The following is a 72,089-nucleotide window of genomic DNA, read 5'->3' as shown; positions in this document are numbered from 1 at the left end:
TGTGACAAAGTGAGATTGAATCCAGAGTAGTGAAGATCGTTTCTTCTGGTGTTGTAGCTATGCACTTTGCTGTTACTTTTGAATTGGGGTGGGTCATTAATGACAAATTTCATAAATGAATATATGTACTGCGAAGGTACTGTGAATATCTCGAGTTCATTAAATAAACGTCCACAAGGTGATCTTCTGTGGGCTCCAGCTGTTAGCCTGATCACACCCTTATGTGCTATGAATACTTTTCCTCTTAGTGACGAATTGCCCCCAAATACGATACCATGTGTAAGCAGTGAATGAAAATAGGCATAGTAGGCTAATTTAATGATGTTCATCACCAATATTTTGCAATAACCGCAGTAGCGTAAGTAGCTCAACCTAACTATTTCAGCAGATCATCGATGTTTCTTCAAATTCAATTTCTCATCAGTGTACACATCCAGAAATTTTGAATCCCCTGCCTTAGCAAGAGACTTGTGTTCATAGCCTATATTTGAGTGTTGTTATGCCATTTACTGCACAGAATTATATTCACTGTTTTTTCTCAAAATTTAATAAGTGTCCACTTGCAGAGAACCACTTCGTAATTTTGTGAAAGACAGTATTTACAATTTCCTTGGGTGTGATTACTGTACTTGCATCATTAGCAAAAAGAACTAGCTTTGCATCTTCATGAATATAGAGTGGCGAGTCATTAATGTATATAAAGACCAATAAGGAAACAGACTGAACCCTGTGGGACACCGTTCTTGATACCTCCCCAGTTAAAGGACTCTGCTGGTTTTCGCAGACTATTTGTACTGCTAATTTCAGCCTTCTGCTTTCTTCCAGTTAAATATGAATTAAACCATTTGTGCACTGTCCCACTCATGCCACAATACTTACGCTTGTCTAGAAGAAATTCATGATTCACACCATCAGAAGCCTTCGAGAGGTCACAAAATATTCCAATGGATGAAGTTCGGTTATTCAGTGCATTTAATATTTGATCAGTGAAAGCACATATATAGCATTTTCTGCTGAAAAGTCTTTCTGAAAACCAAATTGACATTTAATTAGTACGCCATTTTTACAAATAGGAGATTCTGCTCCTGAATACATGAGTTTTTCAAGAATTTTGGATAAAGATGTCAGAACTAAGACTGGGTGGTAGTTGTTCGCATCAGACCTATCCCCTTCTTTATGCCGTTGTTGAACAATAGCGTATTTCAGTCCGTCTGGAAAAATTCATATGTGGCTGAGAATCCTACTTATTTATCGGCAACACGCTTTCAGTACTCCGTAGCACAGCAAGAGGCGTAGGTTGGTGTGGAATAAGAAGATACGGTTGAGAGACGGATAAGACAATTAACGTGAATGCGAAATAAAGGGTGGGGCTACGGGGTTCGTATGTAGCATGTACTTCATCATAAGAGCAAACCAGATGTAAACAAACGCAAGCGCGCTGACTGGTCAGCAGCCGAAGCTCTCTTACCATTGGTGGTGCTCCGCTCTTGGAAGTAGGTCCAACTTATGTGTTCGATAGCTTATTACTATGTCAGTGTGGAAGAACCTTTCAGACATTCTGACGTATTAACAGCCATCAACGTCTATCTTAATCGTACTTTACCTACGTAACTTTTATCTTAAATTGTGTACAGTCAGTGTCTCTGTAACCAGTACTTGTGCTCTGATTGTCTCGCTGTTCATACGTACCGCGAAAATGGACGACACTGCTTCCTGCTTCGTAGTGAAACACGCGCGTGGAACACCGTTAATGGCGAGAAACAAGTAGTTAATGTTCTTCACAAGATTACAGACAAAAATCAGCTTTTGACTTTTTTTCGAGTAGGACTATGTATCAGAAGTAAGGGAGGTGTTAACTACATGCGTGGCGTGATAGACAGGGTCGTAGATTGACCATCGTTTGTGCCGGCGGACGATGGTTCTACGCTCCACGTGGTGCGTAATTTTCTTTGTTTGGTTTGAATACCTAAAGCATTTAAATATGAAACTCATCACGTCTACATATACATCTATATGGTTACTCTGCAATTCACACTTAAGTGCCTGGCAGAGGGTTCATCGAACCATTTTCATACTACTTCTCTACCATTCCACTCTCGAATGGCGCGTTGGAAAAAGGAACACCTATATCTTTCCGTTCGAGCTCTGATTTCTCTTATTTTAATATCATGATCATTTCTTCCTACGTAGTTGGGTGTCGACAAAATATTTACACATTTGGGAGAGAAAGTTGGAGAAATTTCGTAAATAGATCTCTCCTCAATCAAGACTGCCTTTGATTCAGTGACTCTCACCCCAACTCGCGTATCATATCAGTTACACTCTCACCCCTATTTCGCGATAACACGAAATGAGCTGCCCTTCCTTGAACTTTTTCGATGTCCTCCGTCAATCCTACCTGGTAAGGATCCCATACCGCGCAGCAATATTCCAGCAGAGGATGGACAAGTGTGATGTAAGCTGTCTCTTTAGTGTTCTGCCAACAAAGCGCAGTCTTTGTTTCGCCTTCCCCACAATATTATCTATGTGATCTTTCCAATTTAAGTTGCTCGTAATTGTAATTCCTAGGTATTTAGTCGAATTAACAGCCCTAAAATTTGTGCGATTTATCGTATACCCAAAATTACTCGGATTTCTTTTAATACCCATGTGGATGACCCTTCTCACTTTTCTTTGTTTAGTGCCAATTGCCACTTTTCACACCATACAGAAATTCTCTCTAGATCATTTTGTAGTTGGAATTGGTCGTCTAATGACTTTACTAGACTGTAAATCACAGCGTCATCTGCAGACAATCTAAGGGGGCTGCCCAGATTATCTCCTAGATCATGTAGGTAAATCAGGAACAGCAGAGAGCCTATGACACTACCTTGCGGATCGCCTGATATCACTTCTGTTCCACTCGATGATTTACCGTCTATCGCCACGAACTGTGGTCTCTCTCGGAGAGGAAATCACGAATCCAATCACACAACTGAGACGATACTCCGTATGCACGCAATTTAATAGTAGCTTGTGAGGAACGGTATCAAAAGCCTTCTGGAAATCTAGGAATATCGAATCGGTATGAGATCCCTTGTCGACAGCACTCATTACTTCATGGGAATGAAGAAAGATATTTCCTGAATCAGTGTTGGTCATTTTCTTCAAAGTGATTCATAATGTTAAAGTACAGTATGTGCTCCAAAATCCTACTGCAAATTGAGGTCGGTGATACGGGTCTGTAATTAAATGGGTTACTCCTGTTTCCTTTCTTGAATATTGGTGTGACATGTGCTACTTTCCTGTCTGTAGGAACAGACCTTTCGCCAAGTGAACGGTTGTACATGATTGATAAGAAATGCTGTGTTGTCTGCATACTCTGAAAGGAACCTGATTGCTACATCATCTGGACCTGAAGACTTGCCTTAGTAAAGTGATTTGTCACTCACGCTAACAACTGTTCTGGTTTCGAATTCTGGGATATGTACGTCGTCTTCTTTCGTGAAGGAATTAGGGAAAACTGTATTTAGTAACTCCGCTTCGGTGGCACCATCATCGGTAAGGCTGTGTTCACACTGCCGGCCTGGCCGGGCCGCCGCCCGCTTTAATATCAAACATATGGTTCTGAACTGCGGTGCTCACACTGGCGGCCGGGCCGCGCCGACACGGCGTGAGCCCCTCGGAGCCGAGCCGGCGACATCCCGAGTGTTTTTAGCCGCATACTTTCTTCAAAACCTGTTGGAAAGCGTTACGAAACTAAGAAATCACGCGAAACGAAAAGTAGACTTTTTCTTTTTTCACGACGTAAGTAACGCTTTTAAGGAAAAAAATAAGTTAATAAAACGATGTGGCGAAGACTCGTATACCGCTAAGAATTTTTACAACATGAAAATCGGAGAAATGGATTTTCCCCCATTTCGCCGTCCCGGCTCGGCTCGGCGCGGCGCGCAATGCGAACGCAGCCCAACTTCTCCATCGCTATCGCGCAGTGACGGTGTTGACTGTTTTCTGCCACTGGTGTACTTTACATACGACCAGAATCTCTTTGGGTTTTCTACCATATTTTGAGACAATGTTTCATTGTGGAAACTATTAAAAGCATCTCGCATTGACGTCCGCACTATTTCGAGCTTCCGTGAAACTTAGCCACTCCTCGAGATTTTGCGATCCTCTGAATTTGGCATGCGTTTTTCGTTGCTTCTGCAACATTGATCTGACGTGTTTTGTGCACCATGGTGGATCAGTCCCGTCTCTTAACTTAGGCGGTATGAATCTATTGCTGTCGATACTGTATCTGTGAATTTGAGCCATATCTGGTCTACACTTACATAATTAGCTTGGGAGGAATGGAGACACTCTTAGGAAGGCATCAAGCGAATTTTTATCTGCTGTTTTAAATAGATATATTTTGCGTTTATTTTTAATGGTTTTGGTTGATACGGTTTTGAGCCATATATGGCAATTAACTCATACGTCACCAATTTTGAGAAAAATGCACATCTTGCAGTTTACAATTACATATCACACGAAAATTTCTCGTTTTTATTGCAAGTATATATTCTTAGTGTTATATGGAACCCAGAATTCAAATGATGGTTCACTCATCAGCGTTCAAATGAACAGACAGTAATAAATTTGTCATCTGGATGGAAATATCATTTTTAGCTACGTCATGCAAACGAAGTTGTACGGAGAATTTTCCCGTCATTTAAAGTTAGACGTTAGTAACTTTTCTCATGACTTCAGTTGTATCGTTTTGTGTTTGGTGGGAAACAGCAGTCGTAGTAGACGCCAGGTTATATTCAGTTTCCGCGAGGCGTAAGTGGTGCATTTCGGAGTCATTATTTATTAAGTTGCACACCGCGAAACTCTGTGATCCATTTTAGGGTACATAGGTATTGGAAAACTGAAACGCCCTTCGCAAGTGTGCAGTCCAGGCATGCAGTACGGGGCATTGGACAGTGTCTCCAGTACTTGGAGCTGGAACAACGGTGTTGCTAGCTTGGTCGGCTGTGTTCCTGTGAAGACAAAAAAAGGAAATGGCGGAAGACCAGACTTCATGCGGGCCGTCAAGACTGGTTAAAAAAAAAAGAAACTTACCACACTGTTACCCCGTGAGTTGACGACATTTGCACGTGACTGTTATAATTATTTATGCATGAAAAAAATTGTCATTTGTCATGGCTGCTACTGGATATGAGGTCCTAAATTCCGTATTATGAAACAGCACCGTTTCAACGCAACTGTACATGGAAGATTTTTTAAAACACCACACTTTCTTTCTGATGTGTTATAATCAGACGTCATGTAAGGAAGTATCGGCTGCTAAAGCCTTCGTTACATTCAGTTTACGGTGCGGGGGCTGATTGTGAGGCAGCGGTTGTAAGCGTTGAGTTACAGAGCAGAGGGTGGCTACGGAGGTGACTTCGCGTCCTACCATATCACCTTCACGTTTGCAAAGGTTCTGGGACTTCTTTATTACGTTAATTGCAGTTAGTTCTTAAATATTCGATAATGTGTACATATAGTAGTTCTCTCTCCCTGGAGGTGTGCGTAGCAGGTCTGGATTGTCATTGTCAATAATTTTCAAATCTACATATTAAGTGTGAAACTCGCAAATGCGAATAAATATTCACACGTTGATCATATGGCAGAGCAAATTACCGTTAAAAATAAAAAGCATAGAACTGACACATTTGCAACAGAATAAAAAGGTAGCGTAGTCTCAGCTATACATAAAATGTAGCCATATGTAAAGTGTACAAAATACAATTTACGGGCTAAGTTTTAGAGGCCACGTCTTTCCCAGACAAAAATCTCCCATTAAAGTACCTCTTCAACCACTTACACAAAACGTTACAGATAGTGACGTGTTTTCGAGAGATGCTAGCTGTGTTGTTTCGAAACGGCTTTACTTACTGGACACAAGGTAAGTGAGCTGATGGTTTACCTCACTTGTTAGAGTGGCTGGCCCCCCCTTTTTTTCTGACTACGGACCAGCTCCACACATCAGTTTTCAGATGATTTAAAAATTTCATTTTCTTGAAAAACTTGAATGAGCAGAATATTGGAATCTGTGCAGGCTGGCTTAAGATTCTTTTTGCTTGTAAATCAGTTATTGGTCTCACTGTTGGTGTTGATGAAGGCGTATTAGCAAATCCAGTTGGCACAACTTTTTCAGTAAGTTTCGGAGCTAATTCTTGCCAACATTATAATCTCTCCCTTATCCACAGCCCGGTCCACATGAATGCAAAACTTATGGCGTCAAAATAACGTTACGTTTGCAGAAACTCCTGTGAACTGTAGGTTGCCCTTAACACAGCTGCAAAATCACACTCTACAGAAGACGAAATACACTACTGGCCACTAAAATTGCTACACCAAGAAGAAATGCAGATGATAAACGGCTATTCATCGGACAAATATATTATACTAGAACTGACATGTGATTACCTTTTCACGCAATTTGGGTGCATAGATTCTGAGAAATCAGTACCCAGAACAACCACCTCTGGCCGTAATAACGGCCTTGATACGCCTGGGCATTGCGTCAAACAGAGCTTGGATGGCGTGTACAGGTACAGCTGCCCATGCACCTTCAACACGATACCACAGTTCATCAAGAGTAGTGACTGGCGTATTGTGACAAGCCAGTTGCTCGGCCACCGTTGACCAGACGTTTTCAATTGGTGACAGATCTGAAGAATGTGCTGGCCAGGGCAGCAGTCGAACATCTTCTGTATCCAAAAAAGGCCTGTACAGGACCTGCAACATGCGGTCGTGCAGTATCATGCTGAAATGTAGGGTTTCTCAGGGATCAAATGAAGGGTAGAGCCACGGGTCGTAACACATCTGAAAGGTAACGTCCACTGTTCAAAGTGCCGTCAATGCCAACAGGAGGTGACCGAGACGTGTAACCAATGGCACCCCATACCATCACGCCGGGTGATACGACAGTATGGCTGTGACGAATACACGCTTCCAATGTGCGTTCACCGCTATGTCGCCAAACACGGATGCTGTAAACAGAACCTGGATTCATCCGAAAAAATGTTCTGCCATTTGTGCATCCAGGTTCGTCGTTGAGTACACCATCGCAGGCGCTCCTGTCTGTGATGCAGCATCAAGGGTAACAGCAGCCATTGTCTTCGAGCTGATAGTCCGTGCTGCTGCAAACGTCGTCGAACTGTTCCTGCAGACGGTTCTTGTCTTGCAAACGTCCCTATCTGTTGACTCGGGGATCGAGACGTGTCTGCACGATCCGTTACAGCCATGCGGATAAGATGCCTGTCATCTCGACTGCTAGTGATACGAGGCCGTTGGGATCCAGCACGGCGGCCGTATTACCTTCCTGAACCCACCGATTCCATTTTCTGCTAACAGTCATTGGATCTCGACCAACGCGAGCAGCAATGTCGCGATAGGATAAACCGCAATCGTGATAGGCTACAATCCGACCTTTATCAAAGTCGGAAACGTGATGGTACGCATTTCTCCTCCTTACACGAGGCATCACAACGACGTTTCACCAGGTAACGCCGGTCAACTGCTTTTTGTGTATGAGAAATCGGTTGGAAACTTCCCTCATGTCAGCACGTTGCAGGTGTCGCCACCGGCGCCAACCTTGTGTGAATGCTCTGAAAAGCTAATTGTTTGCATATCACATCATCTTCCTGTTGGTTAAATTTCGCATCTGTAGCACGTCATCTTCGTGGTGTAGCAATTTTAATGGCCAGTAGTGTATTAATAATAATAGTAACCTCAGAGTTTTTCAGATGATCCAGTTATCTGTAATGTATTGTCTGCAAGAAGCTGCATAAATATTCAGTCAGATCTTGATAAGAATTCAAAGCGGTGGAAAAACGGCAACTTGATTTAAATGTTCATAAATGTAAGACTGTGCCTCCACAAAACGAAAAAAATGGTATGGTATGAAATGGAATGACGACATACGCTTAGTTGTGGGTAAAGCTGGTGACAGACTTCCGTTTACTGGAATAATACTCGGGGAGATAAGTCAGCCTACAAAGGACTTTGCTTACAAACAACTCGTACCACCGGTTCTAGAATGTTGCTCAAGTATGTGGGACCCGCACCAAATAAGACTAACAAGGGATACTGAACGTATACAGAGAAGGGCAGCACGAATTGTCATGGATTTGTTTGACCCGTGGGAGTGTAACAGAAGTACGCGAGGCACTGAACTTCCAGACTCTTTAAAGACAGACTCAAACTATCCCGAGAAAGTCTATTAACAAAGTTTCAAGAACCGCCTTTAGATGGTGATGCTAGGAATATACTTACAACCCTCTACGTACCGCTCAGATAGGGATAGCGAGGATAAGATTACAATAAGTACTAAGCTTACAAAGGCATTCATTCTTCCCGCGCTCCATACGTGAATGGAACAGGAAGAAACCCTCATAACTGGTACTGTGGGACGTACTCTCTGCCACGGTCTTTTGCAGAGCATATAGATGTAGATGCAGATGCAAATGTAGAAGATGCTGTTTAGCATCGTATTATCACAGCGTCTTCCGTAGTTTCGGGCAATTCTCGTTCTCATTTTCTTTTCTTTTTTCATCGCAGTGCATCTTAATTTTCGTTTCATCACAGACGCAGGAATTCTGCTCTCAATTTCTTCTGCACTTTCTCGAGTCAGCCTATTCATCCACAGTGGTTCCTACTTGTACTTCGGTCGATTCCAAGTTGAGCTCCCATTTTCTCTTTCAAAATTACCTAATGTTTCTCATTTCAGTTCGCAAATACTGTGGATTCCTATAAAATGTTAGATTCCAGTTTAAGTGGACTGCCTGTAGGTATTTGTTATGATTTCCTAAGGCTTCTGTGCATGTACTGTATCTGCACCATCGAGCGTTTCCTTACCTGTACTTTCCAGTTCCAAATTTCCTGCTGTTTGTTCGCTCCCAAGTGTCTCGATAATGTCCGTACTTCGCTTACATACAGGGTGGCGCACGAATTGTTTTACCATTTTGTTTTTGAATATAAACTGTGTCAATACAGTCTGAAAAGAACATATACTACAATGAGGAACCGTCCATGGAGATTTGTTCTGAGCACATGGTCAATATGTCCGCCATTGGGGAGCCAATTTTGTCCGTGATTGAAGCGAGCTGGAAACCTGAGTGAAATGGTCCGCATGTCGAAATGCTCGTGTAAAAACTCCAATAGTCCAGACCTCAATCCATGTGACTTTCTTCTTTGGGGGTTCCTAAAGGAAAAAATTTCCCCGAAACGTCCACAAGATTTAATGGAGCTCAGAAGACTTATTCAACAAGCTTGCAGTGAAATTACGGAAGACATGTGCCGTAGGGTAATCACTAACTTCAGTATTCGTTTGAAGGAAGGTCGGAAACGAAATGGTGGCCATTTTGAGTATGCGCTGAGTTAGAACAAATCTCCATGGGCGGCTCTTCATTGTAGTATATGTTCCTGTCAGATCGTATTGACAGTAAAGTTCATATTTCAAAAACAAAATGGTAACACATTTCTTGCGCCACCCTGTATGTTGCCAGTGAACATGGGCATTTGTTTTAGTAGATTAAAGAATTCCCTATGATCACAATCAGTCACATCCCCCATGCTCCTGTTCTAGCCTCCTGGCAACCAGCCTTTCCCGCTCACTCCTTCCTGTCCTCCTTCTATCCCACTTAACCTGTTTCCTGCCTCTCCAAGTGCCGCGAGGTTTGAGGCGCCGTGTCACGGATTACGCGGCCCCTCCCGCCGGAGGTTCGAGTCCTCCCACGGGCATGCGTGTGTGATGTTGTTAGCATAAGTTAGTTTACATTAGTTTAAGTAGTGTGTAAGCCTAGAGACCGATGACCTTAGTAGTTTCGTCTCTTACGATTCACACACACACACACACACACACACACACACACACACACACACACACACACACACACACACACACACACCACTTCAAATTTCGCAGTAACTTCTACAGCGATATCGTCCTTGATTTTGATTGCTAAGTTCTGAACGTTTCTTCCATATCATCATCAATTTCTGAGCTCAGTGATTCTACTGTAGTCGTTAAGGTGCCATATTCGGCAACTAAATCTCAGTTTAGCTCCTCCTTTGACGCCAGCAAGTCTGCAGTCTGCCTTTAACTCTTCGCTATGTGCTTATTCTTTTTATCAGCGTGGCCAAATTGTCCAGTCATGTTCTGCTCAGAGCTACATGCTCTGCTGCCCTCTGTTCACTTATCGTTGCTTCAGCCTCGCCCGCACTCACACTCAGTAAGTTGTGCACTCGACCCCAAACACTGCTAGCTGTGAGTGGAACAGGCTGTGCACGTCCTAAATCTAAACATCTCCGCTGCACCACTGAAGTCTGGCTCACTCATTTGCCTCGCATCGGAGGAACCTACTGTTTCATTTTGCACATTTTCGTCGCTAAAAGTGGGGAGAATATGTCCCTACACTTCTCTGTACCTTCGAAGTCTCTTTTCTAGGCATTTCGTCTACTTACCACCTTTTTTCTTTTCTCCTCGTACTGCTTTTGGAGCGACTACACGTAATTATTTTCGAATAACGCAAATGAAAATCTTATACAGAAAAAACACTATCTGAAACAAATTCACTTAAATAACATGCTAAATTTTTACTAAGTTCATCACAGTGGCTAAACAAGGGATTCATCACAAGAAACCTAATAGAATGAAAATGAGCTTCACACGCAATTCCCAGCTCAAAATCGTCACACGAGCATTAATTACATTTAAAAAAACTCCCCAATGAAAAGGATTACGACGAAAAGCTCCCAAAGTACCATAAACACACTTCACACAAAATTCAAAACAGACATCAAAGACGACACTGTTTCATAAAGCAAGCAACAACGCTGATCAACTACAATGAAGAAATTGTGTGAGATCTGTAGAAAATAAAATTTACATGTTAGTACACCCTAACAATGTCACAGCATCAACATAAGATCCCTGGGGTGACCGAAATCCTGTGCAAAAGGGTCTCGCCATTATGAAGGCTACCTGTTCTCCGCAAAATTCAGATTTAATGGCAAAGTCGGTGTTCCGAATGAAACCTGTTCCTGAATTCAAATACCAACAGCCACCAGGCAAACAGAGGTTATTTTCGTTTCATTGAGTACGCACCAGACACACAAACTTAGATTGTGGCTGAAATTCGTTCATGTACTGGAAAAATAGCCGAGAAAACCACCACCTGTCAGGCTGTTGTATGAGCTAAGGAATGAAATATCCTCGTACTGGATACACAAGACAACATATTACAATTTTATTGATTCCTATTACGGGAGGATAAGAACTGAATGCAGCCCCCAAATGCGGAACCCAATCTGCCAAATATGGGGTAGGATTTACTTGATACAGACACTGACCATATCCATAGATTATATAGTTTTGAAGAATGCTTGCTTATTCTGTTTTTAAGTACACTGGGACAGAGAGCAACTACCTTCGACAGTCAACTTCTGAGGACAAAGGCCCGTTGCAAGAATTCACTATAAACCCAATAATTTGACAGTACAATTACCGAATAAGAGCACCTCTACTCTGTACTTGACAAAGAATTTTATGTTCGGTTTTGGCCTCTAATATGAGACACAAAACACCTGTGGGGAAGGAAGTGGATCTAGCACCACACATTCCACACTCCAAAGGGAGCTCACAGTTGAAAATACTCTTTCCACAACATTATTTATGTCTGGTACAGCAGGAGCAAAACTCACAAGTGAGTCTATATTTTTACATGAAGTACATGTACTTTTAAGTGTATGGAATATATCACACAGTTTCTTATGTTTCCAAATTAGCTTTTTCCAATTCCTCAAGTTTCTGGGATACAATGCTGTTCACGCATCCTATCTCGTCTGAAATGTTGCACATCAGTCTACTGTCTTAAGAATTATCAGAAAATTTAAAAGTTAAGCCCAAGAAACAGTATTTTTTTGTGTTATCCAATGAAATTATTTCAGTGGTTGAAGTGGAGAACTCTACTTTTCCAAACAAGTCAGAAAAGTGCCTTAGAATTCGTAAAAGGCTCGTATTTTGACTGAGTACCTTCCTTTCCCAAGTTACTTGAAATGGTATTGATTATTTCTTGAAGCAAGCGGAAACCGTGGTTATTTCCAACTTTTGGATTGAATTTAAAAACATTTTCAATGGGCATTGTGTGAAATGAAGCCAAAGAAGTGACTGTGGGTTCTCGAAAATTTGTTTCAGCAACGTGGGACACCTATTCTGAGATAGAAAACAAGATTTCAAAGGTTCATACGTATCAATAACTTTTGTAACTCCTGGCAACAATGACAACCATCTAGTTTTAATACTACCTAGAACTTTGCCGTAGCCAGTATCAACGAAATCACAGAATGATTTCAGTTGGTCCACACGTTGAGGGCAAATGTGTGTCGTCCTCAGTGTAACTTATTTTAAGTTAAAGTAGTACGTGAGCCCAGGCACCGATGACCTCAGCATTGATATCCCTGTAACCTTCTTTAACGAAAACTTGTCACACTCGTCCGTCGTTTCTGGAGTAGCAAATGATCGACACAAATCGCGAAGCTCGCGCGTAAGTCACTGGCACTCAGCACGATGACGGAAGATGTTGTGTTCACACCTCTCCTCATCCCGTGACCAAAATGCAGCGTCTTTGTTCCATCTTTGCGTTGACCAAAAGCGGTACTGGGAAATCGGTTGACGAAATCCGGTTTTTTGGGGCGCCAGGCGAAGGGTGTGTGTGTTGCCAGCTGTATAGCGCGGTTCGAGATAACTGACTGTGGCGTGGATGGGACGCAGGCGGTCCGGCAGTGCCGACACAGACGTAGACGCCCTGCTGCAGCCGTTCCCTCGCCTGCCGCGCGAGCTGGCAACGCCGCCCCGTGACGTCAGCGCTGAGGGGGGGGGGGGGGGGGGGGGCAGCCGGCTGTCTGTGCGGTCCAGTTGTGACGCAGCAGCCTGGAGGGAAGCAGCGTGCCACGTTGTCCTGCCTGCCCAGACAGAGCTCGTGTATCTTGTCTCCACGGGAATACCTCAGAAAGGTAAGGCAGGAATTTATGGGAGCGGCGGATGTTCTGCACGCTTTTGTGTGGTTTTTGTCGCGTAACTCACTTACTGCTCTTGTCTAATACTTTGTCTTACTTTGAAAAATTACGACCGCTACGAACAAAGGGGGTGGCTAACAGTGTGTTAAATTACCGTCTTGAGTGTTCAGTGATTTATTGGTCGTTACTTACGGCCTTGCTCCAGTCTATGAAAACTTGAGCGAGAATAACGTGGAACGAATGGAAAATAATGTCACAATCAGTCGGCTAGTGTTTCGATGTGCCAGTGCAGATTTTCAGGGAATTCACGTACAACAGGCATTTAAAATGAAAACCTCGCGTTTTTGATTATGTTCGTAGGACGCAAGTTTACGAAAACCATGAAATGCAGAACTTTGCAGTAAGCGAGTTTTAGTGCGACAAGGCGTGTAGCGGCTTGCAGGCGTGGGAGAAATTTATTTTTTAATGTTTCGCGTAATGTGACCAAATTCAGACATCTGAAATGTTGTCAAGATGTACTCATTCAGAGGTATAATCTTAAATTGCAGTTGTCACGCAGTAAGAGGAGTACCGCAGTTGGAAACATTGCGCGTCGCGAGGTAACGTGACTAAGGGCGCCGAAATACGCGGACGTTAGTCAGCCAGTATTTCAGAATGAGGGCAGTTACCGACTTCCAAGAAACGGCACGCAAGACTACCAAAACTGGAGAGATTTTTCCGCTACCGCCCTACTCCGGCCACGTTGCCGCTGTTCATGGAGTCAACTTAGGCATCAGACGTATCGTTGTAGTTTATCAGTACCTAGCTATTCGCGACGCAGTTTGCAGACAGTATCCCCACACCCCGTAGGGTATCTGCAACAATTACGTCGTCGTACGGCCCACACATCAGCAGACATGACGTGTCAAAAATTTAGACGCGCGATAAACGGGCTTTTCTTTAAAAAGGAGCGCAAATTAAGCAGACTGTGTTTACCCAGTATTTCAGAATGAGCACTTGCTTTCGAACACACGTTAAGAACAATTTCAAACCGTTTCTAAACTTTATCTCGCTTACATGCTTAACGTCACATGTTACACACGTAAACTCGTCTGCAAAGTAATGAGATGTAGGAAGCTGCTTCGTGCGTGGGCGTTGCGGATCCTGAAATCCGTTCGCGAATCACAACTCGTGGCGTGACGCCGACATGCTTGTGGCGAGGAGACGCAGCACTCGCGTTCATTTCCGTATTTTCACAATGTTCTGGAATTAAGGTTGTGGTCGACGAGCAATCTGTAGCTTTCCCCAACACCCTCATTACAAACAGGCGACCATCTGCGTAGTAGTTGGCGAATTCTTGAGAATTTATCGTAACGTCTGTGCTTCACGAAATAAACATTTCGTATTTTTTATCGCTCTGTCACGTCACGTCTCCTCGTTTGTGATTTGCTGATGAAATTTTTTTTTAGCACTCTACAACGCTGCATCGCTTTGTTGGGCTGTTCTCGTGTTACTATTTGTCTGATTATGATGAGAGAGCCCGGTGTGTCGACAAAGCAACGCGTCAGCGACCTGTGAGGCGCGCCGTGTTCTGTGCGGCCTGCGCTTCAGTCGTGTATTATGTGAGGGAGGAATGAATGTCGGTGATTCTGACGCCGTCACTTACCAGCTTCTTTATTTGACGTTGAAATGACACGATTAAAGTGCAGTGTAGATTTCTATGTGCAGCCTGTAACGGCGGCAGAATCTGGATTTAATTTGTGCCATTTCCAGTGCAACAATTGCGAGAGTCGAGGTAGATTTGTTGTTAGTTTCCGTCAGAGGCTGAATCACGTCAAAATTATAACATTTGTGGGGGCATTTGCTACTTATGTTTGACAGAAACCTACAGTAAACATTATTTCGTTTAGCCAGATACTGTTACAGAAGCCTTACCCGTTATTGATGGTAAGTCACAGTTTCGGAATCGTCGGTGGCCACTGACGTCGCATTTACAGACACTTCGGCATGACAAAGTACTGAAGAGTTCAAGAGTTCAAAAATGCCATGTGTCAGTTAGACTGCACATCGTCGTAAAACGCAAATTTGAATACCAAAATCATAAAATTGACAATTTTCTTCGCAAACAGGTAGATCAATACGACGACTGTTCAGTGTGCTCCCCTTATCCAATGGCAGCACAGAACGCGTGACGTCACGGAAAAGTGACTGTCGTCACACGTGAGGGACAGGATGATTTGATAAAAGTTGCGCGATTTTATGTATAGTAAGTAACCCGGAATCGGTGCTGTAAATGCCCTTCACTTTCGTGACGTGGAACTGTGTGTGATGGCTTTCGTATTTATACTCGCCTATCACAAAATGTACAACGCAATTGATGCACGCCGTATTAAAGACCTGTTCAAAACGTATCGTGTGTAGCGAGATAAGATTTGCTGAATTGTAGAAAACTGTGGCGTTCACGGATGAACAGTAGCGGCAACCAAAACAGTTTCCTAAAAAGGCCTCCATTTAATCGCGGTTGTGTGGAATCAGCTGTTTACGTCACACGTAGATATCCAATAATAAGGGAGTAAGGTCACTCGTGACTTAGGAATGTGTACAGTGTTTCCGGGTGCTTTCAATTCATTAGGTGTTCTGTCCAGCAGCAAAATGTGATAGCTGCATAAAATTTCTCACTGTGGTGTCTCACAGGATACTTGGGCTGGCAGTAAACGTGACTCAACGTGGAGACGGTGGCGAGGTGTCGCCCTGACACGTGGCTGAGGGTAACCTGCGTGCAGCAGTAACCGTTCTGTACCGGTGTGCGGACATTCGCCACGATTTTAGCTGCTCCGAAGGGTTGGGTCCCTGGTCTCCCCCTCCCCCTCCTCTTCACCCGCCGCGTAGTAAAGCTACTTACTGAGCCTTTCCGCTGGTTTACTTAACACAGGACCAGAATCTCTTTGGAGTTTCCGCCACATTTATGGGGTATCAGTTCCGTCTCTTATTAATTTATTTGGTACGAATCTCTAGAGTGCTGTTGATAACATTTCTTTGACCTTTAAGCCTCATATGGTCTTCACTTACATAGTTTGGAAGGATTGGGGAGTGTCTCTTAGAAAGAAGTCTACCGAATTTTTAGCAGCTTTTATAAATAGATATATTTCGCGTTTAGTTTTGGTGAATTTCTTTTTTACGGAATTGATCCTCGCTACGACTGTGTGTTCACTAATCCCTGTATCCGTCGTGATGCTCAGAATTATTTGTGGCTAAGAGGTCAAGTGTGTTTTCGTAACCATTTGCAATGTGAGTGGTCTCGTGAACTAATTATCCAAAATAATTTAAAGAGACCATTTAGAACAATTAGAGAAGTTGTTTTGTATAGGGTCTGAAAATGAACTTTTGACAACATATGGAAGGTAGATTGAAGTCGCTACCAACTATAATTGTATGAGTAGCGTACCTATTTGTGATGAGGCTCAAGTTGTCTTTGAACTGTCCAGCAACTGTTTCATATGAGACCGGGGGTCGGCAAAAGGAGCCAGTTATTACTTTATTCAGGTTGTCGAATATAACCGCTGCCCACCCTAAGTGACAGGAACTATCTGCTTCAATGTCACTTGTGAGTTGGAACAGGCATTACATTATTTTCCCTTACGTTGTGCTTCTTGTTTCTGTTGTAGTGCAGATCATTACAATTACGGTTTTCACTCCAAAACGTAGCATGTTTTCTCTGTGACTCTGTAAATATCAGAGCTAAACAATGTAGAACAACAACGTACGTTACAAGCATAGCATTCTGTATTACCACAGTTCCTTATCTCTAACATTTTAAAAATGTACGTCGACTTTAGATGACATGTCAGTCATAGAAGTTCTTACCTCTAATTAGTAGCGTATTTTCAGTTATGTTTTGAACATTGTCCCGCTACACTTTATTAACTAATGTTTCGCCGCAAGAGATACCGGATTTTAGAGAGTAAATTAATATGGTCGTTCTTCTTTTCAAACGTTCACATACCCATTTCTTCTTCCCTTATTGTCTTTTGGGCATGCAGTTGTAGTAATTAAAGTAGGCACATTGCAGTGACCAAAAAGAAATGATTAGCGTACATTCGCACTCTTTTACATCTTTCCGTTCTTGTTGTTCTCATGGCGATAGACTGTTTCTATCTCAATAAGTGAGCGTGAAAGGAAGCTACCGTACAGACAGAGGGATCTGTATTTATACTTGGCACAACTAATCACATACTGACTTAGTCGTCGGTATTGCTTTCGTTTCCCAAATGTTATAAATGTTTACATTTCGGAGAAGCAGCTCTGTATTTCCCCGAGATGTCGATGGAGGTCCCTTACGTACTGGTTGCATCAAGTAAGATGTGAAGACGGCGGTTCGAAAGCGGACAGAAGTAGTACGAGGAATTGCGTCGCTAACCTGAGGGATCGCTAGTCAAGCTACCTGGCGAAGGGCAAGTGTGGCAAATGCCCGGCGTGGCAAATGTCCATCATTCGCTGTACCACTGTGTGCTTGTAATCTGAAGTTGAGCCACTCACAGAGGTCAGCCACAGCGCAATGAAACCCTATTTTAATCGCTAGATTTTCGAAAATAAACATTAAGAGAAACAGGGCTGTAGTAGAATTATAAACATTATGACTTAAATATAGGAGACAACCGCAATTTACGACACACACAGTTTAACTACACAAACCCGTGACCAGTTTCAGATTTTCAAGCATCCATTGCTAAGTGCTTTTGCAAGCTGATCAGTACTTGCGTTAACCGCCTACGGCCAATCCAGCGATGCGAAATTTCGTAGTTTAGGTAGCAACAAACATCGATGCTCCCTGAAGGAATGAGTAGTCGAAACAACCACAACTGCAACATATCGAGATAAGATATACCCGCCACAGTTGTCTTACAGTATTAAAACGGCCCATTCAGCTTCGCCTGTCACACTGCACAGGGTACATTAACCCTCGGCGAATCGCGTTCATGCACCGAAATTTGGTGAGGATTTTCAGTTCGGCACACTCTCACATTGCGGAGATAAACTTTTTCAGAAAAGTGTTAATTGCTTTGTCGCTGAATATCAGCGTGGGGGCGAAATGTCCATCCTCAATTGATGCCTCCAATGTGGCGCAAATCTGAAGGCGCCGGCCGTAAGTCCGCTTTTAATTGTTGTAAGGGATCCAGACGGTACGGTTTGGAGTGTAACCGCCGACGCACCGTCTTCCACACACTTTGCTGCGGTGTTCAGAGTTCGTGGCTTTTGCGTGCTGTTGACTTGGGTGGACTGCGTACAGAAATCTCGTTCAGCCCCCCCCCCCCCCCCCTACACGGTTTTTTGCAGCTGCCGCATTTGGTCAAATACCTCGCATGTTCGAACACACGAAAAGTCTTCCCTTGCCTTGTCGGCATTTTGGCAAGGCGCTGAATTCGTAATGCCATGCAATCATATTCGTACACTTAATACTTCGGAAAAATGCGAATTCTGGAAACGAGTGAATCGTTGACGGTAGCCCTCTGTCTCGCCTTTAACCCGTCGTCCTTAGTTTCTGCACCAGTACGGTGCTGAGCAGCCCAACTCATGGTCTCGATCCCCTTGCTCGTTTTACACAAGGCCAAGAAGTCTTTAAATTCTTAGTCAGTCCGGTTGACAACATTGCATTTACGGATTATTTCAATAACGTACGTAATATCTGTACACGTAATGTGCCTCCAGGAACACCCGCGAAATGTTAACCATCAAAGTACTTCTGTGCCCTTACAATTAATCACTGCAGCGCCTAATACTTAACTCACAGAATCTGGTACTTTCTGAACACGCTTGGTTACACTTCACGTGCTGACTTTAATCCCAGTACATACACTGTGTACCTTAGTGTCGGGAATCTTTCCGTAAGCAATGAAAGATAATGTACGTAAATGATGAGTATATGCCTACTTCTACTGAACCCATACTACTCCTCTGTGGTACACAAGTTAATTCTGTACGTACATGTAAACGATGCAGTTCCGCGTGTAACTGACGTATACAAAGACGCGGGTATCGTTGATACGTCGAGTGTAAGTGTTTGAATTCTAAAATTGGATGTAGAAGTTCGTTATGTGGAGAGCCAAGTACGGAAAACCACTGCATCAATGGCTTTATTCTTCTTTCAAAATAATGCTGAGAAATTTATACACAAGTGCTTTCTAACGCGTAAATACCTAGTGTATGGTGAGCTGTCAGTGTTCCTGTTCATTAACTTGTAATAGAGGGTCTATACAAGGGCGATGTACTTGAGGACAATATTATGGAAATGGAAGAGGATGTAGATGAAGATGAAATGGGAGATATGATACTGCGTGAAGAGTTTGACAGAGCACTGAAAGACCTGAGTCGAAACAAAGCCCCCGGAGTAGACAATATTCCATTGGAACTACTGACGGCCGTGGGAGAGCCAGTCCTGACAAAACTCTACCATCTGGTGAGGAAGATGTATGAGACAGGCGAAATACCCTCAGACTTCAAGAAGAATATAATAATTCCAATCCCAAAGAAAGCAGGTGTTGACAGATGTGAAAATTACCGAACTATCAGCTTAATAAGTCACAGCTGCAAAATACTAACACGAATTCTTTACAGACGAATGGAAAAACTAGTAGAAGCCAACCTTGGGGAAGATCAGTTTGGATTCCGTAGAAACACTGGAACACGTGAGGCAATACTGACCTTACGACTTATCTTAGAAGAAAGATTAAGGAAAGGCAAACCTACGTTTCTAGCATTTGTAGACTTAGAGAAAGCTTTTGACAATGTTGACTGGAATACTCTCTTTCAAATTCTAAAGGTGGCAGGGGTAAAATACAGGGAGCGAAAGGCTATTTACAATTTGTACAGAAACCAGATGGCAGTTATAAGAGTCGAGGGACATGAAAGGGAAGCAGTGGTTGGGAAGGGAGTAAGACAGGGTTGTAGCCTCTCCCCGATGTTGTTCAATCTGTATATTGAGCAAGCAGTAATGGAAACAAAAGAAAAATTCGGAGTAGGTATTAAAATCCATGGAGAAGAAATAAAAACTTTGAGGTTCGCCGATGACATTGTAATTCTGTCAGAGACAGCAAAGGACTTGGAAGAGCAGTTGAATGGACTGGACAGTGTCTTGAAAGGAGGATATAAGATGAACATCAACAAAAGCAAAACAAGGATAATGGAATGTAGTCTAATTAAGTCGGGTGATGCTGAGGGAATTAGATTAGGGAATGAGGCACTTAAAGTAGTGAAGGAGTTTTGCTATTTGGGGAGCAAAATAACTGATGATGGTCGAAGTAGAGAGGATATAAAAGGTAGGCTGGCAATGGCAAGGAAAGCGTTTCTGAAGAAGAGAAATTTGTTAACATCCAGTATTGATTTAAGTGTCAGGAAGTCATTTCTGAAAGTATTCGTATGGAGTGTAGCCATGTATGGAAGTGAAACATGGACGATAAATAGTTTGGATAAGAAGAGAATAGAGGCTTTCGAAATGTGGTGCTACAGAAGAATGCTGAAGATTAGATGGGTAGATCACATAACTAATGAGGAAGTATTGAATAGGATTGGGGAGAAGAGAAGTTTGTGGTACAACTTGACCAGAAGAAGGGATCGGTTGGTAGGACATGTTCTGAGGCATCAAGGGATCACCAATTTAGTATTGGAGGGCAGCGTGGAGGGTAAAAATCGTAGAGGGAGACCAAGAGATGAATACACTAAGCAGATTCAGAAGGATGTAGGTTGCAGTAGGTACTGGGAGATGAAAAAGCTTGCACAGGATAGAGTAGCATGGAGAGCTGCATCAAACCAGTCTCAGGACTGAAGACCACAACAACAACAACTTGTAATTCACGCACTACCTACCCTTAGTTCACTTACAGTATCACTGAAGCGTCGTTCCTTTCCGTACGTAAAACTGCGATTACAAGTTACGAAATGCCACGGTAGATGAAGTAACGTCCTCTCTAAAGCACTGCAGGACCTTTGCTTGTCTCTGAGTTGCACAGCTGATACAATGAATTCTCGTTACCACTCACGAATAAGTCCGTCTCTCGTTTATTTACGATTAAAATGCGTAATGCTTGGGCAAATCTGGTGATAGCAAATATCGTTCTCCTTACTGTTTATCAAAATATGTCCCCGACCTTCATGCCTTCTTTTTTTTGTCGTGTAAATTTTGCCAACTCCAAGGAAACAAGACGACTGGCAAATCAGGGATTTCAGTCCCCTTATCTGTCAGTTTCAAACAGCTGTTTCTCTTTCTTTTTCTCTTACAGAAATTAGTATTGCATATTTCTTTACACTTATTGCGTGTACAAATTAATTCCTCTTTTTTACTTATTTACATAAAAATATGCGAATAATCGTTACCACCTAGATGGACATAAAACATGAAAATTATATCTATGGACGGTTAGTCTCTAAATTGGCTAAAAGAGAATTACTACCATCCTTGTATCCTCTTTTATGTAGGTGCTTCAAAAACATATTCATACATGATGAATGGTGCTGTTTTTATAAACTCACGCAAGGCTTTATTAACGTGACTTTTCTCTACCGAAATATTTCAGACAGGACTAAACAAAACAACGATGGCGTCAACTCTTGACAGTTTTTGTGTGGTGATCCACAGTGCGGACCTTACTGTAGTTAGTTTCTTACTGTGCTTAGTTTGAAGCGTCAGAAATTAAACTTGGTATTTGAACCTAAAGTAAGTGCAGCTTGCGGGGATGACGTCATACAGCGATATTCTGCGCGGTTATGTTGTAAGAATTCGTACCTGTAGCTACGAGATTTAGAGGGATTTTTTCCTTGCTCTTTGTTCAATACAAAGCCACTAAATGTGGCACCAGTGCTCCGGTAGTATAAAACGGAATACGGCGACCGGTCAGTCTCTTCTGCATCAACGAATCAGAGCGCAGACAACAGCCACTTACTGGGAACTGTTGAAAGTGACCAGCGCAAATATATAAGGGTTACTGCAAAAAACAGCCGCCATAAAATAAGTTCCGGCCAGCGTACTCGGCGCAGCACAAGGGAACAGACAGGAAAAATTTAGGTTCCTCTTTTGCCCACGAATGGCGCGTGGGTAGGGTGATCCTCGGTAAGGCGTCTTTATTGGCCGCAGTTTCTCGATTTTTCTCGTCGTCGTCGTCATTTCGCTGCAAGCCTGGAAGCTTCGAGGAGACGCGCTGGCGCTGCGGAACAGCGGCTTGTGGGCAGGAAGCGGGCGTCCGCGCAGTGCAGACAACTGCGGGTCGCCAGTCCAGGGTCAGAGGGTGACGTCACGCGGCGAGGCTGGTGGAGACCGGCTGCTGCGAGCACACGGGGGGGGGGGGGGGGGGGGGGAGGAGGGAGGCGACGGCGGCAGCAGCAACACTGACGTTACGGCGCAGCGAAGAACGGCTTCGGTGAACAAAGTACCCACCACCACATTCCGCAAAGTCGTCTCACGTTTGGATCTGTAGGTGGTTTCTTAGTTTTACTGCATGCCCCATCACGATATTAATTTTGTGGTGCTTTAGGTTTAGACTTGATTGATACACAAGTGTGTTGGAAAAGAGCACTGTAACGTATTACGGTTATGCACATGACGGTATACGGTTACATTCATGACGGTGCATTTTGTGTGCTTCATATCGTTTGAAAGCGATGTTTCACGCTGAGCCGGAAAACATTGGCGCGTAAAGAATGTGTACGCCACAGGAAGTTTCCAGGCAGAAGAACGTTTCCTTCATCTTGGCAGATCTGCTCGGCGGTGGAGATGACCCGAAGTTACGGGGGCGGCGCAAACACCGAGAGAAGGTAATTAGCGACTCGGCCGGGAATCGAACCTGGGACGCTAACCACGGACTGCGGACACTGCTGCACCGACCGTGAACACGTGTCGGTCTGGGGAACGCTGTGTGGGGCTCACCACCTCTCTTCCCTGCTAGAAGTAGTCAGTGTTTCGAAATTCTTCCGTTCATTACCGCCTTAACAACGTCGCGTTTTGTCTCTGTGGAGCGGGGGGGGGGGGGCGCCAAGGGGGGGGGCATGTGAGGATGTTCTACAAAACGAAAATCTACCCTCATTTTGACCTAGAACATGGGAATTTCTTCTCAGATGGGTCTCTGATAAGAGCCGTGCTGTCCGTTCAACGGAAAGAAAGATTGTGTTTTGCGGCATGGAATATCCGCTGACAAACTTCGGGGTCACGTTATTCTGTTTACACTTGTTAATAAATGAAATGGCCATGCTAGTACTCGCAATTATGTAGGAAAATTATATTACAAATCGCCTACTTTCAAAAAGAAATTCATAGCTCAGATCCTCAATAACAGAATTGTGGTTGTGGAATAGCATACAAAGAAAGATTAATTAAACGAGAAAGGTTATTCGTTGTATCGTGAAATATTGATGCACTATTCGAAGTTTTCCAATTATCAAATGGATAATTTTTGGGCACAGGCCACTGATGTCATTGCCAAACAAAGAAGAAATCGTTGCAAGGCATGCGAAAAAACTGTCAAATTTGTCCAAGTGTGTTATCAGAGGTAACCAACAAGGATGTTCCAATAATACAGGTTTCACACCCACGTTCTGTGAACGTGTTATTAATAAAACTTCTATACTGTTTTCAGCAGCTAAGACCCAGTTATTGTCCAAAGGGCTGAAATTCAATATCGCACCTGCGATTAAAGAACCACACGTGGTAGACAATTTCATAGTAGGCCTTAAATTAGGTTTGGAGTGTACCAAAACGCCAAAGAATTTTCAAACGCGGTTGGGCTAATAATCCTGTAAAATCTTAGAAAATGAATGATCTGTCGCTCAATCAAAGCATTACGTTATAGACCGGTGAAAAGTATTAATCGTAAACTGGAGAATAATGGCGCCCTAATTACGAAAGCCGATAACGGGAACTCGTTAATTATAGCTTCCAAAGCGGAATACATAGATAAGAGCCATTTTTCGATCAAAATGGCATTACTTCCATCGAATCAGATCCTACTCAAGCGTTACATAGAGAGATAAGAACAGGTTTGCAGAACACTAATAAATTGATAGGAGTGTTCCTAAAGAAATGACTCCTGAATATGAACCCGAAGCCTCTCAGACTAACGAGACAATTCAAAGTTCACAAAAACTTCCATCCGATACGTCCTATCGTGGACAGTGCAAACAGTACGTACCACAAGCTGGCCATCTGTTTACATTACAAAATTAAGGACAACTTCGCTTTCCGGAAAAATTACTTTCAGAAACTCTGTCGAATGGTAAATAAACTGAATAACGTAATCTGCCATGCCACATCCGAGCTGGCCCCCTTTGAGGTTTCCAGCCTCCGCACCAGCGTACCTGTAGATCGGACTTACGCTTCCATAAGAGATTGTCAGATATTGAAATTGATGTGCTCATGAATCTCCTGCGCATTGTTTCGAAATACAATTACTTTTCTTTTAAAAACAAAATATACTCACAACCGTACGGGTTAGCATTGGGTAGCCCTCTAGCGGGGATTCTTTCTGATATGTTCATGGATACGATAGAATCTGTTTTTTGTTAGTAATATAGAGATGGCGGAGAAAATAAAGTTGTATGCCGAGATACGTGGATGATATTCTCTTGGTGATTGACTCATCCCAAGAAGACATAGATCAGATACTGGTACTGTTTAACGATCTCCACGAGAAAATTATTTTTACTCTTCAAAACGAGTCACCGAGTAGGACGTTGTAGATCTTAAGTTATCTATAGTCGATGACATAGAATACGACATCTCCAGGAAGCATAGGTTGAAAAAATGTCATACCTGCCGATTCTGCACACCCGCTGGCGCATAAAATGGCACTTTCTCGTTCTAGTATACATAGAGCGATATCCATTCCCCCATCCGCAGAAGCCTTCGAACACGAACTGGCAAACCTTGAAACAACAGCCCGAAATAATGGCTACGAGCTTGAAATAAAGAGACGGCTCTAAGACAGGAAAGTAAATCATAATGGGACTAAAAGTACCACGTTAGGTATCATGCCAGAAGTCAGTCCCTTCATAGGTAAAGTTTCATATTAAATAGGGCGTCTTCTAAAGAACCAGGGGTTAGAGACAATTTTGCCTACTAATAGCAGGCTGCAGAAGAACCTGATTCACACTTTGAAAAAGCCTAAATTGTCATTATCTGGAGTTTACAAGATTGCATGTAGCAATTGTCCGAAATTTTACATCGGCCAAACAGGAAGAGCCTTACTAACGAGATACAAGGAGCCTATCCCTCCTAAAGTTGCGGATGGCAAGCGTGGTTCGACATTCGCTGAACACTTGGTGCAAACGCCTCACGCACTCAACCCTCCGAATAATACTCAGCTCTTGCATTGCGAAGTTCCCGTACTACATGACAAAAAATAACCTTGTTAACTACCAGCTGCAGCTGCGAAGCAGAAACTTTTTTGAAGGTGTTCAACCGTTATTCCATCCGCCATAATCGTAGGGAGTAATCAACATGTTTTAGCACTCCCGTTTTGCCGAATAGCTGGGATTATCCGTTATTTCAAACCCGTAGTTATCCCCATGCGGTCAAGTTCGATGTTTAGCTCAAATATGCTAGGTTGGCTTAAAATAGTAAACGCATTGGTCCCTTCAAAATGGTTCAAATGGCTCTGAGCACTATGGGACTTAACTACTGAGGTCATCAGTCCCCTAGAACTTAGAACTACTTAAACCTAACTAACCTAAGGACATCACACACATCCATGCCCGAGGCAGGATTCGAACCTGCGACCGTAGCGGTCACGCGGTTCCAAACTGACGCGCTTAGAACCGCACGGCCACACCGGCCTGGTCCCTTCACTTTTGACGTCCAACAAACTATTACAAATGTTCAGACAGTCGCTATATCTGTGCTCCTTACTGGACAACGTGTACGTCAATTTCGTTAGCCGCACGCGGTTATTCATAAAACTTTAAGTTCAGGAGTACTCGTTGGTACGAGTGTCAACACACACTGTCGCGCATGCGCTCTCGAGGCTGTGGACAGTACCAGTACAACGTCCGTTGCTGCCGTACTGCGGTCGCGGAGTGGGGCCGTGGCTGTTTCCCGGGTAAGTTATTACAACGTGGCGACGTATTTCTCTATTATAGTTTCTAGTTTCTGACGTTGCCCAGTATGGAAAAATCGTAGTTCCTTGTATTCTGAAGAAGGTTGGGTTGTCCCAGCTGAAACCTAGGTAAATCTAGGTAAACATTGCAACTGGGGCTGTTGTTAATTTCAAATTAATATTTATACAGCTGCTGACAGGACCGCGAAATGTTGAAAATGTTATAATAACCTCATCTCCTCTTCATTACTGCTCACACATAAGCAGCTTATTTTCTGGAGTTGGGCTTTAAGAGCGTCGTTGGTGGCTGCTCCACACGCCGTGCAGGGCGGCGTGAGGCGCACACAGATTGTCCCTACAGCTGAAAGCAGCGTCGTGCCGTATTCGCGGTGCGCACTAAAGGCTGCCGACACAGACTGCCGCATATCGGCGGCCATATTTGTCTGCACGACATGCAGCCCGTCTTGTTCTCTGGAGTGCGTTAGCTTTTTCACAAAAAAGTGATACCTGGTTTTGGTAGTTATATGCGGACATCAGTTTGAAGACGTACGGACACAGACAAATTCCGAAATTACCGATGCCGGCTGTGTTTTACACATAAGGACGACGTCGTTTTGAGATCTCGTGATACCAGAAGACAGGAATGTGCTGCAGGAAACTCTCGTGCCGACGTCTCTCGCTACTGCAGTTCGCTGCTGAGCTCGGAATAGAAATGAAAGAAAACTACAGGTTTCATTAGAAACGTCCTTTCGTGCAAGAAATACAACTGCGTCTTTGCAAAACAAAACGGAAGCTAATCCTACCGCTGATGAAGAAGGGAGCATACTTTTAAAGTGGGCCAAGCCATAGATCCAGTCTCATGTGTACGCCGTGACAACAGTATTGTGGGAAATCGTAACCCATTAGTCTCCGTCAATGCACGATAATTCCAATTGCATATTCCAGTGTACCCAACGAGATTCTAAATCCAAATACAGTGATACGTAGTTCTGAAATAAATTCAACTCCATGTTTGCAATGTACGTGTTAATTCCATCTCCGGATCACACTTCAGCGCCCTTGAGAGGTGCAGACACTCTCTTCTCACGATTACAGCTGTGGTAAACATTACCAAATGGATTCGCATTCTACGAACCCGGATTAACGTCAGCTGTGGAAGTTTGTGCGGCATTCGGGTTAGTTCAGATCCGGCCCAAATTTTCGTGTTTCGCAAACAGCGGCGGTCAGTCCGGATTCGCGAAATTCGAATACAGTACCCAATAAATGTAAAACTGTTTCCCATCTACACGAACCTACCGTTATATGTAGGGATATGTTTGTCAAGCCCTAACAACTTGTGTATCGGAAAAAAAATCAGAATAAATGGCGATTTCGTAAGTTTCTCATTACTGTGTCAGATGTTACGCTTGCACATGTTCTGTATAAAGGAGATAACTTAAAGTGAATCGTTACCACTGCCTGGTTGCTTATACTATTGTAAAACTTGCTGACACTTCAGTTTTGTGAAGCACGATGGATGCAAAGCACATGAATCGGCAGACACGCTACAGTTCCATACTCAAGAGACCAGACCTCTACAGTCATGTTGTATAGAGGTGACCGGTTTTTGAGCACTGACTGTAATAAGTGTACCGGTACTTGTGTCCGCCATCTTGCGTATTGATACACCCTCGTTCTGTGCAACGCAAACTTGGCAATCTGACGCCAACAAAAGAATTGGTAGACAGTTCCAGTATCCCTACCTTGCGCCAATTACTTTTAGCAACCTTTTTCCATGCAAAACCCAACTTCTGTAAAAATGAGGGTTGCAACCTTGTCTGGGCGACTATTCTATGTGCTCAGTTTAATCTCAGAATGAACGAGTTTTCTCGTTGTTTCGGTGATACCACAAGGCAACTTTGACCTTTATACAGGTCATGTAGGTAGGATAGATTCAGCTTGCTATTAAGTGGCAGAACAGAAACGAGAGAGAATTACGGGTTCCCTCAGAAATGCTTTTTTAGGAAACAGATGTTATTGTACGTTAAGAAGTCGAACTATGGCAGTGTTGACGATGAAATAGGTAACATAGTTTGGAGTACGTGCTGACTGAGTAAAATACCCTCGTATTTCTGGTCCTGGCCTAGAATGCAGCCGATGTAATACTGCAATAATTACCAACGGAGAGGGGACCCTGTCGGTTTCGGATAGTATCACAGCGGGCATTAGTGCCAACTAAAATACTGTTCTCGTCAAGATTTCTCTTGATATTATCTTTTCACTCCTGGGGGGGGGGGGGGGGGGGGAAGCAGCGAGACTGACGTCAGGGCGCAGCGAAGAACGGCTTCGGTGAACAAAGTACCCACCACCACATTCCGCAAAGTCGTCTCAGGTTTGGATCTGTAGGTGGCTACTTAGTTTCACTTATGCCCCATCACGATATTAATTTTGTGGTGCTTTATGTTTACATTTGATTGATACGCGAGAAGTGTGTTGGAAAAGAGCACTATAACGTATTACGGTTATGCACGTGAGGGTAAACAGGTACAGTCATGACAGTGCATTTCCTGTGCTTCATATCGTTTGAAAGCGATGTTTCACGCTGAATCGGAAAATACTGGGGTGTAAAAAATGTGTACACCACAGGAAGTTTTCAGGCAGAAGGAGGTTTCCTTCAGCTTGTATAAATCATACAGAAGTGTACATTTGACAACAGTAATTGTATAAATTTTTCGTTCTGGCATAGATATAGTGAAAGTTGTCTGTGGACTGGCGTGGACACCCGCGCGCACACATTAGTGGGCCTACAAGGGTTTAGTTTTTACCGACTGAGCTGCGGAACCATGGAAACGGACTGAGGTGGCGACGTTTCGGTGTTGGCCGGGAGATTTGCACCGGGGGTTGCTCGGCCGGTAGGAGAAAGCCGTCCCGTTTCACGCGACTTGGCCGATCAGCTCGACGGTGGAGATGACCTGAAGTTACGGGGGCGGCGCAAACTCCCAGACCCCGAGAGAAGGAAATTAGCGACTCGGTCGGGAATCGAACCCGGGACGCTAACCACAGACTGCGGACACTGCTGCACAGACCGTGAACACGAGTCGCTGTAAGATGTGTTGTGTCGCATTGTGTGTGGGGCTGTCCTCGCCTCCTCCCTGCTAGACGGGGTCCGGTCAGATGAGGTGAACAACTCGGAATCTGCAGGAGGTGCGGACCTTACACTGTACGCGTCGTCTGGGAAGGTATTGCCCGAAATTTCAACCCTAAAGGGGGTGAAACGAGGATGAAGAATGTTTAGAAAAATGTCGCTATTAAGGCAGTGTTGAGGGTAGAAATGCGAAAACTGGAATCTAGTTTCTCTGTCAGAAAGTAATAAAATATGTTTCGTGTTGCTGAAAATGCAGCCCCGAAGAGTCCAATAGCGCATGAAAATCTTTTATAAAATATTTCGGTACATTAAACAGTTGTAAAGCTAAATTTATGAAAACTGCTATTTTGCTCCCCTGTTAGATGTAAAGAAATATTTGTTAGAGGTTGAAAGTTGGTGTGGAAATATCTACACAACGCAAAACGTGTGATTTAGAAAAACTCGGCACTCCAGCTTCCAGAATAGCTTTTTGGTCAGAAATACATTGTGAAAAGACCGTGCTTACATGTGTAAGTAGGCTGTTTAGGTTTTCTTATTGGTAACGCCACATAGCGCTCTGTATGAAAATCACTGGCTGTGCTGTGTGCTAGAGTTGTGGCGATTCGTGAATGAGTCATTCATTTGAACGACTCTAAATAAAGAATCGTAAGAATCGAATCGTGATACGGACGAATCGTCGTTCAAAAGAATCGTAAGAACGATTGTGTGTTTTCGAGTCGTGACGATTCCAAGTTCCAACGATTCATCGATTCTTAGTACGCTATGCTTCGAAGGCAACTTCCCGAATCATGCCGAGTCGTGCCGAATGATTACGACCGCTAGATGGCAGTCAAGTGGAGGATGCGTGTGAACAAAGGAAGCTCAGAACGAACAAACGAAGTTCGTGGGCCGTAATATTACTCGTGAAAACCAAGCTGACACTTGGCGGTGGCTGACGGGAACGAGCGTAAAGGCATTTCCCATTTACTATCCCTATATAGTGCACATGCGCGGATTCGTATCATCCTACGTTTTTCTGTGCTCTTTCCAATTCCACAGCGCCTTATATTTCACTTTAAAGCAACTGTCAGCCCTCACACACTGCAAATTTATCTTAACTTTTGTTTCGTCGAAATACAAAGCATAGGTATTTTGCTTTTAATTTGTCTGAGAACTTGTTTCTGCCACGACTATTTATGTGAGAAGACGATATACTTCTAAAGTGTAGGATACAATCGTATACAGCGACATTACTACACTGCTAATTTGCTAATTCTGTTAGTTCCACCAGTCCCGCCACTAAATGGCTGTCGCACTAGACCAATATTACAGAGCCTATATAGAGAGAATGTAGGCACTTTAACCAATACCTTTCTAGGCGGATCGCTGTGTAATACCGTCTTTAAACAAAAGCTTTTTAATTAATAATTTCCAGTTCGAGTTTTCGAATGTTATCCTGTTCAGATTCATATTAAATTTAAGTGAAGTAATGTCGACGTATACGACTGAATCCTATTGTTTAGAAGTATGTCGTCTTCTCACGTAAATAGTAGTCACAGCGGCAAGTTCTCAGACAAATTAAAAGCCAAATACCTATGCTATGTATTTAGAAGAAATGAAAGTTAAGCTAAATTTGCTGTGTGGGAGGGCTTTCAGCTGCGTTATGATTTACAAGGGTGATGTGGACTTGGAAAGACATCTTAGCACAGAAAAACTTAGAATGATATGAGCCAAACCACGCCTGCCTCACTGCTAGATTTTGTTATTATAAAACAGACGTCTGTAGTTAGGTGTACTGAAATAAAACAACAGATGCAATCAAATCAAACGTGACCTTTCAACAATTAAGGCATTACACGTATAAATCGAGAATCACACTTGTAACGTCATTGCATGTTCACTCATAAATAAACTATCTTATCAGTTCGATTCTAACCCCATTGACAATTTTAGACCTGTCCTGCCATCTGTGAGTAAGATGTAGAATTTTTTGCATTCCGTAAGAATCGTGCCATCGAAGACTAGAATGAATCGTGAAAGAATCGTGAACGAATCGTAGGAATCGATTCGCAATGTGAGATTGAATCGTAGGAATCGAATCGGGAAAAAGAATCGTGTTGCCCACCTCTACTGTGTGCAGTCTGTGGCTAGTTTACATTGTTGTCTGCCATTGTAGTGTTGGGCAGCTAGATGTGAACAGCGCGTAGCGTTGCGCAGTTGGTGAGCCGCCAGCAGTGGTGGATGTGGGGAGAGAGATGGCGGAGTTTCGAAATTTGTAAGACTGGATGGCATTGTTTGTTCTCTATTAAAAATCTTTCATTTGCTAACTATGCCTATCAGTAGTTAGTGCCTTCCGTAGTTTGAATTTTTATTTAGCTGGCAGTAGTGGCGCTCGCTGTATTGCAGTAGTTCGAGTAATGAAGATTTTTGGTGAGGTAAGTGATTTGTGAAAGGTATAGGTTAATGTTAGTCAGGGCAATTCTTTTGTAGGGATTTTTGAAAGTCAGATTGCGTTGCGCTAAAAATATTGTCAGTTTAAGCTCAGTCCTGTACAATTTTTCTAAGGGGACGTGAAAAGCTAAGACGGTGTTTCAGTTGGTGAAGAACATGAAAATTCTATTAAATAAGAGCAAACAAGTTTCTCCAGGCCACACAGTCCGCGCGATCGAAGCGGCGGTCGCTCGGCCAGTTGTTTCTGGACTGCAGCCGCGGACCGATCATCGGACTGTATTCGGGCGAGAACGGAGCCAGAAGCACCGATTCTGCCTCAGATATCAGAACATGATTACTGCCGCGATATAAAGTCAGTCAGAAATCCAGGGGAACAGCTCGTACTGAACACAGGCGTGTAAAAGTCAACCTTTTACAAAACGGTTGGCGCAATGAACAACTTGGCGTTACTCGCTGTAATAAGTGCTCCTGATTTTAGAAATGCAAGTGTTCAGAAACACTCGTTTTCTGTTACAGTAAGGGATCAGAAATTTAGCATTGGAGGGCAGCGTGGAGGGTAAAAATCGTAGAGGGAGACCAAGAGATGACTCAACTGAATTACGATCTGGTTGATTGTATTGACAGCGGCATTCGACTGTTTGCCGGTGATTCTGTAGTGTACAGGAAAGTGGTATCACACGAAAGTTGTGAACAAGTCAATGAGGATTTGCAGAAAATAAACGTGTGGTGTAATCAACGGCAGTTATCTCTCAATATCAGTAAGTGTAACTTACTGCGTATAACAAAGCGAAAATCCCCATTAATATAACAGTGCAAGATAAATGACCAATCTTTGGATGCTGTAACATCCTTCAAGCACCTGGGTGTGACTACTCGAAATGATCTCAAATGGATCAGATTACACAAGTAACAGGTAAGGCGAACTCTAGATTGCGGTTTATTGGTAGACTCCTAAAGCGATGCAGTCCTTCAACAAAGGAAATCGCTTACAATACTTTAGTTCGTCCAGAGTAGTATTGTTGGTCTGTATGGGAGCCTTACCAGTTGGGTCTTACTGAAAAGACAGAGAAGGTCCAAAGAAGAGTGGCAAGATTCGTGACTGGTACGTTTAGCCATCCCGAGAGCGTTACAAACCCCTAGAAAGTTTGAAGTGCAACACACTTGCAGATAGACGACGCGCTAAACGGAAGGGGCTGCTCACTAAATTCCAAAATTAGATGTTCGCCGAGGATGTAGAGCATATATTATTACCCCCAACTTTCAAACCGAGCAATGATCACGACTCGAAGATACGGGAAATTAGAGCTCGCACTGAGGCGTTCAGACAGTCGTTTGGTGTGCGGACATTGCCACGCCGGCCATTTGCCGCCATTTTACGTGTTCCACTGGGTTGGCTCCCTTGTCTCCCCCTCCCCCTCCTCACCCGCCGCCGACCCGCAGTAAAGGTACTTACTGACCCTTCCGCTGGTTTTCTTAAGCCAGCCGTTGTGGCCGAGCGGTTCTAGGCGCTTCAGTCTGGAACTGCGCGATCGCTACGGTCGCAGGTTCGACTCCTGCCTGGGGCATGGATGTATGTGATGTCCTTAGGTTAGTTAGGTTTAAGTAGTTCTAAGCTCTAGGGGACTGATGACCTCAGATGTTAAGTCCCATAGTGCTCAGAGCCATTTGAACCACTTTTTTCTTAACATAGGACCAGAATCTCTATGGATTTTTCGCCACATTTCTAGAGTGTTTTGTTGTGGAAACTATTAAATGCATCTCGCATTTATATCCGCACCAAATTTCGAGCCACAGTAAAAATTCGCCCATCTTGGAGATTTTGCGCTCGTCTGAATTATGGGTTCCTTTTCGGTGATCGTGCAGCAGCTTTGTCGTGTTTTGTGTACCTTGGGGAATCAGTTCCGTCTGTTATTAATTTGTTATGAATCTCTTGAGTGCTGTTGATACTATTTCTTTGAACTCAAGCCACATATGGTCTTCACTTACATAGTTTGGAAGGATTGGAGACTGTCTCTTAGAAAGACGTCAACCGAATTAGTAGTTGCTTTTTTTTTAATTTACACATTTCATGTTTAGTTTTGGTGAATTTCTTTGTTACGGAATTTAGCCTTGCTACGACTCTGTGTTCACTAATTCCTGTATCCGTCGTGATGCTCAGGATTATTTGTGGCTAAGAGGTCAAGTGTGTTTTCGTAACCATTTACAATTTGAATGGCCTCGTGAACTAATTGTTCAAAATAATTTTATAAAAAGCCATTAGAACAATTACGGAAGTTGATTTCTTTCTACAGTAGTGTCTGAAAATATATTTTTGTCAACATACGGAAAGTAGATTGAAGTCACTGCCAACTATAATTGTATGAGTAGGGAACCTATTTGCGATGATACTAGAGTTTTCTTTGAAATGTTCAGCAACTGTTTCATCTGAGACCGGGGGACGGTGAAAGGAGCCAGTTATTAATCTATTCCGGTTGTCGAATATAACCTTTGTCCATACTAAGTCACAGGAACTATCTGCTTCAATATCGCTTGTGAGCTGGAACACACATTACATTTTTCCTTAAGTTGTGCTTCTTGTTTCTGTTGTTGTGGAGATCATTACAATTACTGCTTCTCCCTCCAAAACCTAGGATGCTTTCTCTTTGACCCTGTAAATACCAGAGCTAAACAATGTAGGACAACATACGTTACAAGCATACCATTCTGTAATTACTAAATTTCCTTATTTCTAACATTTTAAAACTGTACGTCAACTTTAGATGACGTGTCAATCACAGACGCTCTTATTTCTGCTTATGAACGTACTTCGTCATGTTTTGAACATTGTCCCACTACACTTCATTAACTAATATTTCGCCGAAAGGGATATCGGATTTTAGAGAGTAAATTAATATCTAGTATGTCGTTCTTCTTATCAAACATTCACATATCCATTTCTTCTTTCCTTATTGTCTCTTGGGCATCCAGCTGTAGTTATTAAAGTAGGCACAAATGCAGCGATCAAAAAGATATCATTAGCGTACATTCGCATTCTTTTTACAGCATCCTTTCTTGTTGCTCCCATGGCGATGGACTGTTTCTATCTCAATAAGTAAGCGTGAAAGGAAGCTACCGTACAGACATAGTATCTGTATTTATACTTGGCAGAACTAATTACATACTGGCATAATCGCCGGAATTGCTTTCGTTCCCCAAAAGTTATAAATATTTAGATTTCGGAAAAGAAGCTCTGTATTTTGCCAAGATGTCGAAGTAGTAGTTCCCTTAAGTACGGGTTGTATCCAGTAAGATGTGGAGACGGCGGTTTGAAAGCGGACAGAAGTAGTATGAGGAAGCGCGTCCCTTACCTGATGGATCGCTGGTCAAGCTACCTGGCGAAGGGGCAAGTGTGGCAAATGTCCGGCATTCCAGTCCCACCTTTTTTCCCACGTGCTATCCGCGAGTGGAACAGAGCTCGTGGGGGGGGGGGGGCGAAGGAATATGACTGGTGATGCGAATAGTGCCCTCCGCTATGCACGGCGATAAAACCCACATCCAGGCAGTGCCTGTGAAATACCATCCCTACATCGTGTAAGGATCATCAGTTCGAATGCCACTGTGGCCTCATCTGGTCTAGTTATTGCTTAACTCGCTCCCTCCGTTTATTCCTATATACAGGGTGGCCCATTTTAATCCATAATGTGGAATAAGTCGGGATGTTGTTGTTGATGTTGTTGTAGTCTTCAGTCCTGAGACTGGTTTGATGCAGCTCTCCATGCTACTCTATCCTGTGCAAGCTTCTTCATCTCCCAGTACCTACTGCAGCCTACATCCTTCTGAATCTGCTTAGTGTATTCATCTCTTGGTCTCCCTCTACGATTTTTACCCTCCACGCTGCTCTCCAATACTAAACCGGTGATCCCTTGATGCCTCAGAACATGTCCTACCAACCGATCCCTTCTTCTAGTCAAGTTGTGCCACAAACTCCTCCCGAATTCGATTCAACACCTCCTCATTAGTTATGTGATCTACCCATCTAATCTTCAGCATTCTTCTGTAGCACCACATTTCGAAAGCTTCTATTCTCTTCTTGTCTAAATTATTTATCGTCTATATTTCACTTCCATACATGGCCACACTCCATACAAATACTTTCGGAAACGAATTCCTGACACTTAAATCTATACTCGATGTTAACGTATTTCTCTTCTTCAGAAACGCTTTCCTTGCCATTGCTAGTCCACATTTTATATCCTCTATACTTCGAACATCATCAGTTATTTTGCTACCCAAATAGCAAAACTCCTTTACTACTTTAAGTGTCTCATTTCCTAATCTGATTCCCTCAGCATCACCCGACTTAATTCGACTGCATTCCATTATACTTGTTTCGCTTTTGTTGATGTTCATCTTATACCCTCCTTTCAAGACACTGTGCATTCCGTTCAACTGCTCTTCCAAGTCCTTTGCTGTCTCTGACAGAATTACAATGTCATCGACAAACCTTAATGTTTTTAGTTTTTCTCCATGGATTTCAATGCCTACTCCGAATTTTCCTTTTGTTTCCTTAAAGTAAAAATTTGCAACTTGGAGTGGTTTTTTATGCTACTGCTGAATAGTAGTTGTTGCCCTAAGGCACTGCAGTATGCTGGAAGTTGGCAAAAGAAAATGTGTTTGTGAGATGCAGTAGCTGCTGTTAATTTTTTCCAGAGGAAATCTGTTTCTCACATGTAGAACACTCAAGCTTGCCATACTTCAGACATTTGGTGGGTGATTTGATAAATGTAATAGATACCTCTTGACTAGCTTTTTCCACTCAAGTGATTACTCATTTGACGGCTCTTCACTCACAAAGCATCTGACTTTGAGGCACGAGCAGTTTTTAAGCAGTTTAAGGACTGCATGGTTTTCGGAGGTTGGTGGTTAAGTGGGGAACCAAGTCACTTTGCCCGAGGACAGGAGAATCTCGCGTGTGTCTTTTTCAGCAGGAAGGGCGTCCTGCTTTTTAGTCGGGCGAAGTCTCTCATATGTTACTTACAATGCAATAGTGTTGCACAATCGCAGTTCCCGGACTAAGTGCATAATGAAACTCATCGTATGTGTCAGTATGGGCACTGACTCCGTTGTAATTCTGCCCATTGATCACTTCACGATGTCTGCATACAGGGAAAAAAAAACCAATAGAGAGCTGACCATTTATGTAGCCTCACAGTTGCATTTGTGCGCGCTGATTACGTGATGACGTTCAGACAGAGCACATGGTCGTAATAGGACTCACAAAGCCACTCATTGTAGGTTTCTTCCAGTATTTAACGACCGTTAAGTTCTGAATTTTCCTTCCAGCTCTGGAGGAAGTTTAAATACAGTAATGCAATAATTATAGATAACGCAGATGGATGATGTATTGTTCATTATTACGGACTCGTTATGTATCACCCGAGTTGTTTACGTGTGAGAGCAGCAAGGCCCTTGTATTTACTGGAGAAACCAATCAGTTACAGTCCCTTAAGAGATCAAGTGTGATTCTTCCTCCTCCCAAACTGAGTTTCACTTATCTACACCCTTGAAACGACTGTGAAGTGCATGGCAGTGGGTACATCCATCGTATCACTTACTAGGACTTTCTCATGGTCCGTTCACGTTCAGGGGTGTGTGAAGAATCATTAAAGTGCCTCTGTGTGTGCAGTAATCAGTCTAAACTTGTCTTCGTGATCTGTGCGAGAGCCATACGAATGGAGTTACGATGTATTCGCAGAGTCAGGATTTGACGTTGGTTCTACAGACTTTCTAAATGTGGTTTTATGGAATGTTGTCTCCTCCAGAAATCACCTGCACTCAGTGCAGTCCTTAGCTCTTCGAAAAGCACGCAGAATGGCAAAATTCTGGGCTGATTTAACAATTGAGGCATTCCAATAAACCTTGAAAACAAAACTCAGTGAAATCACTCACCCAGACTCAGTATAGAAACATTCCTATAATGCATATAATGTCTCGTAATCTGCTCGAAACACGCCGCGCAGTGTTTGTGTACAAAATAAAATGTTCACATGCAAATATCTCCTAAAATAAATCACTCACAAATCTCAAGCTCTCACAAAATATTCAGTACTGTAGTCGCTCTTTGTCAACGGCAAGAGAAGCAATAAAACGCGCAAATTTCTTTACTTTGGAATAAACATAGGCGTTTACCAGAAGATGGTTCCCGAACGACTTAATAGACTCCTAGATCGGAGGCACAAAGCCGTACTCGTGCGCATGGGATATGCTTAATTCCTATTGGCTAATATGTTAAACAGCCAATCAGATCATTTCGAACACTTGCATACTTCAGGTATTTTTAGTGACAGCCAATCAGATTACTGCATGTAATTTAGACTAGAAATCACGTAATTCCAAAACTAAATAAAATTTAATGAAGACAAAATTAGATTCCGTTCCGCAACATAAATTACTTACAGATTTAATACTCAGCGCCCCTTCTGGCTGCCTTTTACAAAACCAAAGTAAGTCGGGCATACGTTACAAATTCCACTATTGTACAAGAAACGTTCTCATACATAGATTTACTTAATTTCCATAAAATTTCAACGTATCTCCTCAGATCCTGCAAAACACTTACGTAACCAAAACACTTACGTAACCAAAACACTTACGTAACCAAAACACTTACGTAACCAAAACACTTACGTAACCAAAACACTTACGTAACCAAAACACTTACGTAACCAAAACACTTACGTAACCAAAACACTTACGTAACCAAAACACTTACGTAACCAAAACACTTACGTAACCAAAACACTTACGTAACCAAAACACTTACGTAACCAAAACACTTACGTAACCAAAACACTTACGTAACCAAAACACTTACGTAACCAAAACACTTACGTAACCAAAACACTTACGTAACCAAAACACTTACGTAACCAAAACACTTACGTAACCAAAACACTTACGTAACCAAAACACTTACGTAACCAAAACACTTACGTAACCAAAACACTTACGTAACCAAAACACTTACGTAACCAAAACACTTACGTAACCAAAACACTTACGTAACCAAAACACTTACGTAACCAAAACACTTACGTAACCAAAACACTTACGTAACCAAAACACTTACGTAACCAAAACACTTACGTAACCAAAACACTTACGTAACCAAAACACTTACGTAACCAAAACACTTACGTAACCAAAACACTTACGTAACCAAAACACTTACGTAACCAAAACACTTACGTAACCAAAACACTTACGTAACCAAAACACTTACGTAACCAAAACACTTACGTAACCAAAACACTTACGTAACCAAAACACTTACGTAACCAAAACACTTACGTAACCAAAACACTTACGTAACCAAAACACTTACGTAACCAAAACACTTACGTAACCAAAACACTTACGTAACCAAAACACTTACGTAACCAAAACACTTACGTAACCAAAACACTTACGTAACCAAAACACTTACGTAACCAAAACACTTACGTAACCAAAACACTTACGTAACCAAAACACTTACGTAACCAAAACACTTACGTAACCAAAACACTTACGTAACCAAAACACTTACGTAACCAAAACACTTACGTAACCAAAACACTTACGTAACCAAAACACTTACGTAACCAAAACACTTACGTAACCAAAACACTTACGTAACCAAAACACTTACGTAACCAAAACACTTACGTAACCAAAACACTTACGTAACCAAAACACTTACGTAACCAAAACACTTACGTAACCAAAACACTTACGTAACCAAAACACTTACGTAACCAAAACACTTACGTAACCAAAACACTTACGTAACCAAAACACTTACGTAACCAAAACACTTACGTAACCAAAACACTTACGTAACCAAAACACTTACGTAACCAAAACACTTACGTAACCAAAACACTTACGTAACCAAAACACTTACGTAACCAAAACACTTACGTAACCAAAACACTTACGTAACCAAAACACTTACGTAACCAAAACACTTACGTAACCAAAACACTTACGTAACCAAAACACTTACGTAACCAAAACACTTACGTAACCAAAACACTTACGTAACCAAAACACTTACGTAACCAAAACACTTACGTAACCAAAACACTTACGTAACCAAAACACTTACGTAACCAAAACACTTACGTAACCAAAACACTTACGTAACCAAAACACTTACGTAACCAAAACACTTACGTAACCAAAACACTTACGTAACCAAAACACTTACGTAACCAAAACACTTACGTAACCAAAACACTTACGTAACCAAAACACTTACGTAACCAAAACACTTACGTAACCAAAACACTTACGTAACCAAAACACTTACGTAACCAAAACACTTACGTAACCAAAACACTTACGTAACCAAAACACTTACGTAACCAAAACACTTACGTAACCAAAACACTTACGTAACCAAAACACTTACGTAACCAAAACACTTACGTAACCAAAACACTTACGTAACCAAAACACTTACGTAACCAAAACACTTACGTAACCAAAACACTTACGTAACCAAAACACTTACGTAACCAAAACACTTACGTAACCAAAACACTTACGTAACCAAAACACTTACGTAACCAAAACACTTACGTAACCAAAACACTTACGTAACCAAAACACTTACGTAACCAAAACACTTACGTAACCAAAACACTTACGTAACCAAAACACTTACGTAACCAAAACACTTACGTAACCAAAACACTTACGTAACCAAAACACTTACGTAACCAAAACACTTACGTAACCAAAACACTTACGTAACCAAAACACTTACGTAACCAAAACACTTACGTAACCAAAACACTTACGTAACCAAAACACTTACGTAACCAAAACACTTACGTAACCAAAACACTTACGTAACCAAAACACTTACGTAACCAAAACACTTACGTAACCAAAACACTTACGTAACCAAAACACTTACGTAACCAAAACACTTACGTAACCAAAACACTTACGTAACCAAAACACTTACGTAACCAAAACACTTACGTAACCAAAACACTTACGTAACCAAAACACTTACGTAACCAAAACACTTACGTAACCAAAACACTTACGTAACCAAAACACTTACGTAACCAAAACACTTACGTAACCAAAACACTTACGTAACCAAAACACTTACGTAACCAAAACACTTACGTAACCAAAACACTTACGTAACCAAAACACTTACGTAACCAAAACACTTACGTAACCAAAACACTTACGTAACCAAAACACTTACGTAACCAAAACACTTACGTAACCAAAACACTTACGTAACCAAAACACTTACGTAACCAAAACACTTACGTAACCAAAACACTTACGTAACCAAAACACTTACGTAACCAAAACACTTACGTAACCAAAACACTTACGTAACCAAAACACTTACGTAACCAAAACACTTACGTAACCAAAACACTTACGTAACCAAAACACTTACGTAACCAAAACACTTACGTAACCAAAACACTTACGTAACCAAAACACTTACGTAACCAAAACACTTACGTAACCAAAACACTTACGTAACCAAAACACTTACGTAACCAAAACACTTACGTAACCAAAACACTTACGTAACCAAAACACTTACGTAACCAAAACACTTACGTAACCAAAACACTTACGTAACCAAAACACTTACGTAACCAAAACACTTACGTAACCAAAACACTTACGTAACCAAAACACTTACGTAACCAAAACACTTACGTAACCAAAACACTTACGTAACCAAAACACTTACGTAACCAAAACACTTACGTAACCAAAACACTTACGTAACCAAAACACTTACGTAACCAAAACACTTACGTAACCAAAACACTTACGTAACCAAAACACTTACGTAACCAAAACACTTACGTAACCAAAACACTTACGTAACCAAAACACTTACGTAACCAAAACACTTAGGTAACCAAAACACAATGCAATAATAATTTTCCAAAGTACTTTTTATTTAGTCAGAAATCTGTGGTAATGAAATGAAAGAAAATTCCGAAAATTAGATTTTATGGACCTGTACTTCTGGTTGTAGTTTAAATTGATACTATAGATGAATCCATCACAGTCGTCCCTTAGGTAAAAATTTATATCTCCGAAAGTAGTGAAGTTATTCACTTGAAATCAGCTGTGCCAGCGTGAGAACCAAAATTCTGCTCTCCTCCCAGCTCTGTGGTAAGCTACGCTTTCGATGTAAGATGACAATTCGTAATAATTAGCTACATTACAAACCCAGAGAGTGCTTGAAAAAGTTTTCATATTTTCATATAGCTGACATGGGCAGTTTCATCTGGTTGTTTCATTTAACTGATAAAACTGACCGAGTGAGTAAACAGTTGATCAGCCACTCACGTCTTGCTGCATCAGTGACTGGCCGTCATCCGTGTACTGCTTGCCATGGAGTGAATCCTTCGTTGGACCAAACAGACGGAAGTCAGAAGGTGCGAGATGCGGGTTGTTCAGCTCTGAGTGATCCACCGGTCACCTTGAATGAGAGCACGTTCCCACATCGCAGGAGTCACAGCCGTCTGCAGCTGGCCGACACGCAGGAGGTCGACCAGATATGCACAACCTTGCTGCAACGATGGCGCTCTAGGCCAGGCGTTGATCACCAGTAAGCTCTTCTGACGCTGACAGACACCTCGCACTACGACTCGCGGTGCTTCTGTTCACTGCCAAATCTCCTCAGACATTCTGCAAGCGGGTATGAAGATCTCTGATGCTCTGGTTTTCATCCGAGAGACACTCAGTGACAGCTCTCTGCTTGGGTCGCACCCCCTTTATGGACGCCATTTTGGAGGCTACATACGGTGCTGTCAGCTGTTGGAATTTCATGAAGCTGTAGGGGCTGAAGTGGGAATATTCCACGATGTCTCATAAATTTCACTTTTTCCAACAGAAATTGGCCAAGAAAAAAGTGTAGCGTTGCAGTTCGAATGCCCCCGTAATTTTGTAAGTAGCTCAGTTGGACGATGATTGTGCTTATGTATTTTAGTCTGGGTCCTTGATGTGGCTAGATTCTTCACAATCCCTGTCTTCGTCTCAGCATCTGGTAGCAAGAAATGCGTGTGTTTGAGAGTAGCTCCTCCTTAGATTTCTCCGTGAGGTCACTGCAAATTTGTTTAATATCGTTCTCGGCCGAAAACACTAAAATCTTATTGTTATCTGAGCTGCACAGTGAAGTCGCTACCACAACCAGGACAGACACACAGCCAAACCAGTTACAGAAGTACTGGCCTGCACGTCAACTTGTTCCGAAAATGACGAAGAGATTAAGGAAATGCTTTTTGAGAGAAAAGAAATTGGTCAGATCGTTAAACAAGATGAAAACTTGAGATGGGGCACTCGAAATCGATAGTCGGAATACGAAGCGGAAGAAAAGTTGGAGGAGAAAAGAACTGAAGTAAGGGAATGAAAGGGGAAGCTGTCCGGCAGAATTTTGCACTGAGCATAATTTAACCACTAACAGTTTGTTTGAATCATGAAAGACAATTGCGTACATGACAGGAGTCAGAATGCACCTCACTATTTGAGACATACTATATAGTCCTAATATTTACTATTACTTAACAAATGAGATTAATGTGCTCGGATCGAACCTTCTCTCATGACTCTGGAAGTTGCGAATGTCCATTCCAATCAGCTGGAAATTTGTTTCCTGAACCAGAGATTACGAGTTGCAATTTTCATGTTAATCAACGACGTGGAAGAAAAACGAAGAAAGACATTGTCATCTAACAATGTATCCAGAGTACGATATATTATCTTAGAAATATTGGATAATGGTTGGCTGTCTATTCAGAAAATACTGTCTGAAAAACTAGAGTTTCGTCGATTATTTGACTTTCTGGACCAGTTGGTTGATAAAAAGACCAGATGCCATCAGACATGTGGAATTACAGTGGAAGGCCCCATCACATCGAAAACGCCTCTGAGGGGTGGAAGAAAGTTATCTACTAATATCAAAAGCTCAGCCAAATGTTTACTCATTAATAAAAACCTTCAAGAAGGTTGATTAATTTCGAATTTGGATGGAAAAAGAATAAAGAAGACTGCAATTCATACTGATGAGGCGACTGTAAAGATTCCAAATTGATGGCACCGTGAAATCGTTTCTAACTTGTGTGACCCACACACGGAAATTACACTGTAGAAGGAAACATCACCACCATTGGAAATTATATAAATATTGAAAAGTAGTTTAATGCACGTCGTACTCATTGGAAAGCTTGTAAACAACTTTAATGATGGACGAAATGAGACCACTTCCTCACGGTTTTCCTGGGAAACGACACACCGACAGCTAAATACCTGTTGCAATTTGTGGAACATTCGGTAATGAAGACCGGTAGGGCTACCTTAAAGGTCATGCCTCTTCTAGGGCACCAGCACGGCACTCCTATTGAGAGAGACTCTATGAAGAAAAACCTGTGTGGGTGGACAGCAAACGGAAAACCGGTGCAGAAGACACAAATGACAAGCAGCCACATCCACTCATTCGCCCTCTGTCTGCAGACCACTGCACGCTGTGTGGTCGAACCACTGTCCTCCCGAATGAGAGCCCAGAGTCTATCACCGCCGCTTCCTGCATACCCAGTCCACTACTTGCATTTCACGCACGTTTCTCTGCCGGTTACTTGGCGCAAACACGTACGAAGATTGTGTCTCCAAAATATGCTGAAGGTGATCGGGACCATGGCTATCTGTCTACTAATAATTCAGACACGATCCCGCTCAGTATCTTGGCAAATTTGTGATTATCTAGAAAACCGTTTGAGTGAAAGGCTCTGCGGAAGCTCAGTGTAAACTACTGTCGCATTGCGAGTGTCACAATAAAGTAGAATACTACACCACTGATCTCAGGATACATTAAAGATTTATAAGACAATGACGTCTGTTTCTTAGATGAGGAACATGTCGATGCTCGAAGACCGTATGGAAATGTAAACGGCTTTACAGTTTTTACCACTTCGTTTGACATGCAGCAGCACTTGGATGTAGGAAAATGCGGTAACAATACCTGTAAACAACAGTAAAAAGTCGTTCATTATGCGATTACAACGCCAGTGTCCAAAGTTTTGAGCCTATAACACTGAGTGCATACTTGGAATGGGGAGGGGAAAAAAACAAAAAACCACAAAGCGATATAAAACGGAAACAAATGTACAACTAAGGAGGGATGGGGAAGGAAGACTTGGGTTGGTCGGGTGGCTTCCAGAAGCCTGCAGTGTACGTGTTGGCCTGCGACCCTGCGCTGACCTCCGGCGCTACGCTCTGTACAGCACTGCCTCGGCGTCTCCATCCACGTCGGGCTGCCGTGACAGAAGCCTTGGGACGAATTCTTAGGCGCTCTCCTGGCACCGTAACGGTCCGGAAGACGTCTTTCGCTGGTCGAATGGAGATGCTCATTCGGCACGACGCCGTTCTCGCGAAACCCACTTGTCTGAATTTACGAAACCAGTTTACACTGTAGGGTGTGGAACTATTTCACTGACTCCGTCGTTTGCCCCTCATACGACCAGGAGAGTCAAGAGTGATGTCGGAGCTGTGATAGAGCTTACTTTGGTTTAACCATGACGTATCTGTCACCTAATAACTATACGAACGTTCTGTGGGGCAAAGATGCTATATAAACACGTCCACGCCAAAAGGAGATACAAATATATATTTGTGGGAAAGTTCCACAACACACGTTCTGGAAATGGAGGTAACGAGTTTAATTCCTAAACTGCTCAACCTGGAAATACCTGGGTACACCATAGCTTGCAACATTCGGATAAAATGGCGACGTGATTTATGATTGTATTATGCAGCATTCTTTACAATGTAGGTGGCCGCTGCATCTTTTTCTGAAGAAAGAAGATGCAGATATCGATCTGTTCAAAGGAGAGTTAAAGATACCAATGAATTTAGACTCTTACAGTGGTTCAAAACTGTTCAAATGGCTCTGAGGACCATGGGACTTAACATCAGAGGTCATCAGTCCAATAGAACCTAGAACTACTTAAACCTAACTAAGCTAAGGACATCACACACATCGATGCCCGAGGCGGGATTCTAACCTGCGACCGTAGCATGCGCGCGGTTCCGGATGGAAGCGACTAGAACCGCTCGGCCACCATGGCCGGTCAAGTTTAATCGTGCCTACCCTGAGAAATTCACCGAGGAAACTGATTTCTGCATTACATGTACATTGCTTCTGATCAGGTGTCACGGATCTGAGGAACCTGAGATAAGGAGGAAGAAAATTTTTCTCAGAGGTGCCACGAGCTTGGATTTAAATATAAGTCCTGTAACTTTAGTGCTGAAAGAAGTTTGTTGTTTTGCCATTTTTTTGCTATGACATAAATAAACCATCTTTTGACTGAGAGCGATAACATTTTTAGAAGGTGAAAGCAGTCTATCGTAGCACCGCGCTGGTAGTTAAAAACCTTAGGTGATCACGAAGCAGTACGGACCCTTGTCATTTGAAGGAAACTGGTGACGTTGCAATTGATTTAGGGTGTACAACACTTTAACAGCTGTTGTTTCATACAGGTATGCATGCGCCTCGTACAAGTGTTGAGGGTGCAGTGTGAGGGCTGCTCAGTGGTACTGTGTTTCAGGACCACCCACCATGTCGGCAGTTACGGAGGTTCAGAACACCACAACCGAGGCCCTGGCCGCCCTGGTAGACGGGGGTGAAGACGCCCTGGTGACATTAGTGGCGGGCGAGACGAGGGTGGCGGCTCACAGGGCCGTGTTGGCAGCCGCGAGCCCCGTGTTCGCAGCGATGTTCGCGCACGACATGCTGGAGGCCAGCTGCGGCCAGGTGAGCATCGACGTGGAGGGGCCGGTGCTGAAGCTCCTGGTCGCCTACGCGTATACCCTGCAGGCCCCCCAGCTGCCCGACACGGCCCCCCAGCTGCTGGCGGCGGCCGAGAAGTACGGCTTGTCGGCCCTGAAGGCTGCCTGCGAGCGGCAGCTGATGTCGCAGTTGGCCGTCGAGACCGCAGCGGCGACGGCCGTCACGGCAGTGAGGCACTCGTGCCCGGACGCCACCAGGGCTGCCGTCGCCTTCATAAAGGACCACCTGCAGGTGATGGCCACGCGGGGCTGGGCGGACGCTGTGCTCGAGTACCCGCAAGAAGTCATTGAAGTCAGCAGAATGCTCGGTGAGCCACCAGCAGAAGCCAGGTAAGCACGATTCCCTTTTTGGCAGTGCTACTGTGAATTTGACGTCGTCCTTGCTTTGTTCGTCGTGGGTTTCTTTGCTGCCTACATTGCATAGCACCTTAACGTCATCTACTTACTGGTCGTCGGTCACGATGCTAAGTCTCTCATTGTTTACACTTCTTCTGCTTCTTACCAATTTCGCCTTTCTCTGATTTACTCTGATTCCATATTCTGTACTCATTCGACTGTCCATTCCATTCAGCAAACCCTGTAATTCTTCTTCATTGTCACTGAGGGAGTCAGTCATCAGCAAATCTTATATCATTTCACCCTGAATTTTAATTCCACTCTTCAATCTTTCCATTAAATTTTCCAAAGCACTTTTAAAATCTGATTCTGATCACCATTATTTTCCATACCGACTCCTGCTTGTTCTTCTGTCACGCCATCGGACAAGTTGTTCCAATCAGCGAGGCCTTCAGTGTACTCTTTCCAACTATCCGATCTCGCCTCTGTATTTAACACTCGAATTCCCATTGTGCTCTTAATGTTACCACGCTTGCCTCTAATTTTGTGGAAGATTGCTTTGACTTTTCTATATGCTGCGTCAGTTGTCCCAAGAATCATTTCTTCTTTGATTTTTTCACATTTTTTGTGCAGCCAATTCACCTTAGCTTCTCTGCACTTCTATTCATTTCATCCTTAAATGACATATTTCTCTATTACTGAATTTTCCTGAATATTTTTGAACTTCTTTCTTTGATTGATCAACTGAAGGATTTCTTATGTTTTCCATAGTTTCTTCGCAGTTAGCTTCTTTGTACCGACGTTTTTCCTTCCAACTTCTGTTACTGTTGTTGTTGAAGATATCTATTCCTCTTCGACTGAACTACCTATTGAGCTGCTTATTATTGCAGTATCTGTAGCCTCAGAGAACATAAATCTCATCTCTTCTTTCCTTAGTACTACTGTATTCCACTTCTTTGTCCATCGATGGCTCCTGACGAGTCTCATAAAATTCAGCCTACTCTTCATCACTGCTAAATTGTTATGACTATATCTACTCCTGGGTATGCTTTACAGTCCAATATCTGATTTCAAAATGTTAGACTGACAATAATATAGTGTGACTTTAAACCTCCCATATTTCGGTCCTTTTCCAAGTATACCCCCTTGTCTCAAGATTCTTGAATAGACTATACCAGCTATTACTAGAATAAATTTACTGTAGAGCTTAACTAGCCTTTCTTCTCTCCTATTCCTATTATCAAGTACATATTCTCGTGTAACCCTTTCTTCTACTCCTTCCCCTACCATTACGTTTCAATCCCTCCATGACTATTACATACCTACCAAATTACCTGTTCAGTATCCTCATACTTTTTCTCTCTCTTCACCTTCAACTTGTGACGTCATCATGTATAGCTGAACTATGCATGTTGTTGGTTTGCTTTCGATTCTCACGAGAAAATATTTATACTCGCTTTCTGCCCTGCCTTTCTATTGATACTGAATCCTACTGCTATTGCTACTACCCTATTCTCATGTGACCAGAAATCCTTTCCTTCCCTTTTCTTTCCTTTCCGCGTCACTGACACCCACTACAGCTAGATACGTCCTCAGCATTTCCCTTTTCTTATTTTCTAACTTCCCAACCACATACAAATTCCTTACTTTCCACATCACGACTCGTAGAACGTTGTCCTTTTGTTGATTACTCAACTTTTTTCCCATGGTCACCTCCCCCTTGTGCCTCCTCGCCTGGAGGTTTGAATGGGGGACTAGTCTTGCCAATGGAGAGTCTGTACAGCACAGACTTATTGAATCACATGCCTCATTAACGGACGTTATGTAACTTTATGCAGTGGTTTACATTGGCTTCTGTATCCTCACGTTGTTGATCATTGCCAATTCTTCCTCATTAAGGACCAGTTTCCGACTTCAAGAGAAAGAGAGTGCCCTGAACCTCTGTCGGCCCCTCCGCCCTCTTTGGAAAGGCTGTTGGCTGAAAGAGGGTGACACCTGATGCTGGAAGTCTTCAGACACCAATGCTGATGATTCTTATTCAAAATTTAAGCGACTGTGAGGTTCAAACCCGGGACTGAGGATTTTCCTGATTACTAAAAAAGACGCTACCCCTAAGTGACTGGCCCCAAAGAGCAGGGTATGACTCCCTGAGATATCCAGTAAAGCAGGAGCTATGAGCGCTGGGGCTAGTCATGCACACTGGGGGCAAACGAGAAGAGAATAATGCAGCCAGCACAGTAACATTGTCACACTCAATGCTGTGCCTTACAATCACATTTCCTTCTCGTCTCTGTTCAGCTATCGCCCTGAATATTTTCCGTGCATTCCCTTTTACAAAACAGACAGGAAATCTCTGCCCCCCTGTCGTGTTTGAAGTTCCCTGTGGCGTTACCAGAGGTCGTCCACGGAATCCTATGAGTTTTCCTGCTACTGGGATACAGCAGATTATATTCGCTGTCCACCTACAGGTGTACGACATATCTCCCACAACGTCAGTATTGATGTGACGTTTTCATCCAGCTATCATTTGTTGCCTCTGTCTCTTAGATACATTTACTCGATACAAGTCTATTTATTTCCTTTTCAACTGTTTTTAAATCCATATTCAATAGACTATAGGTTACTTCACAAGTTGGAACCATTGTCCATCAGATAAAATTGCATACACGGCCTAATCCATTTTTTCTTTTAATGGTTGTCTCTACTGCAAACTGCTTAACACGAAAATTGTTGTTCAAGAAGCACATCACCACTGCTGCCTTTTCAATAAATCGAATTGTGGAGACATTACATGCATATATACAGTTCTATTTGCTTTTCTCAAATGCAGATTTTGAATATACTCTTGATAACTTTTATAGCATAGCTCTTGTAATTCTTGTCCATCTTCGTCATTCCCTCGGGCTTCACATCAAACAGCGCCTGCATATCCATGACCGTATAGTTTCAACAGTAAGTTGATAGCCCAACTTATCAGTTTGTTTCTCTCTCTCTCTCTCTCTCTATCTCTCTCTCCCCTTCCAGTGATATAATTCAGCATCCATATCAGTTTTCAAATTACCTCACAACCAAAAGTAGCGGCCAGTTGACTTTAACTGCTTCTAAATTCTGTCTGATAGTTGTTCTGTCAGGGCAGCAAAATTCTTGGCCCTTATGTTTGGGATTTGGTTTGTGCTTCATTTTGAACAATTTGTTTTGCATCTTAAGCTACGCCAGTGGGGAATATAGCAGAAGTAGTGCAGAAAAAGACCAGTTAATTGGTGGCACAGTCACGTTAAGTGACAGGCTGGTGTTGTTGGCACTGTGTGTTCTGTTGCCCCGGTGGACAGTCCCTCAGCTGTACCGCCTGCAATGAGCCCCTGTGTGAACGCACCCACCCACACAGTGTTTCTCTGTGCAGCTCGCCGACCGCCACAGGGGGCGCGTCCACCCCCAATTCTGACCGTCAGCCCCACAGCGGCCACAGCCGGACTCCTGCTGCAGCTGCGCCTCCCACGTCTGCCCAACACACCCCTCCACCTGATGACGCAGCCGTCTCTCGCTTCCGGTGAGTTGTGTTGCCACACGTGCCCAAGTCTTACCCTCGCAGTACTGCTTATTTTGGCATTAACCAGCCAATATAGTAAATAAAATAAAATACAGATTCCTTCAGTTTTTGGATAGAGGTTACAGTTGCCATTAAACATTACTCCTTTCTCACTTTTTTGGCTATGATATTTTGAAGACTGGGCACATATGCAGAAGATTTCTCGTTCTCTGTATTTACCGTGAGAATTACGTTTAGTTCAGAGTCACTAAACTGTAGTTACGTAGGAAGTGTCCCATTCAAATCATACCGATTTCCAAATTCTTTATATATTGATGTGTTTAATCTAGATTTTGTTTTTAGTGATGTTTGTATGTCATACAAATTGATTCTGAAGTAAATGGGTGTGGAAACGGGATTTTTCACACAATTCCACTCAATAAAACCTATGTGAATGGTTGTAGATGTAAGTTATTGAAGACACTCAGGAAGAAATGGCGAAAGAAAGGTAAACAGAAATACAAGTAAGAATGACAAAGTTAATATTTAGTACAGTAATGAGGATACAGCTTGTATTGAGTATGTCTTAAAATGTAAGTCGAATATTCCTTAAATGGTTCCCTGGTCAGTTACATCTGTAGTGACTATTGGAAATCTGTGCCGCATTGGAACAGGAACCCAGATTTGCTGCTTTTTGCAGGCAGTCTCCTTGACCAGTAGGCTGCCTGAGCACACCTCATCAACACTTGCACTAGAGTTTATCCGGGGGGACTTCTGGGAAGAGTAGCAAGAGGGAAATCGAATCGGTGGATGTGTTATCTTACTTCAGAGGATGTACATGAGAATCTCTGGCGGTAGTGTTTGCAAACCATGGCTAAAAAACATCATCCACAATGGTAATTCCATCTACGCCAGCACACACACTCAGCTGGTCTAATGGTTGAGGTATCTGCTCTCGAGAAGTAAGAAATGCAGTGGGTGTGGCTGAGTGGAGATGCGTACAGCACTGTATGGATTGTCACATGTAAACAAACTGATGGATGATGGAGAAGTTTTGCATAATTCCATGGTGTAGTTAACTTTTATTTTTAGAAAAGAGCAACCGACGTGGGCAAAGATAGTTGGTCCTACTGAAAATATACTGCCATCTCAAAGTGAACTGACATGTTTGCAGGATGACTCGATAGCTGGTGGATTTCAAAATAAAGTATGGACCAATTTATGCTTCAGTAACACACACACCCACACACACACACACACACACACACACACACCTGGGACCAACAGCAGTGAGACTCTTCGACATGCCTTTTGAAATTAACCGGAGCAGAATGCAATAAGCTATTGTATAATACAGAAATTTCTCCCGTATACAAAGGGAAACGTGGGAGCCAAAAAAGTAATTTAATGTGGATAATGTGGCAGGGGTCTTTTAAATGGACTTGACTTATTCCCTTTTAATAGTTTCCACAAACATTGTCTCAAAATGTGGTAGAAAGCCCAAAGACATTCTGGCCGTATGTAAAGTACACCAGTGGCAAAAAACAGTAAACACCGTCACTGCGCGATAGCGATGGAAATGTTACCGATGATGGTGCCACTACAGCGGAGTTACTAAATACAGTTTTCCGTAATTCCTTCACGAAAAAAGACAAAGTAACTATTCAAGAATTCGAAACCAGAACAGCTGTTAGCATGAGTGACATAAAAGTATATATTTTAGGTGTTGTGAAACAACTCAAATCACTTAAGAAAGGCAAGTCTTCTGGTCCAGATGGAATACGAGTCAGGTTCCTTTCAGAGTATGCAGACACAATAGCGCCTTTCTTAGCAGTCGTATACAACCGTTCACTTGGCGAAAGGTCTGTTCCTAAAGACCGGAAAGTAGCAGAGGTCACACCAATACTCAAGAAAGGAAATAGGAGTAACCTATTGAATTACAGACACATATTACTGACCTCAATTTGCAGTAGCATTTTGGAGAATATACTGTACTCCAACATTATGACTCACTTTGAAGGAAATGACTTATTGATACATAACCAACACGGATTCAGAAAATATCGTTCTTGTGCAACACAGATTTTCATTCCCATGAAGTAATGAGTGCTGTCGACAAGGGATCTAAGATTGATTCCATATTCCTAGATTTCCAGAAGGGTTTTGATACCATTCCTAACAAGACACTATTACGTGGTGTATACGGCCCGGAAGCATGGAGAGCTGCATCAAACCAGTCTCAGGACTGAAGACCACAACAACAACAACGGCCCGGAAGATCCGGGAAAGCCCCAGGAATTTTTTCATCCGCAAGAAAACCGGGAAAAACACGGGAATTTTCTAGAATCCCGGGAGTTTTCCATTGATTTAGTTTTCAGTTAATTTTTTGTCATTTTGGCTGGTAATAACCGATACTCTAACAAAGGACATTACTGTATTCCGCTGCTGCAGAATAATACTGCAGCAAAAAAATATGAACGAGGGAATGAAATTTAAATTGCAAAGGAAATGCTTCGTATATAAACAAAAAACACACAGTGCTCATACAAGCGTCTGCCAACAGCAAAATGTGTGAAAGGCTATAGGAAGACAATGCAGTGCTTCGTAACAACAAATTACCTCCGATGAGCGTTAAGTCACAACTGTTTACATTATATTCATTTAAGCAGTTACGAGCGGAACCACGCGCATGAGCAGTTGAGTCGCGTCTCAGTAGTACCTTCTCCCGCTTCTGGAAACAGGAATGTCGCTGTTGGTTCTGCACGCAGCAAACCGGAGTATCTCAACCGGGCGGCAATTTCGATGGCGAGGGGGGCAAATTCGTATTCTTGAGGAAAAAGAACGTTATTTCACAAAACACCTAGCATCTAGTGCATGTTGGTCTATCGATTATTCAAATGATTTTGAAGCTAATCCCTGTTGCATTTTGAACATTTTTGATCACATTTTAAGTTGATTTCTAAATGAATCATAATTTGATTTTTGAATGCGTGCATAGTGTACGTGATGTCCTTGCCAGGGGAAGCCTAGTCGCATCTGGAAATAAACTTTCCTGCAGACAAAAGGACACGGGATTACACGAGCTGAGCGGAGTAAAGCCACCATGTAACCATCTAGTATTGCCCTGGTACGAAATATCATAGATCCGGGGCTGATGCGCAGAGCAGTTTGAATTACAGTGGTTTGGGGGGAGGGGGGAACTCCACGTGATACGTATTTACATTTAGTGATTTTGCTGTTTCCTCTTCATTTACTGTTCTTACGCCAATGGAAAAAAAGTGATTTCTGTCGTTGGGAACTATCAAGCGAATTAAAATAAATTCACATAATTACGGAAGGCTAAAACATGTTACTAGTTCCAGATTTTAATATAATATCCACCCTTCTGACAGTCAAGCATTAATCGCCCTGCAGAACAACGAAGTTATTTTTGTCGCTTTGCTAAAGAAATTCGGCTTTTATTTACGATGAATTTCTTAAATCGCACAGTGTTTGGCTCTAATTTAAAGACAAACTCTTTGATGACAAGCCATTTAGAAAAATTTCGAACCCAGAACATCAGAGATTTATGTTGGTGTTAAACATTTTACTGGCACATTGTGTGATGTATCTTAAAGTGCAAACGCGCAAGAAAGATCGACATTATATGTGAAAGCTTAGCTTCTCTTGTAGCTTATTAATCTTCGCGACAAATATTATATATGAAAGCTTTGCTTTTCCTGTACCAACACTACGTAATTAGTTTAAACCATTAACTTGTCCAGTTTGTGTTTTTGCCCTAATTGAGTGATGTTGTTATTCGCTGACTATATCACGTGTCCTATGTTCTGAATACCCGCTGTCATCGGCTGGCGAGATCACGTGACATGAGCTGTGACAGCTTACAAAAGCGCGTAACAATGTCCATTTCAATGCTTCGGAAAGTAACATGCAGTGTTTTGTGAAATTCGAATTCGTACTTTCGTAGTACTAAAATATGCAACGTATATGTTGCTGCACATCAAAGAACTTCCCAAAACGTGTTTTTTTCCCCCTGTGTTCCCTTTTCTGAAGTACTGGGAAATTCTAAGCCACTGTATAAAACCATAACCATTGAAATGATTGATAAATTTTACAGTTCCGAGGGAAAGTATACTCTCACTTAACACGGAAAAAGTGTATTTTCACCTGGGAGAAAGTCTTTTTCACCCGGAGGAGTGTGTATTTTTAATCAGAAGATCTGGGAAAAATCCGGGAATTTTTTTCCTTCTGTGCGTAGACACCCTGCATTAATCAAATTGGGTGCGTGTGAAGTATCGCCTCAGTTGTGTGACTGGATTCGTGATTTCCTCTCACAGAGGTCACAGCTCAGATAGACGGCAAAACATCGAGTAGAACTGAAGTGATATCAGGCGTTCCGCCAGGTAGTGTCAAAGGCCCTCTACTATTCCTGATTTAAATAAATGATCTGTGAGATAATCTGAGCAGCCCCCTTAGATTGTTTGCAGATGACACTGTAATTTACAGTCTACTAAAATCATCGGATGATCAATTCCAATTGCAAAATGATCTAGAGAGACTTCTGTGTGGTGCGACAAGTGGCAATTGGCACTAACCAAAGAAAAGTGCAAGGTCATCCACATGGGTACTAAAAGAAATCTGATACATTTTGGGCATACGATGAATCGCACAAATCTAAGGGCTGTCAATTCGACTAAATACCTAGGAATTACAATTACGAGCAACTTAAATTGGAATGACCACACAGATAATATTGTGGCGAAGGCGAGACAAAGACTGCACTTTGTTTGCAGAGCACTTACAAAAGGCCACAACGGTATTTTATTAAATTTCGATACATGGGAAACTACATTTTAAAAATATGAACAGTCATAAACAGGTTCTATAATCCCGCAATCGTAGTCTGTTAATTCCCGTCGTGCGGCCATCAAGACGTCGGAAAGCCTTTCCCAGGAGTCGCCTCAGTAGAGGTGACAGCGGCGCCAACGCGCCGCCCTTTTATACCTTGCGTACGCGATACTGCTGCCATCTGTATGTGTAGATATCGCTATCCCATGACCTTCTGTCAGCTCAGCCTGTCTCTGCCTGGAAGCACCTGGATGGTTCTACAGCGCAAGAGACCTGCTGCCAGTTAGAAATTAGAAACTACTCGAAATTGTGCGTAGATGGAATAGATTTTAAATAAGCTAAAAATTTATTCAAAACACGTGATGCCTTGTCATCTACAAACTAAATACTTTCCTTAGTGAAGTATGGTTTCACATTTTAATGAACAATATGGTCAAATTGCACACCATCGACTACTAGACACATTTGGAATGGCTGTTTGTGTGTGGTTGTGGTTGTGGTTGTGGTTGTGGGTGTGATTGTGGGTGTGGTTGTGGGTGTGTGGGTGTGTGTGTGTGTGTGTGTGTGGGTGTGTGTGTGTGTGAGAGAGAGAGAGAGTGAGAGAGAGAGAGAGAGAGAGAGAGAGAGAGAGACAAACTGGACAAGCTACATTGGATGATACATTGTCGTGTGGTCTGGCGTGTATCATCTGACACAAGTGGGTTCATGACACTCTATCTTTCAGTGCTCCCCGTAGAAAGAAATCCATTTGAGCCGGATCAGGGTACCTGGCTGGCCTTTGTACTGCAGCATTCCGTCCCATACAACGGCCAGGAAACTTTCCATTCATTGGTCGCTTTGGAGCAGGCGAAGAGTCTGGGCAGTGGTCGTGTTCGATCCACATACACTGTCGCTTGTCCACAGAACTACCTCTAGAAGAACAGGCTGAATGTTAGTAAGAATATGTGCATACGTGTTTCCATTTAATCACCCCGTGGAAGAAGTAAGGTCCCACAGTATAATTTCGTATCGTGCCAAATCATACATTGGTAATTCAATACCGTTAGTATTCTACCTGATGAAGTGAGCGCACATTTTCAGAATCGTTTGCCATGCACTGCAGCGCAGAAAGACAAAATTTTGAGCCACGTTCAAAGTCACGTCCTCAAGAGTTCCCAGTGGAGTGTCAGATGGTATGGGTGGCATTAATGTAAATGCGGGGTGCGAGAGACACTCGTCTGCCTGACCCCTCATTCAATGAACACAGGATATCTTAAAGAATACCCGGTCTGCATTTAAATTCCTTCGTCCGTTTCTGAAGGGTTGCCCTGCAAGGCAAAGGAATTTCTCGCTTTCGCAAATAAGTGTATGCTTTAGGTGACAGAGCTCTTAAAGTTAATGAATGGGCAATGTCCTCCGAATTCCACTTTGCCCTTTTATTTTCATTTAATAGACATCTTATTTGTGCCGGTGTAAAACACTTTGACAATACACTATTTACACTTTTGTGCAATACGACTTTTGCTTTCACGTCAGATGACTTTTCTGCCCGCTTCGACGAAAGAACACGTCGGAGGTAGTTCGTTTTACTTCGTAAGGCTGCATCACATTTTTTAGTGCCGCTTCTTTCTGTGCATTCAGTTTTTTTAAAAGTTCAGTCTCGGCCCTCAGTTCCTTAATTTCGAAATCCTTATTCACTACTTCAGTGGGCTTTTGAACGCAGTCTGTACATGCGGTTCGGTCGACTTTCTTTCGGTGGCACAGTTTCTAACGCTGTCAAAGACAGCTTTTGCAAACTTCTTGCTCCACAGCGTTGTGCACGTCTTCCGAATCTCTAAAGCATAATTTTAATTTTATTATTCCTAAAATTATTTACCGAGTAGGCCTACTATTCCTAAAATTCTTGACCAAGTACTATGCAACTGCATTAATTTCTCACTAAAAATCAGATCAATTGACAAAAGCGATGCAATATCAGTGGCACAAGCGGCTACAATAGCCCAGTTTGATAAACTGTAAAATTACAATGTAAGAGGAAATACAGGTATACGAACCCATAACCTGCAACATGGGAGTCAGAAGCCATACCACTACGCTGCAAAGTCAACTGGTCAGCATCAGCTATTGTTACAGAAGTAAATGTAAACAAATTACGCGAAATATGATGATTTTGTCATTTGAATTATATACTAGCTTTAAAATAGTCAACATATCGAGAATACTTAAAAAAAAAAAACGGCTATTTCTAAGACACATGTAGCTATTATATCCAGGAGGAAAAGCAAATATACTTGAGCAACATTATTTATTGCCTGTACAATATAGCGAGTCATTCACTCCCGTAAAGCAATATAGTAATGCGTCAAAAAGCATTGCATTTATGTGAATTCGTTTGTATTACGGTAATTTTTCAGTTTCAATTATTGAAAGTGTTATGTATGTGCAGACGTCTTACCCTTTCGTTTGCATCACCGCTTTCCACAATTTCTTGTCCACGCCAGTTCGGAATGTTTATGCAGGGGATTGCTGCTGGTAATAACTTCTTCCTTGAAGGTAACCCTAGAAGCTCATTTCTCCAATCCCGTTCATAATCTTCTGGCCGGTAAGGAGCTGACCACACACGTGCAGTTTTCACATTCACTTTGTCCTTGCGTTTGCATCGAACTATCCATTCACGTCGCAAGTGCTCATCCTTGGGAAACACGTGATACGTAACGTCCGTCGTCGTCCGAGCACTATTAATGCAATGTTGCCACGGCACACTTACAGCGAGCCTTGCTCGTGGCTGTCTCAAAACTGGATACTCGGCGCTGCAGCCTCCTCTCCGTGACGTCAAGGCGCGTGAGGGCGTCTGCGAGTTTTTTACTCGCTTGGGGCCGGAATTGCCGGCCTGCTTTTTCTATATACCTCGGTTCCGAAATGCCGTGTCGGCGTTTCCGCGGCGCGTGCCTTAAATCGGTGGCGACGCACTGTGCAGACCCATCCGGGCAGCGTTCACTTTTAGTTAAATGAGTTGGCACCACTGCGAGACAGCAGACGATAGCCCTCTCCCGAAACACAACATTGTGGAGTAAATTACATCGACACAGGAACAGAAATCAAAAACCAGGGTTGCTACATCTATTACAAATATACGTCAGAATGCCTGTTCATCTGAATGCATTTTCGTCTACAATTCCCTCCTAAATGGATGGATATATTCCGAAGCGATTATAAACGAAATGTGGTGTAATTATACCGGACAACTGAAGACTTGCTCTTCCATTGTGTTTGCTCTAAGAGGTAAAAGTTCCCCTTGATTGGGTGGATTGAAGCGCAACCATTCTTGTGATAGGAGTAGTGCTCAGAAGTAACGGGAAACTCGCCATTTCACGCGTTTTATTACTCAGATTCATACGTCCTTTTTGTCATTGTGTGTACAACGTTGTGTGTATCGGTTACTTAGTGTGTTGTCAGGTGTTAGAAAGGTTACTGGTATTTTAAGAGTATCAGGGATTATTTGTTTAATAACGGATTACCGCATTTGTATTAAAATTTGCTATGAGAACGGATTAAAATGCATCGTGGTTTTAGAAATATTATATACTGCTTTTGGTGAGTCTCCTACGAGTGAAATAGGTGTTTACGACTGGTATAAACATTTCGAAGAACATGAGGATGACGAGAAGGTCATAATAGAAGACGAACTGAGAGTTAAACCAAACTATGCGTAAACTAAAACTCAATCGTCTCTGTGACAGACGGCCAAGACCACAGAAATGTGAATGTTACGTTTCTGACAGTAATCTTCGGTTTTGACAGTACAGTGCACCACGACTCCTTGTCCCAAGATGAAACGGCCAGTGGGCAGATCTTCTCACCAGCTCAACCCCGATGGCCTGAAGCAACGCGGAAAGGTGTCCCGCTTTGTGGCGGGACAATTCATTGTTTCTGCACTGCGATAACGCACCTGCTCACAGTTCGTTGCGTGCTTGTGCATGTTTGGCTAGAAACAATACTGTAGTGATGTCCTTGGCCCCACGTTCGCTCCGTGTGTGACATTTTGTTCCCAAAAATAAAGACAAACCTTAAAGAGCTGTCTTTTACATAAGAGATGAGATTCAAACTGCACGTCTGAGAGAACTAAACGCTACCGTACTGATTTTTCCAGAATAGTTTTAAGCATTGGAAGAACCACTGGAATAAATGTATAATATGTAATGGGAAATATTTTGGTGAAGACGGTATTGATGTAGAGTAATAAATAAACCCAAAGTTGGATACAACATTCACCGTTGTTGCTTCCACTATCGTATTGTCCATTTTGGTGCCAATGTCACGACCCTGTCATCGTCTTCTAAGAGGAATGTCGTTGGTTCACCACCCAAGTTTCGTCGACATAAATGAGTTCTGTTAATTTCCTGACTTGTATCAAGTATTTGCATCGCCAGTCAGTAATGACTTCTCTCTAGAGGGACCTTTCCTTTACTTAGAGGTCTGTTGCAAGTAAATCGCATTTCATGCAGTGTCTTACGCTAAACATCTCTCTTCCTAGGAAAATAATTTTTTTTGTTTTTACGGCAACAACTAATTTGTGTAATGTCAGCACTAGTTTTTAGCCATACAAAAGTCCCCATGGTTGATCAAATTACCTCTTTTGAGAAGCTGCTTGCAATGATGGATTTATACTTCAAATTTGGTAGTGCACTTTCTTGGCGGTTCTGGCAAACCGCGTGGTTTATTTTCGGTTGCCTTTGTGATGCGTCCAATAGCGGTAAGGCTGACTTGTGTGTAAACTACAATGCTTTTTCTTTTTGAGACTGGCAACATTAGCCCCCAGTTCTCTCTGTGCCGACTCTTTAATACAATCCGTGATGCAACAGAGGTGACTGAGCCATTTTTACCCCAAAGATCGGAATTCTTTGCATTGCGCAGATTTTCCTGTTATGTGGTGCGCTTATCCATCACCTCTGAATAACATATTCGTACATGTCCACAGAGCGTTTCACACCGTCAATTACTGTCGACTGTTGAAGGAGATAGAAACGTGTGGAATAGGTTCCCATGTATGTGAGTGGACCTCAGCTCATAAGTGACAGAACCCAGTATGTTGTCCTCAGTGGCGAGTGTTCGCCAGAGGCAGGAGTGCTGCAGAAAAGGGTGATGGGACCGCTGTTACTGTCTGTGTACATAAATGGTCTGGTGGACAGGTATCTGCAGCTGTTTGCTGGTGGTCCCCTAGTGTACAGTAAGATGTCGTCGTTGAGTGAGTGTAGGAGGGCACAAGGCGGGTTGGACAAAATTTCTAGTTGGTGTGACGAATGGCAGCCATCTGTAAATGTAGAGAAACGTAAGTTGATGCAGGTGAGTAGGAAAAACAGACACGTAGTGTTGAGGTACAGCAGTAGAGGTGTTGCGCTTAAATGTCTGAGCGAAAGTTCGCAAAGCGATACGAAATGGGTAAGGGTTGAGAGGACTGTGGTAGGGAAGGCGGGAGGTCGACTTAAGTTTGTTGGGAGAATTTTTGGAAAGTGTGGTTGGGCTGTAGATGAGGCTGCATGTAGGCCGCTGGTGCGACCTATTCTCGAGTACTGCTCGACTGTTTGGTATCGGCAACAGGTAGAATTAAAGGAAGACAGCTATAGGACTGAGAGCTGAGCCGCTACATTTGCTACCGGTAGTTTCGAGTGACGCAGAGGTATTGTGCAGAATCTTCAGGAACTCAAATCGGAATCACTGGAGGGGAGGCAACGTTCTTTTCGAGGAACTCTGTTTTTTGACGCTGACTGCAGAACAATTCTAGTTCTGGCAATGTACACTTGAGACAAGGCGTGTGAAGATAGGGCGAGAGGCATTGTCGCTCGTACAGAAGCACACAGGCAGTCGTTTCTCCGTCGCTGAATTTGCGAGCAGAAAGGAAAGAGGAAATGACTGCAGTCAGTTAGGATAACTTTTTATGTGTACCAGTTACTACTTTTGTTTCATACGGTTGCTGCTCCACCTACATTGATTATTTTCTACTAAATGCACCAGTTTTATTACCTCTGTAGTTTCTAGTTAGTATTTCACTTGTCTTTGGAGCTTATTACTGGCTCTCTCGTTTGGGATTAGGCTTCAACTGTGGTGAGAGGTTCTCGCGACATTGGTTCAAGTTCAGCAATGCCAGATCTATACGAGTATTTTGATATTTCTAAGTGAACATCCGATAATGAATCAACACTGTCCGTTTCTATTTCTTACAAACACCTGATTCCTTTCTGGCATGATCTAAATTTATGCACAGCATCAGATATAGGGAAAATTGTACAGTTTTGTTACGGTTAGTGACAGTGTAACTTTGTACTACTACTGAAACAGAAATTTTACTCGGAAGCAGCGTAGCTGGTGTACACTTTAAGTTTACTTAGACGTTTTTAAGTATAAATGTAAAGTTTTACGCCTTCTGTAGTGGTGTGTAACTTATTTTGTGTCCAGAATTTTCAGAAAATGCAAAAAGTTGCACAAAGTTAACATGACTGAGTATAGTAGTTGCGCAGGATACCGCCTGCCACAGACCATATGGAGGGTTGCAAAGGGTGTAAGCAGATGGAAATGAATGTTCCAGCGGATGTATCTCTTGTTGCATGCATGATTATATGAGCACATGTGACGATTATTATGCAGCGGGTAGTTTGTGTGTGTGTGTGTGTGTGTGTGTGTGTGTGTGTGTGTGTGTGTGTGTGTGTGTGTGTGTGTGTGTCAGGGAGAGTCGACGTGGTGCCCTTGTTGTATTTCAGATATGTCGTCCAACTTATTGTGTACGAAGCAGTGACTTTTATATTTTTCGTCGGTACGTCAGGAAATTTCCATGTTACTGGTCTGAATCACTTAGCTGTCTGGTGAGGAAGTGGTATTTCAGTGCTTACAGATGCGTTTAGTTTCTATTGTTTTCTTCCTAAGTGACTGAAGGAATTGGTACCCAGAGAAGGTAGTTTTGGGGTGTGTTTGAATGTAGATGAAGGATTGGGTAGCAACTGCATGCCGAGGTGAAAGGAGGCGGATATGTGGAGTGAACTATGAGGGAATGTGCCAAACGAATTTGTTACGGGATGGAGTGCACCTATTTTTAATGGGAGATGGGTGAAGTTTTTGGTTATGGGCTAGTGCTGTGGATCTGTCTGTAATACGCTGGTTAACCCGTATCGCAGAAGCGAGATTTCTAGATTTGTGACCTGTCGCTCGGAAGAAGTGTATTCCGAATTGTTGGCAGTTTTGCGGATGTGACAGTTTTTCATTTGGTGTGTGTGTCTCGATAGTAGAGAGTAAGTGTGTCGATGTTTTGTGCAGGAGCCTTTCTGATGCAGAGCGAGGCAGGAGGCTGAGAGAGGCGGCTGAGGAGGGGGCGGTGGAGGAGGTGCGGGCGTTGCTCGCGGCTGGGGCGGACGTGGGGGCGAGGGGCGGGGGCGGGCGGACCGCCCTGCACTGCGCTGCACGGAGTGGCCACGCGGCTGTGGTGCGGCTGCTGCTCTCTGCGGCGTCCGACCCCAACTCCAGGACTCAGGGGGGGCTGACGCCGCTGCACTTGGCGGCATACAATGGCCACACAGAAGCGGCGGCCGCGTTGCTGCAGGCCGGAGCCGACAGGGGGGTCACGAATAATAGTGGGTGGACCCCCCTGGACATCGCCAGGCAGCACAACCGGCAGCAGCTCGGCGATATGCTAACAGAGCATTAATACGTGCCAGTAGTACTTCATTGTACAGGATATTAAAATACAAAAATTGAAAAAAAAGATCGCTTTCTCTATTCATTTCTACCTTTTGCAGTCCACACAATTACTCCAGTAACACCACAACTACTGCAACAACAGCAGATATCTGTAAACCAACGTGACAAACCTTCCTTTTGAGAATTCACTATGTAAAACATTTCGCAAGCAATTTCTGCAAAACCTCAGCAACAATTGACAAATACTCCATCATTCATAAAGTCCACTTCTCTCTCCCTCTCTCTCTTGTGTTTCTCGTCCCACATAGAATATTCAAACAGCTTACAAGAATACAGCCGACGTCTCTCACAACCGCCTGTATTTCGAAACGTAAACACCCAATCTCTTCCAAGAGACAAATGCGAGAATACCGGTTGTTGCGTAACACGTCGCCCAGCCGCAATAACGTCACTTCTTCCCACCAGTCCGCTACATTACCTAATTACTGCAAACTATTTGCTAGCAGTGTCTATGCTGTTACATTACATCACTGCAAACTGCACCATACTCATATTACTACCTTATAAACTGTTCAGTTAGAATGTATCTTCACTTCAGATTTCACACTGAATTCACTTCTGTGCGTGCACCGCGCAAGTACTTTTCATGTTTAACTGTAATGTCACATTGGTAGCAGTGCTCACACCGCATCATGCTCACACCATCTGCAGCCTTCTTGCCAACTCACCTTCAAATAAAGAGAATTGGAGAACCACCTAAAATCATTTCTCTCCCACACACCTCCCTTGCTGCCCTTACAGAACAAACTACCATCTGTCAAGGAATTATACTCAATCGCGTGAGACATGCAGCCATCACTGGAATTATTCGGCAGTTTCCCAAAGTACACTTTCGCGTCTCTGTAGACGTTTTGAAAGCAGACCACATTTGGAACATTCATTCCCCTGTCTGCTGTGATACAATTAGACTTGGCGTCCCCATGCGTGCATGTGTGACCAAAGCGGCAGACTGCATTCTGAACAAGAGCCTCTGTGGCCCTCATGTGGCGGCGTTACACACGGAAGCTCCTCAACATTCTCTGTGAGGAAGCAGCGGCGCCAGGAGACAGTACTGACTTGGTGAGTGACCTCCACGGCATTGATGAATACTTCAGGCTCTGCCAGTTGATCCTCAACATAAATAAATGTAATATACTGTGCATACACAGGAAAAGAAATCCACTACTGCACAATTACACTGCTGATCACAAATTGCTGGAAACAGTAAGTCACCTACCGTAAAATATCTAGCAGTAACTATCCAGAGCCACCCTGCGTGCAATGACCAAAAGATACCAATTGGTAACAAACTGCGGTAGATCTTTCCTCAGCGATTCCACGATCATATGTTTTGGGCTCCTAAATCCAAATTTCGTGCTTCCTGCCTTGTAGTATGTCGGCTTTACAACGAAAGCCTCAAAGTTTTCCGACTTTTTCACACATTTTCATTTGCTTGACAAAGACTACGTGTTTCTCAAAGTTGAAAACCCAACACAAAATTAAATTGGACAAACTCTTCTACAACATGCAGCAATCAGCAGTGATTTTCTGACGGCGAGTGGTGACCGCGCTAGAGCGTCCTAAAAAAAAAAAAAAAAAACGGTGACTCCCCAAAATTCGGATCGCGGCTAACGCCATTCACCTGTTGCACTCTGCTATTACGGCACTTTGGAATGGTATGGCACGCTTCAGCAGACGGAAAACAGCCCAGAACTCCACCTGTGTTCTTCACATCGTCAAACACAATAGCACTCACGGCAGACATCCGCTGTCGAAACGGACGTCATATATTTTCAAACGTGTTCGCATTTATTTAAACTAGTACTTCTAAGTGTGTGGATGGTATCTGAGAAATGGCTGAAATTTATTTTGATATCGAAATACGTAAATCTCAGTCCAGTGCGACAGAAAAGTGTAAAAATTAAATTTTGTACCGAAGTATGCGAAGCACACGCTACACGGTGCGAAATCCAGGCTAGCCGGTACACGGTGCGAAATCCAGGCTAGCCGGTACATCAAACAATTCGCCTGCGAGAGAGGAGGTCGTTTTCAATGTAATTTATACATACCATTTATCTGCAAAACAGATAACTCAATTTAAAATATTGGTCCTGAATATTGTAAATCTTTATCTTCAGACTTGTAAACAATAACTGCACCAGATCTGCTATCGTATCTGTAGTGCAAATGAAGATAATATGTAACGCATCCCACTTTGTGTCAAAACTGCTTGAAAATTCACAAGATAACGCCTCTCTGAAATAACTTACCGATTTGGAAAGTTTGAAATGATAATTTCACAGATACATTCTGGTGTGTGGCGGAGGGTAGTTTGAGTACCACAGCTGTTTCGGCTTTTCCTGTTGCAGTCGCGGTGTGAAACACTGCTGGTAAGCCACCGTGTGACCTCCGTTCTCCTTAACTTTTACTTTCACGCTCCTTCTACCGAGACGTGCGTAGCAGGTAGCAATATATCGGTTGAGTCAGGTGTAGAGAAACTGAAATAGAGCTCAAGTCTTCTCCATGTCCCTGTTGTGCTCTCATAAAAATGTCTGCAATCGGCTGAAAAATTTCACGTTGACAAGAATAAACAGTTTTGATGTGTCTTTGCTCAACTTATCGGTTCCCGCTAAGACTAGCAGAAGGGCCGAGTACGTGTTTCAAACACTGGCTGTGAAATTGCATTGTCCTGCTTTTCCTAAAAGCTGCCTCAGAACAGTGGCAGACAGGGTCCCTTCGCACACTAGGCTTACTGTAACTCAGCCACCAATCAAGAACTGAGCTGAAATTTTGCCATTCGTATTGGCATGCTTCCCAGATATCAGTGATTTCGGAATGGAGGATTGTAGAATATTAACTAAAAGACCGTCTCAGGTTAGTCCTCTCTGACGATGCGAGAAATATCGTGCATGAAGAGCTCTGAATAGAAAGTAAGAACATCTGGCGTGCATTTCCTGGTCATTTATAGTTTTAGATGGAACCTTCAACCTGCCACCTCTGCAGTGGGCGACATAGGTGGCTGAGACTGGTGGCAGGGCCAGAGAATCATGACAAACTGATCCAAGTGCTTTACTCAAAAACTACCTCGGGCCATTAATCTGAGAAACGAGTCGTGAAGACTGCATCTTAGACTTGCAAGTGACAAATAGACCCGAACTTTTCGAATCTGTTGGGGTAGAACGGGAAATCAGCTATGACAAGAGCGTTACAGTGTCACTGAATACGACCGTAAACATAAATAGAAAATAAGTTGGGAATATTATTGTGCTTAGCAAGAGCGACGAGAAACAGGCTTCAGCTTTCCTTTCCTTTCCTCTGCAGCACCAACAGCGCGGGTATCAGTGGAAGCAGTTGAAGAGCATTGTGAATTACGCTTCAGACAGGTGTGTACCGACCAAATGCGTCTCAGTCCTGGTTTGACAGACATGAGTTTACGGCGCTGGTTTTCATTTCAGTGCGCGTCTGCGCACGCCAGATCACGAGATAACAAAGAAATTTCCGAGATCCGAATTTCATCGATAAAAATGACGCCAAAGAAACAGTTGTTTCCGGAAAGAGCAACATAGTTGTAACATGTTGCATTACTCTCTACGTAAGGAAAGCCTGTGTAAACATTCGGTCTTGTCTGTAACGCAGAAACGCTTACAGCGCTGTTATTCACGTGCAAACAGCAACAGGTGGCGTCAGACAGCCCGCGCAGTCGCCGCGGGGAAACTCGCAGGTGGGGGCGCGACGCGGAATGCGGGCAGCGAATCCGGCAGAGGGCCGCGCATGCGCAGAAGCAGCGGCGGGGCGGGAGCAGGCGGTACGGGCGGTCCGACCACGGCGGCGGAGAAAAGACCGGCCACACGACGGGAGGGTCGAAACTAAATCTGTAATACTGTTTAGCGATTACTGCTCCAGTTGTATTCAACAATTTCAAAGTCGGTGATGATCGCAGACACCGGTGTCCGGCTGCCATTTAATGCCCCGGTATTACAAGGATATTTTCACCCGCTCTCGCAGCCATTTCGCAGTTACGTCACAGCACGCTACATCTGTCTAATCGCAGCCCACGATGTACTAACACTAAACATTATTTCGATAACAACCTCTGTTAAAATTAGTGCTCTGGCTGATTTAATACATGTAATGTTTTATTTTTGCAGCAAGTCTCAATGACAGCTGCAGGAACATCAGCTGGCTTTCAAGCTGTCGTTACTATCGATCCAGAAATGAACAGCGCAACGGCAGTTCTTTTAAGGGATGGGTTTACACCTGAAAACATCCAACTCTATCCCAGCAGACGTGCAAATGCATGTTCTGTCGCTGAGACATTCCGCTTAAATATTTACGCGCCATCCGGGACTGACGTTACACATGCACGGTCGGACTATTTTTTTTAATCAGGATGTCCCACATCTTTTGGTAAATATGTATATGTGAAGCACACGCTACACGATGCGAATTAGAGGCTAGTCAGTACGTCAAACAATTCGCCTGCAAGAGAGCAGGCCGATTTCATTGTAATTTGTATGTCATTTGTCTGCAAAACAAATGACTCTGATTAAAATGTTCGCCCTGAATATTGTTAATATTTATGTTTAGACTTCATTTACGTATTTGGAACCTCTGAAATGATATATTTTCACAGATCGATTGCGACAATCATTGTACCTTACAGTGATGGTAATTAAATTTGTTGGCCTAGCTGTGCGAACGGAACCCTCCTCTGTTCTGGAACCAGTTACTATTAAGAGAGTGACGGAACTGTCAAAAACGTACGGTGCAGGTCCAGCGCGACAGCCGTCTGGAGGCAGAAAGGGTGCCAGCATCACAGAATCAGCAGAGGGATTCGATACGCCCGCGCATGCGCAGAAGTACGCCTTCTGCTTCTCGCTCGTGTGGCCACCGGCCAAGTGCAGAGTTTCGTAATGCAGATTTTGCGCCTTTTTCAGTGAGTAACTCTTCACGAACACAGTAACTAAAAGATGTAGAAAAAGAGCCTGGAGGACGCATTGTCAAAGGCGTTGCGAATGTGGTCACCTCTCTAAACCTCTGCACTCCCTCCACATCAGACAAGAGAGCTCCAAGGGAAAGATTTTTCAGCGATCGACTCAGAAGGCGCGACACCCTTCTGTGTCTGCCCTGCAAAATCTGCCTGCAGGTCTGGACACGCGAGCCGCAGCTGAGCGGCGCGTCGCCACACGCACTCACTGCACGCACGCCTCGCCAGTGTCGGCTTCGAGGCCTGACAGACTCCACACCACAGCGGGCTGTGACTAACTGTGCAGGATTACGACGCAGCCCCTGTCAGCTTTTCCGACCACCACCCTGTAATTGTTATTGCAAAATGTCTACACAGTCCCAAAATAATTCTCAGTGGATACTGGAAATTAAATTCTAACCTGCTGCACATAATGTGGATGAATACGGATTTCATTGCTCTCTACAAATTGTGCGTTAACTGGAATCGTTTCTTCCGTAAAGCAATTGAGTGGTGGGTGAATCTCGTAAAACCCGGAAATTAGTTACAAATTTCGCCTACAGGATTGAAGTAAAGCGTGAATTTCATTTTGAATTATTTGAAAGTTGTAAAAATAATTAGTAATTGGCACTACATCATTCAAAAAAATAATTCGTTCACGTGACATATCAGACTGTAAATAATACAAAACGTGTTGGCAAGTCCTTCGCACGACTCACTTATCTACAGAATTTTCATTTGGGGAACACTAAACAGTTATGTATAAAATGCTACACAGGTAACCATGTCCTCCAGATAAACTCATGTGTGTTACTGTAGAAACACTGGCCACGATAGCTGGAAAGGAACAAGTAGGGGCGAAGCCTTGGACTGCAGGCGACAGAGTAACTGGGCGACATTTTGGAAGAAAATTTCCTCCAACTGACAGCAAAGCGAGGCCGTGGAGATGGTGTAAAGTGTCTGGTAGCAAAGCTAAAAAAGAAAATGGAGTGTGGGAAAGGAAAGAATCAATACACTGTTGTCCAGTGTGTGATGTGGCGCTGTGCATGCCAGAATGCTTTGAACCATTTCACACGAAAGCCAATTACGTATACAAATTATTTATAAAAAATTGTAATTTAATTTAGTTGTGTATTAAGATATTTTTTAGTAAATGCCTTTCAGTTTGTTTGTTTCCAGACTTCAAAGTGTTGATTTGTTGTTCTGGTGAGAGGCAATGGGGCCAGCGTGTGTGGCGGTGGTGTTATGACGTCACCACAGAATGTCGGCAAGAGGCGCATGCCGTGGTCTTCAGTTGACGATGGACTATCGCAAAGAAACAGCAGAGACACTCACCAAGGTCCTGGTAATACGACACAAAATTACGTTTTTCTTTTCCAGTATCGTCACAATTATTGTAACATTTTCAATATGTGGAACGTTATATTGAAAGTCTAAACCAGATGTAATCACTTACCAAATGAAAGAAGGAGGTACTCGCTTCTGTACGTTTAAAAGCGTGCTTTTGGGCAGGGCATCTCCACTTTGCAAATAAAATACAGTTGTTGACAGAGGAAATGGTGGCAGCCAAAAGACATTCATGACATGCTGGAAAAGAACAGTGCTATTACTACAATTCATGTGGGGCTCTGTAGAAAACATTTGAGGCAGCAGAATGTAATGTTTAAAACGTTAACCAGATGTTATTTGCTATAAAATGAAAGTAAGAAGTACTCATGATCCCTACTTCTCAAAAAGAGTGTTCGAGTAGTGCATCTTCCATTTGCAGATAAAATGCAGTCATCGGCAGAGTAGACTAAAAGACGTCCGTTAAATGCTGATAAAGAACAGGAGAATGCCCCCTGTTACCACATTCCAAATAGGAAGCTGTAGGCAATAGCCTTTGACGTTGCAGAGAGTAGTATAGAAACATGTTAACCACATGTAATTACTTACCCAGTGCTACAAGGAAGTACTCTTCATTTAAAAGCCTCCTTTCAAGCAGGGCAGGGCATCTTTCCTTGGCAAAAAAAAATAAAAAATAAAGAAATGCAGTCGATATCAGAATAAATGGCGGCAGCGACGTGGCGCTCATTAACCTGCTGGTAAGGAACAGGAGACAGCATTTGAGGCAGCAGGGTCCCATATGAACAGTGTCTGACCAGGTCTGTTTACCTACCAAGCGGAAGAAGGGAGGAGCAGCTGTGTCACTGGAGGGTGTCCACGTGTTTGTCGTCGCTGCCGGGGAGAGGGAGGGGCGCTGGAGTTCCAGCGTCAGGAGGGTAGTTGTGAGTTGAGACGCCGAGCAGGGGACTCTGGACAGTGCAGGCGTAAAGTTAAGTGCACCTGCGTTTAAGTAAAGTGCTTTGTGTTTGAATGCTGTGAAACAGAGGAGAGAGATACGATTAACGGTTCAGAATGAAATGAGGTGTAAGGATCTCAGAAAAGAGTATGAAGAGGAATGAAGGGAACATTTTTTTTATTTAGTGGCACTGCAGTCGCGCTAGTTACATTAGTTTCGTTGTTGAATTAGACAGCCATATCAAGGAAATTGAGATTTTTCATTAAAGATTGTTTAATTTTCACTGTGAGGGTTGTTTCATGCCTGTCAATTATTTCACTGAGTTTGTGAGAGTAAGATTTTGGTATCGGTGTCTTCCTTTGACAATATTAATAAATGTTGTAATATGAAGTGCATACAGGTATTAATATATCTGATAATGTAAAACCATTTTGCTAAAGGCATATTTCACCACACCCTCGGTCCAAGCCATTTTTATTCAAAGCAGTGTCTCACTCAGTGGTGTGTATAAAACAGTTTGCTCGCTGTCTGGAGCATTCCATTAGGCTCTCAGCAACTGGAGTCAGAAATTTGCAACTGGAGCGCAGAGAGCAGCCAAGCACTGTGCTTCCAAGCAATTACATTACGAGGTGAGATATTTTCATTTCAGGATCTGTTTGCTACGAAAATTATCAGGGGACAGACACCATTTCACGAATATCATTACTTGCAGACCATTAACACACTGGGACCACTTTCCTTTTATTAAAGAGATTAATAGTAAAGTTCAGGTTTTAATCAGTTTACAGTTTTTACGGTATCAATACAGTAAGACAACATATCATCACGTTGGAAGACATAAGAGTGACGTTATTGCAGGGAAAACAACAGCCACAAAAGAATGTTCATCATGCGATTATAAGGATACCAACTGACTCACATAATTTCACCGCTCTGACTGACTATGGATCTCCAGTTACATCTATTAGTGATGCAGTGGGCAATAAACACAATGCGAACAATTCTTGCTGTACAATCCCATTACAAAGGACTAAAGTTATAGGAGCAGTTTCAGGAAAAAGAATAGATGTAAAAACCACACACACACACACACACACACACACACACACACACACACACACACACACTTAAAATTAATTGTTCACAGCCACACAATTTATGCAGAATTTTGGATCGTCCAACTTTTAAAAACTGACGCTTAGCTGCGTATGGGTTTTTTAACAGAACACGATGCCATTTCGGACTATGAAGATGCATTACACTTTCAGCAGAGCATTTCAATACACGAATAGGAAGTTAACAGATGGGAACATTTTCATACACAAAGAATACAGAATGATGCACATCATTGTTCACTGACACGTCTTTTGTCACCGACAATGTAGATGCAGAATTAAATTTCGACGTTTCGCAGGCAATCAAAGCCAAGGAAGACAGTCGTGAAGCAGCAACAGACGAACCAAACAACACACTCCATTGGACAGATTTTTCAGATCACCACTAATTCTGTCCCTACTGATGCAACTTAGCTCTCGCAACATTTAATTTTGAAGGATAAAAATCAGCCAGACAAAATAAAAGAACTTGTGTCTTTCCCCAAGTCACAAAGTCTACGTCATCGTAAACTGACAGACACTGCAACAGTTAATACAAAAGAGGCAGCTGAGAAGAGGAAAACCTTACAACAGAAGGTAAGTCACACTAAAAAATTTCAAGTTGGACAGTAAGTTTTAGTTATAACACGCCCATTGTCTTAGTAAAGCAAAGAACAAGTGTCACAAATTTGCATTGCCTTATAACGGACCATTTCGGAATCGACGAATCCCACTTCCGAACGTAGGACATCTTGAAACACTCAGAACGAAAGCTTCGACAGGTCTTCATCACATCACCAACACAAAACCGTTCACTGTGTAATTGTTTGACTT

At 42.9% G+C, this 72,089-nt stretch overlaps 1 protein-coding gene across 1 annotated transcript; it reads left to right on the top strand.

The window, feature by feature from the left end:
• The first annotated feature begins 12,940 nt into the window (after nucleotides 1–12,940).
• On the top strand, nucleotides 12,941–66,792 carry LOC126426577 (ankyrin-3-like). The gene is made up of 5 exons (XM_050088474.1): nucleotides 12,941–13,026; nucleotides 46,260–46,830; nucleotides 50,237–50,383; nucleotides 62,495–62,777; nucleotides 66,586–66,792. Exons 2-5 carry the CDS (start codon nucleotides 46,271–46,273, stop codon nucleotides 66,790–66,792), a joined length of 1,197 nt encoding a protein of 398 aa, XP_049944431.1. The 5' UTR covers nucleotides 12,941–13,026; nucleotides 46,260–46,270.
• The last annotated feature ends 5,297 nt before the right edge of the window (nucleotides 66,793–72,089 follow it).

The sequence above is a fragment of the Schistocerca serialis genome, chromosome 11 (genome assembly GCF_023864345.2).
Source record: "Schistocerca serialis cubense isolate TAMUIC-IGC-003099 chromosome 11, iqSchSeri2.2, whole genome shotgun sequence".
Taxonomy (NCBI): Eukaryota; Metazoa; Arthropoda; class Insecta; order Orthoptera; family Acrididae; genus Schistocerca; species Schistocerca serialis.
Note: the sequence above shows the minus strand (reverse complement) of the source record. Positions and strands in the feature narration are given on the sequence as shown.

What these genes read in the sequence shown, in the direction of transcription:
- LOC126426577 (XM_050088474.1), top strand. Translation starts at nt 46,271, where the DNA reads ATGTCGGCAGTTACGGAGGTTCAGAACACCACAACCGAGGCCCTGGCC. An exon ending in GAGCCACCAGCAGAAGCCAG is followed by an intron (nt 46,831 to 50,236) that starts GTAAGCACGATT and finishes TTCTCTGTGCAG; the next exon opens with CTCGCCGACCGCCACAGGGG. An exon ending in CGGCGGCCGCGTTGCTGCAG is followed by an intron (nt 62,778 to 66,585) that starts GCCGGAGCCGAC and finishes ACGTGCAAACAG; the next exon opens with CAACAGGTGGCGTCAGACAG.